General features: G+C 40.5%; 2 protein-coding genes across 2 annotated transcripts; both read left to right on the top strand.

The window, feature by feature from the left end:
- The first annotated feature begins 2,276 nt into the window (after positions 1 to 2,276).
- LOC110497317 (polyunsaturated fatty acid lipoxygenase ALOX15B) lies at positions 2,277 to 20,502 on the top strand. The gene is made up of 15 exons (XM_090210245.1): positions 2,277 to 2,399; positions 8,041 to 8,194; positions 8,906 to 9,113; positions 9,235 to 9,316; positions 9,434 to 9,556; positions 10,309 to 10,409; positions 10,962 to 11,134; positions 13,050 to 13,193; positions 15,029 to 15,232; positions 16,558 to 16,641; positions 16,918 to 17,087; positions 17,229 to 17,350; positions 17,567 to 17,667; positions 17,887 to 18,057; positions 19,627 to 20,502. The coding sequence occupies exons 2-15, from the start codon at positions 8,048 to 8,050 to the stop codon at positions 19,804 to 19,806; spliced, it is 2,010 nt and encodes a 669-aa protein (XP_090066371.1). The 5' UTR covers positions 2,277 to 2,399; positions 8,041 to 8,047; the 3' UTR covers positions 19,807 to 20,502.
- A 16,036-nt stretch (positions 20,503 to 36,538) lies between these two features.
- LOC118941429 (hydroperoxide isomerase ALOXE3-like) lies at positions 36,539 to 62,322 on the top strand. The gene is made up of 15 exons (XM_090210273.1): positions 36,539 to 36,603; positions 42,694 to 42,856; positions 43,035 to 43,245; positions 46,293 to 46,374; positions 46,859 to 46,981; positions 50,956 to 51,059; positions 51,162 to 51,331; positions 51,467 to 51,607; positions 53,378 to 53,581; positions 53,794 to 53,869; positions 58,973 to 59,153; positions 60,346 to 60,467; positions 60,838 to 60,938; positions 61,069 to 61,239; positions 61,386 to 62,322. The coding sequence occupies exons 1-15, from the start codon at positions 36,539 to 36,541 to the stop codon at positions 61,563 to 61,565; spliced, it is 2,094 nt and encodes a 697-aa protein (XP_090066399.1). The 3' UTR covers positions 61,566 to 62,322.
- The last annotated feature ends 9,767 nt before the right edge of the window (positions 62,323 to 72,089 follow it).

Genomic DNA, 72,089 nt, shown 5'->3' with positions numbered 1-72,089 from the left:
TCCTGGTTGAAGACAGCAGAGGTGTATTTGGAGGGCAGGTTGGTTAGGATGATATCTATGAGGGTGCCCATGTTTATGGCTTTGGTGTTGTGCCTGGTAGGTTCATTGACAATTTGGGTGAGGTTGAGGGCATCAAGCTTAGATTGTGGAATGGCCGGGGTGTTAAGCATGTCCCAGTTTAGGTCACCTAACAGCACGAGCTCTGAAGATAGACGGGGGCAATCAATTCACATGTGGTGTCCAGGTCACAGCTGGGGGGAGATGGTGGTCTATAGCAAGAGGCAACGGTGAGAGACTTGTTTCTGGAAAGGTGGATTTTTAAAAGTAGAAGCTCAGATTGTTTGGGCACAGACCTGGATAGTAGGACAGAACTCTGCAGGCTATCTCTGCAGTAGATTGCAACTCCACCCCCTTTGGCAGTTCTATCTTGTCGGAAAATATTATAGTTAGGGATGGAAATTTCAGGGTGTTTGGTGGTATTCCTAAGCCAGGATTCAGACATGGTGTGCTAAGGCAGTGCTAAGGCAAACAAACTTAGGGTTTGGGCTTCTAATGTTAACATGCATGAAACCAAGAAGTCAACAAATAAGAGCGCCTGGGGAATGGGAGTGGAGCTAGGCACTGCAGGGCGTGGATCAACCTCTACATCACCAGAGGAACAGAGGAGGAGTAGGATAAGCGTACGGATAAAGGCTAGAAGAACTGGTCGTCTTCGGAACATAGAGTAAAAGGAGCATGTTTCTGGGCACGGTAGAATAGATTTAAGTGATAATGTACAGACAAAGATAACGCAGGATGCGAATACAGGGGTAAACCTATGCATTGAGTGACGGTGAGAGAGATATTGCCTCTAGAAACATTATTTAAACCAGGTGAGGTCACTGCATGTGTGGGAGGTAAAACTAAAGGGTTAACTAAGGCGTGTTGAGCAGGGCTAGAGGCTCTACAGTGAAATAAGGCAATAATTACTAACCAAAACAGCAATGGACAAGGCATATTGACATTAGGGAGAGGCATGCATAGCAGAGTGATCATAGGGGTCCAGTGACTGGCTCGGCGGGCCGGAGACACGGCGATTCAGGCAGCTAGCGGGCCGGGGCTAGCAGAAGTACCTTAGAGGGACGTCGTGACGGAAGAAGTCTGTTCTAGCCCCCTCGTGCTGTTACGTCTACAGACCAGTCATCATGGATCAGCAGGGCTCCGTGTGGTAAAAGGGTCCAGGTCAATTAGAAAAATAGGTATAGAGGCCAAAGGATTTGTCCGATGGGCCTCTTAAGCTAACAGTCCGATATGCTCTAGACAGCTAGCGGGCCGCGATGGGCATTCAGGGGACGTCGTGACGGAGGAGCCAGTTGAAAAACCGTTGGTAGTCCAGTCGTGATGGGTCGGCGGGGGTCCAGACCAATTGACAAAATAGGTATTGTAGCCCAAGGAGCGGCTGATGGACCTCTTCGGCTAGCCGGGAGATGGGCCTAGCAAAGGCTAGCTCCAGGCTAATTGGTTCTTACTTCGGGACAGAGACGTCAGCCAGGAGTGGCCACTCGGATAGCAGCTAGCTAGCTGCGATGATCCAGAGGAAAAAGTTCAGAGCTTGTGGTAGGAATCCGGATATATGGAGAAAAATAAGTCAGATTTGCTCTGGTTTGAGTCGCGCTGTGCAGACTGGCAAGAGTTGTCCGGGCTAAAGATAGCTGATGACCGCTAGCATTGGCTAGCTGACTACTAGCTAGTAGCTAGTTAGCTGGCTAGCTTCTGCTGGGGTTTCCGGTTCAAAAGTAAAGAAAATATCAAATCCATACCACATTGGGTGAGGCGGATTGCAGGAGAGTATGTTGAAGTTGAGGTTAAGAAAAATAAAAATAAATATATGAGAAGAAAAAATACATAAAAAGATATATACAGACAAGACGAGGACAAAAGACATCTGACTGCTACGCCATCTTGGATACTATGTGATGCCATAGATGTGGTATTACAGCATATTTTCAACGCTGTGTTGCTCTTTGTTATGTTGAAGAAACAAGTTTCTCCCTTACCTACATCAGGGCATGTATCAGATGGTACCTAGATAAGAACCTGTATCAGATGGTACCTAGATAAGAACCTGTATCAGATGATACGTAGATAAGAACCTGTATCAGATGATACGTACAGTAGATAAGAACCTGTATCAGATGATACCTAGATAAGAACCTGTATCAGATGATACCTAGATAAGAACCTGTATCAGATGATACCTAGATAAGAACCTGTATCAGATGATACCTAGATAAAAAAGATATGTACATTTGGTTCTACACACACCTCCAGCCAGGTATAAAACAAGCAGTATGGAAGGTGATCATTACATGCATGTTAAGGCACAGTTAACAGGGTACTACAAACTATCAACCAATCAGGTAAGGGAACTCTGAATGTTTTATTTTTGATAATATGGGAGACATTTTCATCAAGCAAAAGAGCACAGATGTGTGCAGAAAATACAGTTAAACTTGATGTGCAGCGTGATTTCATGTTTTGTTTTCTTCAACTATGTGTAGAATGAGGAGGCTATTATTTAACCAGAGATCAGTGTACTGAGCCATGAATGCAATGCACACAATGCAATGGGTATTTTGGATAATATGCACACAATGCAATGGGTATTTTGGATAATATGCACACAATGCAATGGGTATTTTGGATAATATGCACACAATGCAATGTGTATTTTGGATAATATGCACACAATGCAATGGGTATTTTGGATAATATGCACACAATGCAATGTGTATTTTGGATAATATGCACACAATGCAATGGGTATTTTGGATAATATGCACACAATGCAATGGGTATTTTGGATAATATGCACACAATGTAATGGGTATTTTGGATAATATGCACACAATGCAATTGGTATTTTGGATAATATGCACACAATGCAATGGGTATTTTGGATAATATGCACACAATACAATGGGTATTTTGGATAATATGCACACAATGCAATGGGTATTTTGGATAATATGCACACAATGCAATGGGTATTTTGGATAATATGCACACAATGCAATGTGTATTTTGGATAATATGCACACAATGCAATGGGTATTTTGGATAATATGCACACAATGCAATTGGTATTTTGGATAATATGCACACAATACAATGGGTATTTTGGATAATATGCACACAATGCAATGGGTATTTTGGATAATATGCACACAATGCAATGGGTATTTTGGATAATATGCACACAATGCAATGGGTATTTTGGATAATATGCACACAATGCAATGTGTATTTTGGATAATATGCACACAATACAATGGGTATTTTGGATAATATGCACACAATGCAATGTGTATTTTGGATAATATGCACACAATGCAATGGGTATTTTGGATAATATGCACACAATGCAATGGGTATTTTGGATAATATGCACACAATGCAATGGGTATTTTGGATAATATGCACACAATGCAATGGGTATTTTGGATAATATGCACACAATGCAATGGGTATTTTGGATAATATGCACACAATGCAATGGGTATTTTGGATAATATGCGCACAATGCAATGGGTATTTTGGATAATATGCACACAATGCAATGGGTATTTTGGATAATATGCACACAATGCAATGTGTATTTTGGATAATATGCACACAATGCAATGGGTATTTTGGATAATATGCACACAATGCAATGTGTATTTTGGATAATATGCACACAATACAATGGGTATTTTGGATAATATGCACACAATGCAATGGGTATTTTGGATAATATGCACACAATGTAATGGGTATTTTGGATAATATGCACACAATGCAATTGGTATTTTGGATAATATGCACACAATGCAATGGGTATTTTGGATAATATGCACACAATACAATGGGTATTTTGTATAATATGCACACAATGCAATGGGTATTTTGGATAATATGCACACAATGCAATGGGTATTTTGGATAATATGCACACAATGCAATGTGTATTTTGGATAATATGCACACAATGCAATGGGTATTTTGGATAATATGCACACAATGCAATGTGTATTTTGGATAATATGCACACAATGCAATGGGTATTTTGGATAATATGCACACAATGCAATGGGTATTTTGGATAATATGCACACAATACAATGGGTATTTTGGATAATATGCACACAATGCAATGGGTATTTTGGATAATATGCACACAATACAATGGGTATTTTGGATAATATAAACACAATGCAATGGGTATTTTGGATAATATGCACACAATGCAATGGGTATTTTGGATAATATGCACACAATGCAATGGGTATTTTGGATAATATGCACACAATGCAATGGGTATTTTGGATAATATGCACACAATACAATGGGTATTTTGGATAATATGCACACAATGCAATGGGTATTTTGGATAATATGCACACAATGCAATGTGTATTTTGGATAATATGCACACAATACAATGGGTATTTTGGATAATATGCACACAATGCAATGGGTATTTTGGATAATATGCACACAATGCAATGTGTATTTTGGATAATATGCACACAATGCAATGGGTATTTTGGATAATATGCACACAATGCAATGGGTATTTTGGATAATATGCACACAATGCAATGGGTATTTTGGATAATATGCACACAATGCAATGGGTATTTTGGATAATATGCACACAATGCAATGGGTATTTTGGATAATATGCACACAATGCAATGGGTATTTTGGATAATATGCACACAATGCAATGGGTATTTTGGATAATATGCGCACAATGCAATGGGTATTTTGGATAATATGCACACAATGCAATGGGTATTTTGGATAATATGCACACAATGCAATGTGTATTTTGGATAATATGCACACAATGCAATGGGTATTTTGGATAATATGCACACAATGCAATGTGTATTTTGGATAATATGCACACAATACAATGGGTATTTTGGATAATATGCACACAATGCAATGGGTATTTTGGATAATATGCACACAATGTAATGGGTATTTTGGATAATATGCACACAATGCAATTGGTATTTTGGATAATATGCACACAATGCAATGGGTATTTTGGATAATATGCACACAATACAATGGGTATTTTGTATAATATGCACACAATGCAATGGGTATTTTGGATAATATGCACACAATGCAATGGGTATTTTGGATAATATGCACACAATGCAATGTGTATTTTGGATAATATGCACACAATGCAATGGGTATTTTGGATAATATGCACACAATGCAATGTGTATTTTGGATAATATGCACACAATGCAATGGGTATTTTGGATAATATGCACACAATGCAATGGGTATTTTGGATAATATGCACACAATACAATGGGTATTTTGGATAATATGCACACAATGCAATGGGTATTTTGGATAATATGCACACAATACAATGGGTATTTTGGATAATATAAACACAATGCAATGGGTATTTTGGATAATATGCACACAATGCAATGGGTATTTTGGATAATATGCACACAATGCAATGGGTATTTTGGATAATATGCACACAATGCAATGGGTATTTTGGATAATATGCACACAATACAATGGGTATTTTGGATAATATGCACACAATGCAATGGGTATTTTGGATAATATGCACACAATGCAATGTGTATTTTGGATAATATGCACACAATACAATGGGTATTTTGGATAATATGCACACAATGCAATGGGTATTTTGGATAATATGCACACAATGCAATCTGTATTTTGGATAATATGCACACAATGCAATGGGTATTTTGGATAATATGCACACAATACAATGGGTATTTTGGATAATATGCACACAATGCAATGGGTATTTTGGATAATATGCACACAATGCAATGGGTATTTTGGATAATATGCACACAATGCAATGTGTATTTTGGATAATATGCACACAATGCAATGGGTATTTTGGATAATATGCACACAATGTAATGGGTATTTTGGATAATATGCACACAATGCAATGGGTATTTTGGATAATATGCACACAATACAATGGGTATTTTGGATAATATGCACACAATACAATGGGTATTTTGGATAATATGCACACAATGCAATGGGTATTTTGGATAATATGCACACAATACAATGGGTATTTTGGATAATATGCACACAATGCAATGGGTATTTTGGATAATATGCACACAATACAATGGGTATTTTGGATAATATGCACACAATGCAATGGGTATTTTGGATAATATGCACACAATACAATGGGTATTTTGGATAATATGCACACAATACAATGGGTATTTTGGATAATATGCACACAATACAATGGGTATTTTGGATAATATGCACACAATACAATGGGTATTTTGGATAATATGCACACAATGCAATGGGTATTTTGGATAATATGCACACAATGCAATGGGTATTTTGGATAATATGCACACAATGCAATGGGTATTTTTGATAATATGCACACAATACAATGGGTATTTTGGATAATATGCACACAATACAATGGGTATTTTGGATAATATGCACACAATGCAATGGGTATTTTGGATAATATGCACACAATACAATGGGTATTTTGGATAATATGCACACAATGTAATGGGTATTTTGGATAATATGCACACAATGCAATGGGTATTTTGGATAATATGCACACAATACAATGGGTATTTTGGATAATATGCACACAATGCAATGGGTATTTTGGATAATATGCACACAATACAATGGGTATTTTGGATAATATGCACACAATGCAATGGGTATTTTGGATAATATGCACACAATGCAATGGGTATTTTGGATAATATGCACACAATGCAATGGGTATTTTGGATAATATGCACACAATGCAATGGGTATTTTGGATAATATGCACACAATGCAATGGGTATTTTGGATAATATGCACACAATGCAATGGGTATTTTGGATAATATGCACACAATGCAATGGGTATTTTGGATAATATGCACACAATGCAATGGGTATTTTGGATAATATGCACACAATGCAATGGGTATTTTGGATAATATGCACACAATGCAATGGGTATTTTGGATAATATGCACACAATGCAATGGGTATTTTGGATAATATGCACACAATACAATGGGTATTTTGGATAATATGCACACAATGCAATGGGTATTTTGGATAATATGCACACAATGCAATGGGTATTTTGGATAATATGCACACAATGCAATGGGTATTTTGGATAATATGCACACAATGCAATGGGTATTTTGGATAATATGCACACAATACAATGGGTATTTTGGATAATATGCACACAATGCAATGGGTATTTTGGATAATATGCACACAATGCAATGGGTATTTTGGATAATATGCACACAATGCAATGGGTATTTTGGATAATATGCACACAATGTAATGGGTATTTTGGATAATATGCACACAATGTAATGGGTATTTTGGATAATATGCACACAATACAATGGGTATTTTGGATAATATGCACACAATACAATGGGTATTTTGGATAATATGCACACAATGCAATGGGTATTTTGGATAATATGCACACAATGCAATGGGTATTTTGGATAATATGCACACAATGCAATGGGTATTTTGGATAATATGCACACAATGCAATGGGTATTTTGGATAATATGCACACAATGTAATGGGTATTTTGGATAATATGCACACAATGCAATGGGTATTTTGGATAATATGCACACAATGCAATGGGTATTTTGGATAATATGCACATTGAATAAGCATATTTCTCCTGTCTATGGTTCATTTGCTCACTGTCATTTGCTCACTGTCATTTGCTCGTGCAAAATGTCCCCCTACATGCTGTGTGTATGCAATAACTGTGGCTTTGCAAGTTTGTTATCCTAGCAAGAATACCCTAAAAAAAATGATTTTGTTATTAAAACAGATATCATGCAAGTCTTAATATTTGCAGAAATGTTTGCACTGTCTACATTGAATGAACTGTTGTTTGCTGTGCAGTCTCAGTGTGTGCAGATAAGCCTATCGTAATGTTTTTCAGAGTCAAAATGCCAAAATACAAGGTGACTGTGTACACACACAACATCGCAACTGGCACCACGATGAACAACATCTTCATCAAGCTGGTTGGCGAAAAAGGAGAGAGTAAGCGCACGTGGCTCACTAGCTTGAAGGGACTCTTCTATCAAGACACAGTAAGTCAGTGCTCCTATCAGTACTAAGAGATATTTATCTTTAAATCTAGAATCATTAATTGAAACAATAACAAAGAGGCACCCCGCCTCTGTTTTGGTAAAAAGCTGAGGGATGGGCTTGTAGAAATGTCACCATTCTCAAACTCATAGAAGAATGTGTACTTTTAACCATGTTTTGTGGCTATAGCTTGGTGTTTGTTCACATTTACATTGTTTACAAACATTGGTGTAAAACAAGCTTATATTTTGGGTTCTGATTGGGTACGACAGTTGAACTAAGCAATTATAAATTACATTCTTCAAGAATCTATGGGTATATATAATTAAAAATTATAAAAATGGATGTAGCAACAAATGATTCTAGCTTCAATAAGACTTACCATTTGCATTTTTCAAATACTGTACTCAAAACACACCCAAAAGAACCCAATATGTTCATTAACATATAGTGTATATGACATGAAGACTTTGTTGCCTGTATGTTGGACACTTAAGTAATAATACTGGTAGTACAGGATTAGTTATATTTGCCTTTGTTACTTGCTTTCTCACACAGTCCAGATTCCGCTCTCTCTCGCTCTCTCATCTTCTCTCTCTGCCCTTCCCTTTATCTCTCTCTCACTCACTCCCTCCCTCCATCCATCTCATTCTCTCATTCCCTCCATCTATCTCTCACTTCCTCCATCTCTCTCTCCCCTGCTCTCTCTGCAGGGGTCTCGTGAATTCGACGTGGTGTGCCCCTTTTCACTCGGCAAGCTGGTGCTGATAGAGCTGGACAAACAGCCCCTCCCACTCTTCCCCCTGGATGCCTGGTTCCCATCCAAGGTTGTCGTGACGACGCCAGAGAGAGGCACATGCCAGTTCCCTATCTACTGTTGGATTCTGGACAAGGAGGTGCACCTGTTCAGAGAGGGCACAGGTCAGCACGGTGTGACGTTATGAAACAACATCACATGCAAACATGTTAGAATGAGTAATGCATGGGGAAAAAATTGATACTTGCAGCCATTGTGATTTATTTTATTTTTTATATTTTTCAGCTAAAAGGCTCTGTGATGAAACTAATCATCTTGCCAGGTACAGCAGGGAACTGGAGATGAAGACGAGAACTGAGCTGTACTGGTAGGTGCTGTGGTCTTTCGTCCTAGCTGCCCAGTCTGTCCATTATATCTGACCAACCTCCATATATTTCCTGCTCCTCCTCTTTCTCCTGCTCCTCCTGCTCCTCCTCCTACTTAGCTGGGATACCTACAAGGAGGGTTTCCCCGGCAGCATGAAGGCAGACAACCCTCTGGATCTTCCCAGCGAGATCCAATTCTCGTTCACCAAGGCCACCCAGTTCCTCTTCACCGCCGCCACCGGGTGAGTTCCTCACCTAAGCCAAATGTATACCCGACTTGAGTACACAACACGAGAATGCAATGTGCTACTCATAATGGCTTCCCTATGTGGTTATGTGGTAAGTTACAGAATGAGGAATCGGCGTGCTCAACTCGAAGGTCTGTAGTAACTAAAAGTTGTTGGGTGCCGGGTTCAAAAGGCATGCACTGGGGGGGGACCCCAAAACCCTCATTCATTAAAATATTCTCTACATTTTAATGTATTTTTAGGCACTAGAAGTTGTGAAAAATAGTAGAATAATGTATGTGAATAATGAATGTAAATTATGATTGTGAAAAAAGATCCGACAATGTTTCATCAATTATAACTATGTGTGAATGCCTTATTTTTCTCCAAACGCTGATGAAGGCTATCGCCCAAATGTGTCTGATTGCTCTGCCCTCTCCTGCTGATAATTACATTAAAACTTGAGAATAGTTCAGTGCGGATTTGAGCTTTTTTCCTTTGTCCAGTACGTGGTGAGTTTAACATTTTGGGTTGTACACACTTGCATATTTTTACGACTATGCAGGACAGCCATTTTTGCGTAGCTAATTGCGTTGCATACGTCGGGCATAATTCATCCTCTAAGGACAGTTCAAATAGTACTTCCTGCAGCCGATCATTAATACTCTTCTAAAGTATTCCATTCATTTATATTGTTGAGTTGTACATTTGCTTTGTGAAACTCTATTGGCTCAGCTTGACATAGTTCATTGTCTCCCATTCTGTAGGATCACTGAGCTGAAACTAATGGGGTATTCTGACAGCAAGAAGAGCTGGAAAAACATTGATGAAATCAGCAATGTCTGCCTCAATAGAACTGTCATCTCAGGTGAGTGCATTTCATAGCTGCTTTTGCAATATTAACTCCAGGGGCCTGTTTATTAGGTGTTAAATGTTTTGAAACAAAGAGAAAGGGGAAGTAATACTACTTGAATATGTCCAATAAAAATATACATTCAGTACCAGTCAAAAGATTGGACACACCTACTCATTCAAGTTTTTTTTCTTCATTTTCACTATTTTCTACATTTGAGAATAATAGTGAAGACGTTAAAACTATGAAATAACACATATGGAATCATGTAGTAACCAAAAAAGTGTTAAACAAATATTTTATATTTGAGATTCTTCAAAGTAGCAACCCTTTGGCTTGATGACAGCTTTGCACACTCTTGGCATTCTCTCGACCAGCTTCAAACTTTTGACTGGTACTCTATATACTGAAAACGACCCTGGTTTACTAGGCATCATCTGGAAGAAAACAGACTGAAACAGGGAGGGAATACCTGTCCAATAAGAAACGATTGATTTTATTTTCTGTTGCAAAAGGTTTTACTACGGTGTGCACTAATTAATACGACCCAGAATTTCCTCCTTCCAGACTACGCACAGGAGCACTGGAAGGAAGACGAGTTTTTCGGGTACCAGTATCTGAACGGCTGCAACCCCATGTTGATCCGTCGCTGCTCGGAGTTGCCGGCAAATTTCCCCGTCACAGGAGACATGGTCAAGCCCTCTCTTCGTGGATCGTCCAGCCTCCTAAAGGAATTGCAGGTACTGTACAGTATGTCAAAATGGGACTCTTTGTTAAAAGTTGCCTAAATTATTGCAGTACCACTTCTACCAAGGGTGGCGCTGGACTAGGGGCAGTCCTCTTGGACCAAGGTGAATATCTTAGATATTCACAATTATCAATGGAAGTCAATGGAGATCCTTTTGTTGGATGTCTAGACGTCCACTTTCTTGGACCATGTACCAGATTCCTTTTTGGACCTACAGATGACTTTTGTGGAGGTCCATCCAGTACGTTTCTCAATAGCTAGGTTTCCATCCAATTGGCGATAGATTTTCATGCAAATATTCTCAATTCCGCATAAACAAATGTGCACATTTCCCCACGATAGATGTTTCCATCAAATTGACCTGTTGCGGAAAAAAGTCTGTGTGATGACGTAGTGTACATAAAAATAACCTTTATGGTTCTCATGTACCCAAACATAAAAATACCCTTTATGGTTCCCATGTACCCAAACATAAAAATAAAATAAAAACTCTGATTGCTTTGTCACAATTATTTTTCTGTTAAATAGCGAATGTGCCCACTCTGGTCTTGGCTTGTGCACTCTAGCCAACAGCTGGCAGATACAGTGCAGGTATAGCCTTCATTATGATATTATTATTATTATATGGACAAAAAAAATATAATTTTATTTATCAATGGCAGTCAAGCATCGGTAATCATGTCACCAGAAAATGACCCTAGATATGTATTGGAAAGGACCATCAAGTTCATCACTGTGCACTTTCACCACCCTGTAAAGTTCATCATGACTTATTTCATCTAATAAACTGTATGTTTTCCTGAGTCGTAGTGAGAGGACCACACAACATGTGACTCAAGTTTACTTAGATATGATGGTTATTATATCAATTTTTGCACATAAAAGTGCCATTCCACCACCATTTCTCGCATAATACATTTTACAGACACAAAAATATCCCACCTTGTCTAGCATATTTTGTTTTGTTGACATGCTGAGGGTTTACAGACAAACGTTCTGTTTCCTTCAGGCCTGTCGTGACATTTTCTATCTGACATGTACTTCAAAAATGTTGGATGAAACCTGGTCACTGAAAAAATTAAAAACATCAAATCAAAATCAAATCAAATTTATTTTATATAGCCCTTCGTACATCAGCTGATATCTCAAAGAGCTGTACAGAAACCCAGCCTAAAACCCCAAACAGCAAGCAGGTGCAGGTGTAGAAGCACGGTGTATAGGAAAAACTCCCTAGAAAGGACAAAACCTAGGAAGAAACCTAGAGAGGAACCAGGCTATGTGGGGTGGCCAGTCCTCTTCTGGCTGTGCCGGGTGGAGATTATAACAGAACATGGCCAAGATGTTCAAATGTTCATAAATGACCAGCATGGTCAAATAATAATAAGGCAGAACAGTTGAAACTGGAGCAGCAGCACGGCCAGGTGGACTGGGGACAGAAAGGAGTCATCATGTCAGGTAGTCCTGGGGCATGGTCCTAGGGCTCAGGTCCTCCGAGAGAGAGAAAGAAAGAGAGAAAGAGAGAATTAGAGAAAGCACACTTAAATTCACACAGGACACCGAATAGGACAGGAGAAGTACTCCAGATATAACAAACTGACCCTAGCCCCCCGACACAAACTACTGCAGCATAAATACTGGAGGCTGAGACCAGCTTGGAGGCTGAGACCAGTATTACTTTCTTTTATGTTTTTGTGGGGGGATGGGAACCCTAAAGTCAAAGAAAGTAATCGCAAAAATAACTTTATTGGATGTTTTTTGGGATAATCCTAGTAAAACACAGAGCTACAATATCTGTCCCATTCCAAAATACCAAGAAAGTGAACCATAATCCTAACCTGTTGCATTTTTGCATTCTATCCTACAGTAACTTTTGGATTTATTCTCCCATGTCATCCAATCCCAAACAGAGCGGCAACATATTCCTGCTTGACTACAAGAACCTGGATGGATTAAAGGCAAATGTGATCAATACGAAAAAACAGTACATGGTGGCTCCTCTGGTTCTGCTCTACAGAACCCCTGATGACAAGCTGGTTCCCATCGCCATCCAGGTAAGGTTGCCCTAACTAACTTTGAAGTGAAGAATACAGTCACGGAGACCATTACAAGTGAGAGAGTCTGTAAACCCATCATGTTTCAATCTCCTTTAGAGAGCCCACTTACCCATGGAGGCTGGTGGAGATAGAAATGGAGAGTACGGGCTCATTACTACCGCTCCCTTCTTTATGTTCCAAACATTACAACTAGCCCGTCCTTCCCATGTTTCCCTCCACCAGCCTCCACTGTATCTGACAGCGCCCAAAGAAAATATGTTTGATATTGGGTTGTGGTTTGCTCAAGGCTCTTTTTGAGTGAGAGTGTCATTCCAGTTTATTTTTGTTTTATTGTGTCATTACATGTTAAATATGACTATAGCTAGTGAGTGTCTTGTGAAATACATAAGGGAAATCAACGACTATGTGTTCTCTGGAAAATAATTAATAATGAGGTGTGTTCCACAACGCGCTAGCAGAGTGGAACTAACCTTCCACAGAGTTACATTACTTTCCAGAGTACGCATAGAGCCCCTGTCACGCCCTGACTGTAGATTGCTTTGTATGTTTCTATTTCTAGTTTGGTTAGGGTGTGATGTGGGTGGGTATTCTATGTTGTATGTCTAGGTGTTGTGTTTCTATGTTTAGGCCTGGTATGGTCCTTTATTCGCTTGTTTTCTGTGTTCAGTGGAATAAATATGATGAACACTTACCACGCTGCATATTGGTCCGATATTTCTTACTCCTCCTCAGAAGAGGAAGATGACAACCGTTACAGCCCCGAGTTGATTATCCCTATTATATCATGGCTATAATTTAGCACATTTACTGCTAGAAATGTGTTCCTTTCAGGGATAAAAGAGTTCAACATCCACTGAAATAGCTAGCAAGTTTACTAGATAGCGACACTAGTTGCCTGGGTAACCAAAAATACTTGCTAGTTTAGCTAACCAAACCATCAGTCCTAGCTTCCTATTATAAATTTGAATTCAACAATGCCACTAAAATTAGCCTAAAGCCATGTGCGCATTGTTGAGCTTATAATATGAATTTTTTAAAATGTAAACAAATGTATCAACATTTTAAGCTAAACGGTCTGATCTGTTGCTTCAGCCTATTACATATTTACATTATTCATGTGCAGTGGTTGTATGCATTTTGAATCTGTAGAACCGTAGACATATTTTGTATCATCCCAGTGATGACAGGAAGCCCTTAATTATAAAGACATAACAAGTAGGCTATTTGGTTGTAATTGTAATGTTGCAACATTTTATAGACTATCAAGGGTGTCCAACTGTCCTCCAGGAGAGCCTTAAAGGGGCAGTGTTGTATTTTGAGACTGATTGAATATGCGAAGAAGCCAATAGACAGAGTGTAGCCTCCATGTTTGTCTGATTCTCTATGGTTAAAAAAAATCTAGTAATGCATTTAATTTTGTAAAGTGGTTCCTTGCATCATATAATGATGTACAAATGGTGTTACAGACCATTTTTTTGTGTCTTGAGCTTTTGGTAAAAATGTTTCCTACTTGTCCTAAGGACAAGTGGCTAAAAAAGTAAATGTCAAGCCCTAAACCAAAAAGATTTGTAACGATAGCAGAACCCTTTTTGGTGCTATGTAGAACCATTTTTATAGTTATTTATAGAACTTTAGGAAAAGGGTTCTTTATAGCACCATAAACGTTTCATTTATAACCTTAAGTTCATGGTTATTTACAGAACCTTCAAAAAAGGGTTCTATGTTGCACCAAAAAGGAATCCGCTAATGTTATTATTTGTATTTTTCCATTAAACAGGGATAATGTTGCTGGTAGCCATCTATGAGGTACCTAACACTCTCTCTCTCCACAGCTGAAGCAGAAGCCTGCAAAAGACAACCCCATCTTCCTTCCTACTGACTCTGAGTATGACTGGCTCCTGGCCAAGATCTTTGTGAGGAGCGCTGACTTTCAAGAGCACCAGCTCAACGTCCACCTGCTGCGCACTCACCTCCTGGCTGAGGTGTTCGCTGTAGCACTGCTGCGCAACATGCCCATGGTGCACCCCCTCTACAAGGTACATAACACAGTACAGCATAGCATAACATAGCATAAACCCAGGAGGTTGGTGGAACCCTAATTGGGGAGGACGGGCAAGTGGTAATGGCTGGAGTGGAATGTTATCAAACACATGGCTTCCATTCACTCCATTCCAGCCTTTACTGTGAGCCGTCCTCCCCCCAGCAGCCTCCACTGAGCATAACATAACATAGCATTGCATAACATAATATAGCATAGCATAATATAGCATAACATATCATAGCATAACATAATATAGCACAGCATAGCATAATATAATATAGCTTAGCATAACATATCATTGAATAGCATAACATCATATAGCATACAACAAGATAATATATTATAGCATAACAGAATATAGCATAGCATAGCATAACATAACATAATATAGCATAGCATAGCATATTATTATGTCCAGTTGAAAAGTATAGTGCTCCGAGGATCAAATAAAATAAAATGTTATTTGTCACATGCACCGAATGCACCGAATATAACAGCTTTAGACCATACCGTGAAATGCTTACCTATCAACAATGCAGTTAAGTAAATAGAATTAAGAAAATATTGACTAAATAAACTAAAGTACAAAAAAATAAACACAATAAAATAACAATAACGAGGCTATATACAGGCGGTACCGGTACCGAGTCAATGTGCGTGGGTACAGGTTACTCGAAGTAATTGAAGAATTTGTACATGTAGGCAGTGGTAAAGTGAGGGGTGGGATCAATATAAATAGTCCGGGTGGCCATTTAATTGATCGTTCAGCAATCTTATGGCTTGTGGGTAGTAGCTGTTAATGAGCCTTTTGGACCTAGACCTGGAGCTCCGGTACTGCTTGCCGTGCGGTAGCAGAGAGAGCAGTCTATGACTTGGGTGACTCAAGTCTTTGACAAATTTTGGGGCCTTCCTCTGACACCGCCTAGTATAGAGGTACTGAATGGCAGGAAGCTTGGCCCCAGTGATGTACTGGCCCGTACACACTACCCTCTGTAGCGCCTTACAGTTGGATGCTGAGCAGTTGCCATACCAGGCGGTGATGCAACCGGTCAGGATCCTCTCGATAGTGCAGCTGTAGAACTTTTTAATGATCTGAGGACCCATGGCAAATCTCTTCGGTCTCCTGTGGGGGAATAGGCATTGTCGTGCCCTCTTCCCGACTGTCTTGGTGTGTTTGCACCATGACAGAGGATAATGACACATGAAAGTATAATACATTTCTTTCTAATGTGGTCCTCCAGACAGTCTTTACTAAAGCCAGTTTCTCTCTTGGGATTGTTAACCATCCATCCTTCTCTCCACCCTGGTTTACTGCTTTAGCTTCTGATTCCACACACCCGCTACTCCCTCCAGATCAACCTCTTGGCCCGGGCATTTCTAATAGCTGATGGAGTTTTCACTCAGGTAGGCTACTGAGTGGACTGTTTCCATAGAAGTGTGTGGTGTCCATATTAGGAATCACACATCCATGGAAGTTGTGTCAGAGTCAGCGTACATGCGGTTGTATGTCTTGTAGTGAACCTACAGCACCCCCAAGTATTGTCATTTGGCCCTCCTGGTCAACATACTTGCTGGTAGGTTCACTATCTCTCATAGAACCAGTGTAATATTGCAGCTTAGTTAAAGTACATTATAATGTTACAGAATTATGTAATCAAATAACTTTAAGTGACGTTGTAGTTTGCTGCTTCGGGCGGAGAGGCGATGAATGAGATCCTGAGGAGATCTGTGGCCTCATTGACCTACAGCTCCCTCTGTATGCCGGAAGACATCACTGCACGAGGTCTGGAGTCAGTCCCCAACAACTACTACAGGGATGATGGACTCAGGCTGTGGGACATCATCCACAGGTAGGCTACGACAGAGCAGTAGAGCAGACCTACATGGTGGTAGTACAGTATCATCCGCTGGTAGAATCTACAGTGAAAGCATAGCTCTACATAGATATGATATCTTCTTCCTTCGTTCTTCCGTTGTCGCCTTCCGTATAGGTTTGTAGAGGGAGTGATTGGTTTCTATTACAAGAGTGACTCAGAGGTCCGGGAAGACCAGGAACTACAGAACTGGATCAAGGATATCTTTGACCATGGCTTCCTGGCCCAAGAATGCACAGGTGACGATGTACAGGGTAATAGTGGTGTGTGTTGTAATGACGTATGGTGAAATGTCTTGTTTTTGCCAATATGTTTTTTGGTTTCTGGTCCATAACTTCCCCGGCATAACTCACATCTTCCATGGACGTGACTGTCCTATAGTAACAGTCCACCCAGCTCCCCTGCCATAACTCCATTCATCACACACCTCTCTCGGTTCTTATCTTTCTGTCCAGGAATCCCTCAGTTTTTCTCTACTGTGCCAGAGGTCGTCAAGTTCGTCACCATGGTGATCTTCACCTGCTCAGGCCAGCATTCTGCTGTCAACTCTGGACAGGTGGGTGTAACGTAGCCCATACTTTTTTTTCAAGTATGTTATTAATCTAAATCTAAGCACTACTGACGTTTTCTGCCTCCTCTACCATTTAGGAAGAGACGTATTTGTAAAAATGTTGCAAGGTTTTTTCTGTAATTCCTTGCCACTATCATATCATAATTTTAGAATAGCAGCATATTGGATGTCAGTAATAATCAGTCATTGTTCTTCATGTTACAGTATGACTATGGTGGCTGGATGCCCAACACCCCCATCTCCCTGCAACAGCCACCTCCCACCACTAAGGGGCAGTCTACTGAGAGTACCATGCTGAAGACCTTCCCCGATGTCGGCACAACAGCACAGGGCATGTCCACTATGTGGCTCCTTAGCAAGCAATCCAGTGACTTTGTGAGTCTGCCATCTTTCATGAACTACTATCAATATCATCTAGGCCCAAAATACTATATTTAGCTACAAAATATCCTATTTACGTTGTCGTATCTCTGGCATCATTAGACTGAAGATTTATTTATCAAATAACGCTGTAATTATTATTACGCGATTAAACTGATTAATCATGTAACTGTAATTAACTAGGAAGTCGGGGCACCAAGGAAAATATTCAGATTACAAAGTTATAATTTTCCCAATTCAACTTTTCAGATATTTTAATATCTGATCAATTAGTCTTCTTAATTAATGAACTATTTAATTTACCTCACGTTAGTCTCATTCCAAACATCGTAAATGGTTGGTTATCTGCACAAACCCAGTCTTCACTATGAGTCATCCATACCTCAATTGTTTTAAATAATTCATTTACTAACTAAGTAATTCACAGAAATGCATAAACAAACAGTAGATAGTTACAAGGATATGATAACGGAGTTACCCTAGTGGGATAAACCGGCATCGCGGCTTGGTGTACAAAAGGAAAGTGGGGGTCGACTGAGATAAGACAACACACAGTTGATAATTATAACAATTGAAATGCTAATCCTTTGCACATGAACGCTCACTCATTCAGGAACAATTGCAATCCATACATATATTTACGCTCAGTGTGTCATCAGGGTCTCTGTTGAAAAGTTTGTTTCTGTTGGAGAGTCTGGCCGCCCTCTCTGTCATGGTTAGAATGGATAGTTCAGAGTGACATTCATTCATGTTGTTATGGATAGATGTTTCGGCGGTTGTCGGTCTTCGCGTTCAATGATACCGAATTCCTAGCTGCAGACTAGTAATTAATATCAAAGACTTGTTCTTATTCTGTCGGTATTGATAGTCTAAGAGTTTAACCACGTGGGATGGTTAAAAGATTCAGCAGTCTGGTCTCAAACCTTGGCCCTCTCTATTTATCGAGGTAAGCTGTTCTGCAACCTTTGTCCTCTCGTAATTGAGAGAAACATGGTCTGTTGAGAAATTCTCAAGGTGGGGCTTTTACTTGGAAGAGCAGAAAAAGGCTGTCACATGACACCATCATCCTCACTCATTCATCTTATACAACAATTAGATGTAAACCTCATATCTGAGGTTATCATATACACAGCTTTATGGTAATAGCCCTTTATGGTATTGTCTCCCATGAGTTTCACAAAATTGTACCAAAAGGACCAGTTCGTAGCTGGATTCTTCGCCGATCTTTTATACCATCTCCAGGATATAAATCTTGTCCGGACCTCAAGTTCTGTGAGGAGGAAGAAATTCCTTTGTTCTCTTCTATGAAAACTTTACTCTCTCACTATACTGTGGCCATGAGGAGATAATCTCCTCCAGGAATTTATGACCTCTCTCTGACCAAAGCAGCCTGGGTGTAGAAGACAGGGGGGTAGGGGGATGGTGCATAGAAAAGGGCTGGTGCAGAGGGAGGGGTGCTCGCTGTACCCAAAGTGGGCAACATCATGACAACATGTGCTTTTTAATGTTAATGATTTAGTAACTAGCAATATTTTGCTAACTTCAATTATTCTCCATATGCAGGTGACCCTTGGCCAGTACCCAGAGGAGCACTTCAACGAGATTCCACCCTGCAGGATGATTCAGAAATTCCAGACGGATCTGAAGGTCTTCAGCGAGACCGTCAAGGCCAGGAACTCTGGACTACCAGTGCCATACACCTACATGGACCCTGCTTTGGTGGAGAACAGCGTGGCCATTTAGATAAGCCAAGGGCCTAGACCAGGGTCCAGTTCATTAGGCACTAATTGGAAGAAAACTGAGGACCTACCTGGACTTTTCCAGTTAGGTTTATTTTTGTTGTACTTTGTGCAGCTTTTTAAAATGTTTTCCATTGAGTGCCCTGATGAACATGACCCAATGATTCTGGAGGCATGCGCTAGTAAACATGCTTCAATCTATTAAATGTTTTATTGAGCATGATCATTTTTGGGGCTTCAATAAACAAATATCTTAATTCAATCAGATAAAGGGAAATCACACTGTGGGTTCAGTCAGAATGTTATCGCTGTATCAGAAGTGTTAACTGTGTTAAACCAACACACACCGCCACGTGGTGTCCCTCACAGGCAAAGAACTTGTTGATGTTATTACATTTGTATGTGTTAATGGATGTTAAGAAATACAGGGTCTTTCTGACGGATTCATTTCTGGTGCCATATAACTACGGACTACAGGGACTCCTGGTGAAAATGATCTCTCCTACTAAATGATGTGACACTGAAATGTTGATGAACAGTAAACAAGTGTCAGAATAATATGAGAGAACAATAGGTGTGACTCATTTACAATTAAAAGCTAATAATTTGTATCTCTAGTCTTCTTGTGATATTTGCCACATCTCATTTTGGTTGATGCCCTGTCTACCTCATGTATTAATTAAAAAATACATGTATAAAATGAAGTTATACTCTCATTTCCTGCTTGTTTTAAGTCACCTTTATCATCCTGACCCGAACCAAACTGGTTCCAACAATGTAACCAGGCCATCTCAGTACAGGCTGGCTCAGTTCGGCCCAGTACACAGCAAAAGTGTTGGGTCCCTAACACCATGGATGTTTCAAATTCTGACATAAATGACCACTTTGTTAGTGCTGATGCTGTTACACTTACTCAGTGTTAGGGAATGACATGTAGTGTTACAGTATTTTGGGGGGGGGGGGGGGGGGGGTTGTTTTAACACTGTAGGTTAAACCTCCCTGACCAAGGCCCTTCTCCCCCGATTGCTCAGTTTGGCTTTGCGGCCTGCTCGAGGAAGAGTCTAGGTGGTTCCAAACTTCTTCCATTTAAGAGTAATGGAGGCCACTGTGGTCTTGGGGACCTTCTATGCGACAGATATTTTTTGGTACCCTTCCCCAGATCTGTGCCTTGACACAATCATGTCTCGGAGCTCTACGGACAATTCCTTCGACCTCATGACTTGGTTTTTGCTCTGACATGCACTGTCAACTGTGGGACCTTTATATAGAAAGGTGTGTCTTTCCAAATCATGTTCAATCAATTGAATTTACCACAGGTGGACTCCAGTCAAGTTGTAGAAATCTCAAGGATTATCAATGGAAACAGGATGCACCCGAACTCAATTTCGAGTCTCGTAGCAAAGGGTCTGAATACTTATGCAAATAAGGAATTTCTCTTTTCACACACACACACACACACACACACACACACGCACAAAATTCTAAAAACCTGTTTTTGCGTCGTCACTATGGGAAATTGTGTCTAGGATCATGCGGATGTTGTTGTTTTTTAAATACATTTTTGAATAAGGCTGTAACGTAACAGAATGTGGATAAAGTCAAAGGGTCTGAATACTTCCAAATGCACTGTATATACAGATGTTCCAGAAAGAGATGCATGAGGTGACAGCCAGTTAAAAAAACAGGTGCTTGATATGTGATTGAGATAAGAAATGTATTCCTGTATTCCACAGTCATGTTTGTGAAGCCAGCATGTCCCTCACCATCTTATCAAGGAAGCAATAGTTTGTTTTTAGGGTTGTAACAATATATTTCAGACCAATGTAATTTGTATAATAATGAAGTCTAGTACATTCCATAAGTTAATTAGCATTGCGCAATAAAATATTAGGCTATGAGTTATAGTTGACTATAAAACAGTGGTCTGAAAGTTAAATCAAAGGCATTTAATAACATTGTAAAATGAATTAATTCCATTATACAACGCAAAAGCAAACTTTTAAATGAATGATCATTTAGAGATGGAAAACCTCAGGACAGCATCAAAAAGAGATATGAGAACCTTTTAAAACCATTTGTTCTGACGGTATTCAAACTATGAGTTGTTGACCAATAGTTAACTTCCAATCAGATCACCAGACCTACAGGATGCGATCAAAACACTTCTACTCCCCAGAGGTGGGAACAATGCACATAGGCAGAATTCCTCAGAAAGACCTGTTTGTGTAATGATTGTATTCCTCAGAGTTTCATGCCTAGACCTGACACTCCCATGTTTGTGTAATGATTGTATTCCTCAGAAGAGTTCCATACCAATACTTGACCCTCCCAAACCTACAGTAACAGTCAATAGTTGACACACCTACTCATTGCAGTTTCTTTATGTTTACTATTTTCTACATTGTAGAATAATAGTGAAGATATCAAAGCTACAAAAAAACACATGGAATCATGTAGAAACCAAAAAAGTGTTAAGCAAATCAAAATATATTTTATATTTCAGATTCTTAAAAGTAGCCACCATTTGCCTTGATGGCAGCTTTGCACACTCTTGGCATTCTCTCAACCAGCATCACCTGGAATGCTTTTACAACAGTCTTAAATTAGTTCCCACATATGCTGAGCACTTGTTGACAACTTTTCCTTCACTCTGCGGTCCAACTCATCCCAAACCTTCTCAATCGGGTTGAGGTCGGTTGATCGTGGAGGCCAGGTCATCTGATGCAGCACTCCATTACTCTCCTTCTTGGTCAAATAGCCAACTGGTTTAGTGGAAGTTTGACACAACTGAAATGAGAACTAGTCAGTTGCCAGTCCCTCTCTTTTAGTCATATTGAGAACCAGATCTCCCCTTCTTTCCTTATCGACTACCATTCTTTTTCTATCTGATTTCACCGGTTTTCTGGAACTCATCTACCTTGTGCCAATGTCCCTCCCAGACGATTTCATCACCACATATCACCTATCATGCATGTCCTGTTGTTGTAGTGTAAAAAAAACTGTTGGCCCAGTTTACTGTACACATGTGATATTAACAACTCTTATTAGACCAAGAAAGTAGAATCACAATTAGATCACATTTAAGTGTCTACATTTGGTATTAAAATATTTTTCTTCAGATCATAATGCGTCCTTTATGTTTCTAGACAACACTAGGGTCGTATACGAACCAAGTGGAATTTGTCCAGTAAGAAATGCGTGTTATTCGTTTTCCGTTGTGAAACATTTTGCTAATGATGATGTCCTCGATTTGGTCCAATGTGGCCATGAGCCATGCACCACATGCTCCTATCACATGTTGCATGTTTATTCAGGGTGTAAATAGGGGCTTAGCCAGCTAGCAAGTATAGGGAGAGAGGACATTTTTCTAATGTTCCCCTGATGTTTGAATGCCCAGTTTCCCGTTAGTCCTGGGAACATTCTAAAGTGCCGTGAAAAAACGATTTGCCCTAATTTTCTCAACTTTTGCACATTTTTGATGTTGAATGTTAACAGATCAATTACATATTTTCATAAACAAAGTTGTGTATGTATGTATGTTTTGTGTATGTATGTTTTATGTATGTATGTATATTTTATGTATGTATGTTGTATGTTTTGTGTATGTATGTGCAGTGCCGGGGAAAAGTTTTTGCTCCCTTTCTGATTTTTCTCTATTTTAGCACATTTTTGATACTGAACGTTATCATATCTTCAACCAAAACCTAAAATCAGATAAAGGGAACCTGAGTGAACAAATAACACAACAATTGCATACTTATTTGTTTTATTTCATAAACAAAGTATGTGAAAAAGTAATTGCCCCCTTATACTTAATAACTGGTTGTGCCACCTTTTAGCTACAATGACTCCAACCAAACACTTTCTGTAGTTGTCGATCAGTCTTTCTCGTTGCTTTAGAGGAATTTTGGCACACACTTCCATGCAGAACTGCTCAGCAACATTTGTGGGATTTCAAGCATGAACTGCTCGTTTCAAGTCCTGCCACAACATCTCAACTGGGATTAGGTCTGGACTTTGACTAGGCCATTCCAAAACTTCAAATTATTTGTTGCTTTTTAGGTATTTCATGTAGACCCGATTGTGTGTTTTTGATCATTGTCTTGCTGCATTACCCAGCTGCTCTTCAGCTTTAGCTCACAGACGGATAGCCTGACATTCTACTGTAAAATTATCTGATACAGAGCAGAATTCATTGTTCCTTCTATTCAGGCAAGTCTTCCAGGTCCTAAGGCAGCAAAGCATCCCCAAACCATCAGACTACCACCACCTTGCTTGACCGTTGGTATGAGGTTCTTACTGTGGAATGCAGTGTTGTGTTCCCCAGGCATAATGGGACTATGTTGTCAAAAAAGTTTGACTCATATGTCCATAGAACATTCTTCCAAGAGTCTTGATGATCATCCTTCCAAGAGTCCTGATGATCATCCAGGTGCTTCCAGGGACTTTTTGGAAAACTTGATTTTCGTTTTTGGATGACATGGGTCCCATTAAGTAGTATGAAAACCCCTCCTATGACCAATGCTTGTGTTGGCAGAAACTACAAGCATTTCAAAATGACCCGTCTCCACACTCACCTACAGTACGTAGAGCATCTCTTTGAGATCTTGCCTATCCAAAGCGAGATCAGTTTCCAGTACATTTTTCCCTTGAGGCCAGAGGGAGCCAGACAAAAGAGAGGCATTTGGTAAACAACAACTCTAAAAAAACATTGGTATTGAATCCAATGCTTAGTATTGGATTGATGTAGTCGAGTGGGAAAACAGGTTGCATAATCCGTGTCATGACTTGCCCTCCTGGATACCGGCTAATCAAAGGTTTCAAGACCCCCCTCACCTGGGGGACTTGAACAGTTTTATGAAGGTCGTAAATACATTGCAGGAACTTCCTCTCCCTTGCCATGCGGTATTGAGGGGAAAGAACCCTTTTGTTACAACGAGATTCTTCCAGCCAAAACTCCAACATCCAAAAGTGGATAATGAAACAGCAAGAATGTGGGAAAAGGCCAGGAGGGACTTAAAGAACAATCATGTCAGATCATTTGTGACCCGATACAGGAAACTAGGCGTATGTGGCAAGTCACAACTTCACAGGAGAGGTGTTTGAATGTAAAAAAATATTTTATTTAAAATTAGTTTTTTGGCCGAAATGCCTTCTCGAACATGTTAACTTTCATGTGCTTAAATATCAAACTTGTATGCCATCTGTAAATACAAAATAAAATGGTTAAATTATGAGCAACCTTCCCGCTAGCCATGATTGGCTGAGATAATGAGTGGGCTGGATATGCTGAGAGATGCGTTTGGATTGGTCTACCATATAGCAAGCGTCTGTCTATTGGTCAGTAAGTTTAGGTAATCGTGCCGAAAGCTGCTTTAAAAAATATATATATATATATCACATAAAACTGCATAAACCTAATGCCAATTTAAAGTGTACTGCTCGCTAGCTAACGTTATGTGCATGCTTTCCACATTGGGGAGGACCGAGTTTTGAAATCAGTGGAATTTGAGTATGATAGCTAAGGAGATGGACAAAACACCAGTCTGGATTACATCCTCAAATTTAGGCAATCATGCATGACATCAGACAGGAGACGCGTCCAGACATAATGTATACTGGTAAGATTTTCAGATAATACACGTTTTTAATTTTGACAAAGTGGTTTCATTTCAAGTGTACTGTTAACTAGCTAGCGTTAGCTGACTGGGTCGATAGCTAACGCTATGTGTTTGATCTTATTTTTTGTATCTCAGAAACATTTGCTTGATTAGTCATAGCCATACAACCTGGTTGGTTAGCTACCTGCAGATTCATGCAGGGTAGTAACGTCATGATTTGGGATTATGGTCCATTGCTTAGCTAGCTACATGTCTTAACAAAAGACTCCACTCAATTTTTGACAAAGTCTTTTCATTTCAAGTTAGTGTACTGTTAGATAGCTGGCTGGCTGGCTTGCTAACTAACATTACATCATGCTTTGGGATTCATTGTTTACCTAGCTAGCTATCTAGCTAAGTTTCTTAACAAAAGACTCTCATAGTGTGCCAGAGCGCAGAATAACTGATGCATTTTCGAACGCTCAACACCCGTTGAATATGTCAGGTGTCAGTAAACGTTGGCAACAAAGCGTAAATAAATTGTTGCCAGCAGAACAGTTACAGTCACCAATGCTCTGGATAACATGAAAAAAGCCTAACCAGCTAGACTGAGTAAAATGGTCAGAGTGGGGTGTTCTCTCATTATGTGTCTGGTAGTAGCTAGCCAATGTTAGACAGTTACCTTGGGTGCTTGACTGTAGTTGTGAGGTCAGAGCATTCGGAACAACCCTACTTATTGGCCAGAGCATCAAGTGTGCGCACTGAATGCGAAACCACAGAGAGTTGGGGCGGCAGGGTAGCCTAGTGGTTAGAGCGTTGGACTAGTGACATCAGACAAGTTGCAAGTTCAAATCCCCGAGCTGACAAGGTACAAATCTGTCACTCTGCCACTGAACAGGCAGTTAACCCACTGTTCCTAGTGACAGCCTAAAATAAGAATTTGTTCTTAACTGACTTGCCTAGTTAAAGGTAAAATAATAAAATATAGGGCGAGTAATGTTCAGTGAGCTGTGCTCGCTCTCTCGTCTGGAAGTAGCTGGCAAGTTAGTACAGAATGGTTGGCTCAACCCTTGTAGAGATGGCTAAGGCCAATAATGTTGAATGGGTGTAGACAAAGGGCTCTCCAATAGTAGTACCAAAACATTGAAAAACAATTCTCAAAAGTGAATTTACAACTTTAAAAGCAGAATTACTTTCTCATTGTTTCCTGTGTGATATACAATTTTGTAGCTCTGAGTCTCTTCTTTTATCCAATGTAAAAAAAAACACAATTTCAAATGTTGCTACATAAGTCAGAATCCAGGTGGTGAGTCACATTTTGTTTTGTGATATCATTAAAGACGTAATAAATGGAAACATTAACTTTAAAAGCTTTCACAACGTATAGGTCAGAGTTGCATCCAAATGTTGTAAAACGTATGATTAAATATGAAACTATTTGTGAGATTAAATGTGACTTGGGCCTTCTAAATGAGAATTTGTTTTCATAAGAGACTTTTGCCAAGTCAGTAACCACGCCCATGTAAGCACAGGCATTGTGCCCACGGGGTGGAACCACCGTTTTTCCAGAGTGCATAAGGGGACTGCTGGCGGAATTTATATTAGACCAGTATTTCGTGCAGTGCGAGCTGAATACGTTACAAATGGTTATATCTCTAGAGACCAAAACATGGCGGGTTTCTGCCGGTGTGTAGAGTTGTTCTAGCTGTAGCCTGAATCAGTCAACCATAGAGACCAGAAAGCGTGCAGTGGTGGCTACATGTGACAAATTGTTAAAAAACTACAAGACCAGAAAATGGTAAGACCCTCAGACTCTCGACAAGTGAGTATACCAAACATTCTCAGTCGACAGCTGGGTAATGTAACTTAGTCTAGGAAACTTGACTGAAGACGAGACAAAGCACAATTTCCTTTCGCCACAATAGATACCTCTAAAGGATCTATCCTAACAAGCCTCTCTGAACACCGCGTGGTACACCTCTGGAGGATTCATTCTGACAGACACTCCGAGACCAAGAAGCTACGACTACAAAGGACATGGTGACCTCTGGTGGACAACCAGAGACTTTAGGTCGACTGACTCCCCATAAAATGAACCGGGAAATTAACAGTGACGACAAATACATACAATTGTAAAAGTTTGGGGTCACAGACATTTCCTTGTTTTTGAAAGAAAAGTTTATTTTTTTGTCCATTTAAAATAACATGAAATTGATCAGAAATACAGTGTAGACATTGTTAATGTTGTAAATGACTGTTGTAACGGCAGATTGTTTTTTAAATGGAATATCTAGATAGGCATACAGAGGCCCATTATCAGCAACCATCACTCCTGTGTTCTAATGGCACGTTGTGTTAGCTATTCCAAGTTTATAATTTTAAAAGGCTAATTGATCATTAGAAAACACTTTTGCAATTATGTTAGCACAGCTGAAAACTGTTGTTCTGATTAAAGAAGCAATAAAACTGGCCTTTAGACTAGTTGAGTATCTGGAGCATCAGCATGTGTGGGTTCGATTACAGGCTCAAAATGGCTTAAATGTTGGGAATATTATAAATAAACAATATCCTCATTTTAAATAGAACTGTAACTAAGTAAACTTATACTCTGTTTTATTATATCTGATTAACAATATGAGTTCATAAGAAGGGTTTGTGTGACACGGACAAGGAGTAATTAAAGTTAATGAACACCATTCCAACTAAGCAGAAATTAATGGGTTGTGGATTAAGTAAGCAGATAAGGTAGTTAACCTATGGTTGAATCGACGAAACTGAGCTCTGGGGTGTTTTAGATAAGGCAGTGAGTGCATTCCTAGGTTTTCTGTTAATTAGAACTGTCAGCTAAGTGGTGATCGATAATGGTGAGGAGTCAAGAGTTAATTCAGTTATGTTGTGTGACCTGTGAATGTGTTAGTGAATTGGAATGAACTCACTAACTTCTAGGTCGGGAGGAGGGGATTCATTCTAGAAGCAATGAAATGACGTCATATTATTGTATATAAACTGTTGCTCGTGGTAACGTGGCAGCACACTCCGAGAATAAATGATGTTACCTATTATTGATAAGACTGGTCCCCGTCTATTTTATGCAAACAAGAATCTTACAAATTCTCATAAAATAGATTAAGGGAATTCAATTAATGAAATCATATTGAAATAATTAAATTTAATTAACAGAAAACCAAAACTTTCTTTTGAAACTTGTCAGTCTATTCTTGTTCTGAGAAACGAAGGCTATTCCATGTGAGAAATTGCCAAGAAACTGGAGATCTCGTACAACGCTGTGTACTACTATCTTCACAGAACAGCGCAAACTGACGCTCTAACCAGAATATGAGGATTGGGAGGCCCTGGTGCACAACTGAGCAAGAGGACAAGTACATTAGTGTCTAGTTTGAGAAACAAATGCCTCACAAGTACTCAACTGGCAGTATCATTAAATAGTACCCGCAAAACACCAGTATCAAGGTTAACAGTAAAGAGGCGACTCTGGGATGCTGGTCTTCTAGGCAGAGTTCCTCTGTCCATTTGTCTGTTCTTTTGCCCTTCGTAATCTTGTATTTTTATTGGCCAATCTGAGATATGGCTTTTTCTTTCTCTCTGCAAAGAAGGCCAGCATCCCGGAGTCGCCTCTTCACTGTTAACATTGATACTGGTGTTTTGCGGGTACTATTTAATGATACTGCCAGTTGAGTACTTGTGAGAATTACATATACACAGAACGTATCATACATTGATTACAAATGATGTCATAAAGGAAAACAAAGGAACAAATATGACAGCTGGTTACACAAAGAAAGGGGGTGGGGTTTTGAATGAAAGAGCGGGAACACTGAGCAACAAAGGGAGAAGCTATGTCTCTAATCGGGCCGTAGGCAGCTACTCTATCGTAAATGCAGAATCTTATGCATTCTAAATAACCCCCCATTTGGAAAAGGAAAATGCAATAAATATTTACTCTGAGCTGCGCTTCGATCGGTTGGTCATAGATAGGAGGCAGGGTTGTCCTTTGAAGAATGTCTGGTGGTAGAATGGACACTTGGTAGTACCATCGTTGTGTGGTAGACAGATACTCTGTCCGTCCTCTCCTAGCCCACGTCTACAGTTGCTGCGCTAACGCGACGGCTCGGAGGGATCACTTCTTTAGTGATTAAGAGTTCAAAGTTCATTCAAATTTGCCATACTTTAAGCTCATGTTATATTCTGGCTGGCATAGTTGAAATTCGTCCTTCCGGCTTGTAGGTCATCACCTTCCCATTGAAATTTGATGCCAAGTTTGTTAGGTTCTTGCTGAGGTTGGCTTAGTTCTGACGGTGGTCTTTGTCCTTTCAACGTGGGGATGGTAAGTCCTCACGTCCTTGGAACAGAAAGTTACATTTTTGTATAGGGGCTTATATAGTTTGGGAGAGAGGGCCGTGTTTCACAGTTTACAACCACTGTCTGTTCACATGGGCGGGGCCACTGAGTTGGCAGAGTTTACTCTATGACAAACTGTTCTCTCATTAAGAAGCTACAATTACATTTAATCTTTTCACAAATAGTTTAATATTTAAACATTTAAATTGCACAACAATTCCATGTGTCGATTTTCCAAGATACAGTTTATGTCATCCTGTCATTAGTAATAATGTCTCAGACAACAACTGATCTGAGATCATATTCATTAAGTACCAACGCATATTTTCAACTGTTTGGATTACCAAAATATTGTTCCGTTTCCCATCTTTTGATGTTAACAACGGGATTTTCAATAGTCACATCGGTAGAGTAGAGAGGAAAAAGGGGAAAGGTATTTATGGGGGTCATAAACCTCCCCCTCAGGCCAACATCACAACAGTGGTGTGATGAACTACTCTCAAGATACATCTCCTTGGTTATAGTCACAGCTGTGTATATTCCCCCTCAAGCCGATACCACGACAGCCCTCAAGGAACTACACTGGACTTTGTCCAAACTGGAAATCACATATGTGACCAAACGGCTCGATTCGTTCATATGTAGCAGAATTTGAAATTGTGTTTGTCACATTGGATAAAAGTAGACTCGGAGCTAGAAAAGGGTATCGAAAGATTAGTGGAATCTGTGTGGGTAGCTGGACAGGTAGGATGACTGACAGTGAAGGTGAACAGGTCACGTGTCAGGTGACAGACAGAGGGATGGATGAGACTGAGGCAGGAATTCCTTTACTGAGTAGTCTGTGCTGCATCACAAAGGAAACAAATAACATGTATCTGATCAAATTCCTCATCCCAAAGATCACATAACAATCAGTCATGATTAACATAATTAGGGAAGTCAACAATCCAGTTCATTAAGTCAATAGTAATCATCCGTGAGTCATTTAGGCTCAACCATTTATCATAAATCATGAAAGAATACAAACAGTGAATGTTTATTCAATCTATAATCCCCATTAGTTTGGTATCAAAGTCGATCAGTTCGCAAACAATGACGTTTCTCATTTCACCCTTTCAATTGTCTTCATGTGTACATATAATTAATTTCATTACATATTAACCATATCGATTGCATAATTGGCCTATGAGGATCCGTAGGGCCATGATCATTGACAATTCACATTACCCAATATGTTTGAAGCGTGCTCTACAAGCCACGCTCCACGGTAATAACGATAAGCAATAACTGATGGCCCACTCCCCCGATCACCGCAGATAGTTCAGATGAAAGGTAACAGAGTCGGTGGACTTACGTGGATTCATGGACGCACAGAACTTCTGGATCAGACGGAGTTAAGGATGAGAAAGCAGCGAGATCAGGCGATGGCAATTTCCTCCTTTTATGGAGTTGAGATCTGTCGGACATTTCCACCTGACCTAATTAAAACACCCCTGGCCCAGCTGAGTAAGTGGCAATGAATTAAAGGATTATTCCACCAACTCCATGGGCCTTTACTACAGGTATATCATACACTACATTTGAGGATCAATGGAAAAGTAATTCTGCTTTGAAAGTTGATCAACTTGTAAACTCACTTTTGAGAAAATGGCCTTTGAATGTTTTGGTACACCCACTGGAGAGCTCTTCTTTGTATACGCCCATTCAGCCCGTAAACTCATAGCATTGTCAGTTTGTCCATTTATAAATTCATAGCGTTTAGATCTCAGGACCGTTCAAAGCGCACACTGGACGCTCTGACCGAGGAGTAGGGTTGATCCGAGCATTCTGTCCTAACAGCAGTCAAGCACCCAAGCTAACTGGCTAATGTTGGCTAGCTTGCTTGCTACTTTGCTGGCAACAATTTAATTACGCTTTTTTACCAACGTTTACTGACCCTGCTCCATATTCAATGGCGCTTGAGCATTTGTAAATTCATCAGTTATTCTGCGCTTTTGCACACTCAGACGAGAGTGCTCTGAAGTCGGAGTAGATAGCCAGAGCGAATTTACCAGCTACGTCTATCAACAGTTGTCGCAGTGACATCATGAACTATCTATTGAAATGCTTACTTGCAAAGTAGAGTATTTTGTTAAGTAATGTTAGCTTAACAATAAACCATACTCCCAACGCATTCCGTTACTACCCTGCATAAATCTGCAGGTAGCTAACCAACCAGGTTAAATATTAGCTAGCTGATATTAGGCTATAACTAGCAAAGCAAATGACTCTGAGATACAAATAATATTATTACACAGATCACACACGTAACGTTAGCTAGCGAGCCAGCCAGCTAACAGTATTTGAAATGAAAACGACTTTCTGACAACATTAGAAACGTGTAATATCAGAAAATGTAGTTAGTCTAGCTATCTTCTCCCTCTTTGTAACCGATGCCATGGTTGCCCTTAGTTTGAAGATGTAATCCGGAGACAGGTGTTTTCTCCATCTCCTTAGCTATCATACTCTGATTCCACTGATTTCAAAACTCGATCTCTCGGCATGTCCAGCCCACTCATTAGCTCAGCCAATCATGGCTAGCGGGAAGGTTGCTGACTTTTTGGCTAGACCAACTAGGCTTGGAATTAAAATGTTTTATTCATATTTACAGATGGCTGTCACGCCCTGACCTTAGTTATCTTTGTTTTCTTTATTATTTTGTTTAGGTCAGGGTGTGACGAGGGTGGTATGTGTTTTTTTGTCTTGGCTAGGGTTTTTTGTACATCTATGGGGTTTTGGTTTGTCTAGGTAAATGTAGGTCTATGGTGGCCTGAATTGGTTCCCAATCAGAGCCAGCTGTTCATCGTTGTCTCTGATTGGGGATCCTATTTAGGTTGGCATTTTCCATTTTGGTTTTGTGGGTTATTGTCTATGTGTAGTTGCATGTCAGCATTTGTGTTTATAGTGTCACGTTTGTTTTGTTAGTTTGCTTAACTTCTTATGGCTGCAGGGGCAGTATTGAGTAGCTTGGATGAAAAGGTTCCCAGAGTAAACGGCCAGCTCCTCAGGCTCAGTTGCTAATATATGCATATTAGTATTGGATATAAAACACTCCAAAACTGTCAAAATATTGTCTGTGAGTATAACAGAACTGATATTGCAGGCGAAACCCTGAGGAAAATCAAACCAGGAAGTGGCTTCTATTTTCAAAACTCCATGTTCCATAGCCTGCCTTTGCTCCATTTAAAGGGATATCAACCAGATTCCTTTTCCTATCGCTTCCTCAAGGTGGCAATTAAAATAAAAAATGAGCCAGAAAGATAACATCGTGTCAGGTGTTCACATGAGTTTTGCTCACGCAACAGAGTTTGGGCAGCCATTGCCTTTCCCTCTCCTACTGAAAAATACAGTTGCGGTTGAAATATTATCGATCATATATTTTAACAACAACCTGAGGATTGATTATAAAAAGCGTTTGACATGTTTCTGTGGACATTACGGAAACTATTTGGAATTTGTCAGCGTTGTCGCGACTGCTCTTTCCTGTGGATTTCTGAACATAACGCGCCAAACAAACTGAGGTATTTTGGATATAAAAATAATCTTTATGGAACAAAAGGAACATTTATTGTGTAACTGAGAGTCTCGTGAGTGAAAACATCCAAAGATCATCAAAGGTAAACGATTCATTTGATTGCTTTTCTGATTTTCGTGACCAAGCTACTTGATGCTAAGTGTACATAATGTTTTGCCAAGCGATCAATAAACTAACACAAACGCTTGGATTGCTTTCGCTGTAAAGTATATTTTCAAAATCTGACACGACAGGTGGATTAACAAAAGGCTAAGCTGTGTTTTCCTATATTACACTTGTGATTGCATGAATATAAATATTTTTTGTAATATTGTTTCAATGTGGCGCTATGCAATTCAGCGGTTGTTGATGACAATTATCCCGTTAACGGGATTGCAGCCATAACAAGTTTTAAGTGTTCGTCGTTTTAATAAAAGAAGAATGTATTCATCTCACGCTGCGCCTTGGTCTCCTCGTTATGACGAACGTGACAATGGCATACAAGTTTGTTAGTAAGTCACATGAAATGTAATATGTTCCAGAAGGCATTTCTGCCAAAAAATGCATTTTGATTAAAAAAAGTGAATGTTCAAATCGCTCATGTGAAGTAGTGACTCACGACATATGCCTAGTTTCCTGAAATGAGTTTCATATCCTGAGGCCTCGTTTTTGTAGCTGGGGATTTTAACAAAGTAAATTTGAGGAAAACGCTCCTGAAGTTACATCAAGACATTGCCTCTAGTACTCGCACATCAAAAACTCTCGACCATTGTTACTCCCCGTTCCGGGATGGCTACAGGGCCCTTCCTCGACTTCCCTTTGGCAAATCAGATCACGACTCCATCCTGCTCCTTCCTTCCTACAAGCAGAAACTCAAACAGGAAGTACCCATGCCAAGGTCTATATGTCTATTCAATGCTGGTCTGACCAATCAGAATTCATGCTTCAAGATTGTTTTGATCACATGGACTGGGATATGTTCCGGGTTTCCTCAGAATAACATTGACGTTTACACTGACACGGTGACTGAGTTCATTAGGAAGTGTTTAGGGGGTGTTGTTCCCACTATGACTATTAAAACCTATCCAAACCAAAAACCGTGGATAGATGGCAGCATTTGAGCAAAACTGAACGCGCGAACCACCGCATTTAACCACGGCAAGGTGACTGGGAATATGTTAGAATACAGTGTAGTTATTCCCTCTGTAAGGCAATCAAACAGGCAAACAGTCAGTACAGAGACAAAGTTGAATCGCAGTTCAACGGCTCAGACACAAGAGGCAGTCTACAGACAATCACGGATTACAAAGGGAAAACAAGCCACGTCGCGGACAGCAACGTCTTGCTCCCAGACAAGTTAAACACCTTCACCTGCTTTGAGGATAACACAGTGCCACCAACTCGGCCTGCTCCCAAGGACTGTGGGCTTTCGTTCTCCATGGCAGAAGTGAGTAAGACATTTAACCCTCGCAAGGCTGTCAGCCCGGACGGCATCCCTAGCTGCGTCCTCAGAGCATCCACAGACCACCTGGTTGGAGTGTTTACGGACATATTCAATCTCTCCCTATCCCAGTGTGCTGTCCCCACTTGCATCAAGATGTCCACCATTGTTCCTGTACGCAAGAAAGCAAAGGTAACTAAACTAAATGACTATTTCCCTGTAGCACTCACTTCTGTCATCATGAAGTGCATTGAGAGGCTAGTTAAGGATCATATCACCTCCACCTTACCCGAAACCCTAAACCCACTTCAATTTGCATACCGCCCCAATAGATCCGAAGACGATGCCATCGCACTGCACCGCCCTGTGCAACTGGGTCCTGGACTTCCTGACAAGCTGCCCCCAGGTGGTGAACGCTGGAAACAAAACCTCCACTATGTTGATCCTCAACAAAGCGGCCCCACAAGGGTGCATGCTCAGCCTCCTCCTGTACTCCCTGTTCACCCATGACTGCATGGCCACTCACGCCTCCAACTCAATCATGAAATTTGCAGACGACAACGGTAGTAGGCCTGATTACCAACAATGACGAGCCTACAGGAAGGATGTGGGGGCCCTGGCAGAGTGGTGCCAGGAAAATACACTCTCCCTCAACGTCAACAAAACCAAGGAGCTTATCATGGACTTCAGGAGACAGCAGAGGGAGTAAGTCCCTATCCACATCGATGGGACCGCAGTGTAAAATGTGAAAAGTTCCTCAAAGTACGCATCAATGACAATCTGAAATTGGCAACCCACACAGACAGTGTGGTGAAGAAGGCGCAACGACCTCGTGTTTCGGCTTGTCACCTAAGACCCTCACCAACTTTTACAGTTGCACAATTGAAAGCATCCTGTTGGGCTGTGTCACTGCCTGGTACAGGAACTGCACTGCCCACAACCGCAGGGCTCTTCAAAGGGTGGTGTGTTCTGCCCAACGCATCACTGGGGGCACATTGCCTGCCCACCATGACACCTACATCACCCAATGTCACAAAAAGGCCAAAAAGATCCTCAGGACATCCTTGCCACGGCCTGTTCACCCCGTTATCATCCAGAAGGTGAGGTCAGTACAGGTGCATCAAAGCTGGGAGCGAGAGACTGAAAAAACGCTTCTATCTCAAGGCCATCAGACTGTTAAACATCCATCACCAGCCATCTACCACCCAGTTACTCAACTCTGCACCTTAGAGGTTGCTTCCCTATGTACATAGACATGGAATTACTGGTCACTTTAATAATTGAACAGAAGTCACTTTAATAAGCATTCTGCTTTATTAATTTCATATGTATATACTGTATTCTATTGTATTTTAGTCTATGCCACTCCAACATTGCTCATCCTTATATATTTCTTAATTGCATTTTTTTACTTTTAGATTTGTGTGTATTGTGGTGAATTGTTAGTTACTACTGCACTGTTGGAGCTAGGAACACAAGCATGTTTCTACACCTGAAATAACATCCGCTAAATATGTGTATGTGACCAATGAACATTTTCTGATTTCTAAGCTTGAGCAAATACAATTCACACCAAGGGGCTTGGTTGACAAGATTCAGACAGAGTGGCAACATTTTGTTTCTCGGGAGGGTCTAAATACATTGCAGAAGCAATTTGTTCTGGTTCCAGAGAAGGTCCATTTGTCATAAGCAAATAAATGTTCCTTTTTCCACTGAATCAGAAAGGTGTGTCAATGAACACTTTACATTGTCCATACGAGATAACAAACTATATAAAAGAGCCATGACGTCTGAGGTGCTGAGTACAGGGGAACGATTTCTCATTGCTGAATTACTGCATCTTATCGGGGTAAGAAAGCTCATATTCATAACGTTCTGTATTATTTGACATGCAATAGATGGATTCCATGGCCTTTTCTCATTTGACTTTGCTGTTGAATATAATGTTTCACATTGTCAAAAGGAACCTGCAAGTAAGCATTTTGTTGGACGTGTATACCATGCGTATCCCGTACATACGACTTTTAAACTTTAAACTTTATATTGCAATAAGTGTTGACTCTAATTTCAAACATGTACCTAATATTTGTGGATCTTTGTATAAAGTATACTGTACTGATTGTCATCCATATGGCTTTAGAAAACCAAAAATACTAAGATAACAATTATTTTGGATAATTGTTTGGCCTTATTCTGACACAATAGCTAAACAAAATGATTGGTCATCAGTCTCTCAATTGAATATACCATTTATTTTATACAACGTGTGGGTCTAATCCTGGATGCTCATTTGATAAAACTGCGTTCCAGCTGGTGTCTATTCCACAAGTCACCGGCTAAATCTGATGTTGGAATTTACACTGTTCCATCTGACTGCGCAATCCACAATCCATCAGCTCAGCCAGGCAATGTATATACTAGATCTACACTGTAAAAAGCATCTAGACATTGTCCTATTTCTTTTAGACTAACATTTTGGTTTTCAACAGCGGAGATTTGTAGTAACCTTGCTGTCTGTCTCTGAATTTCACTGTTGCAAATATCGATCTCCAGTTGTCCTATGGTAATGAATGTCGGGACAAGACAGACAGGCGGGCAGCTTTTCTCAGCCAGTGGAAATCCTGAATCCGCATGATTTTTATGCATATATACAAAGAAATCAATAGAAAAACACAAAATGCAGCTAGTCTGCTGTCCTTCCAGCTTCAGTTTGAAGTGATTGTGTTAGCTGTGTAGTTAGCAACCTCTTAAGAACAGTGGCCAGGCGAAAGAGCAAATGTTCTATGCCATGCGAAATGGCACATCATTAGCTGATTGTTATGGATGTATAACAAATAAATCACTAGAAAACAGCTTGAACAAATGCATATGAAGCTACTTTGTTGTTATTCTGGCTGCACTGTTTGACGTGACTGTGTTAGCCAAAGTTGGCTAGCTAGCAAGCATTTAAGTTGGCTAGCTAGCAATTTACCTGTCTAACATCAGGGCTCAGATGGGAGGGGTGGACATATTTGATGTGTGTCCTTAAATATGATTCAGTGCTAATTTCAGGCAGAGCTGGTAGGGATATTTAAGACCAAAAAAAGCTGCTTTTAGTGGTAACGCAGTTGGTCATGGCATGAATTATGGCAGCGGAAACGCAGGTTATACAGCCGTGAAGCACATTGCCCATATGTGTATGGAACGAGATGAGCTTTTGGTGCCTGTATACTTAATTTTAAGAAACATCAAAGACTAATGCTTTTTCCACATTATCGTTTTATTTAATTAAAAACCAAACGTTGCCTCCCCTCCTCTCAATGAAGGCTGTTTTATTTTTGTTCTGCCCAATGTAATCAAATAGGCTAGTCAAGACCATTGATAAAGTGAAAATATGAAGAGTAATGTGTTGTCTTGGATTTGCCCCAAACATAATACTGAAAAAGTGAATAAGTGAAAGTGAATATTGCAATATTACTGTAGTGCCTAGTTGGATAACAGGATGCATGTTTTGGAATATTTATTCTGTACAGGCTTCCTTATTTTCACTCTGTCAATTAGGTTAGTATTGTGGAGTAACTACAATGTTGCTGTTCCTCCATCCTCAGCCTTTGATGAACGGTAACAGTTTTAAAGTCACCATTGTCCCCATGGTGAAATCCCTGAGTGGTTTCCTTCCTCTCCGGCAACTGAGTTAGGAAGGATACCTGCATCTTGGTACACTGAAAAAAATATATATAATTGTGCTTTGACATTACTTAATTCAAATGTGTACATCGGTTCCACATGAATGAAACATGTTAAACACAAAATGTTCTTTTTGTGAAGCAAATATAATAATTTGCATAAATGCATTGTAATGGAATAAAATCAATTTAACATGATTTGGTAAAGCTAATTTTATTTGAATTAAATGTGTAGCTTCAAATGGATTTGATCATGTTCCCTAAACCTGATGACTACTTAATAACCAACATTATTTTATTGATGACATTACTCTGTATTATGGACAAGGTTCTACATCATTATTAATGTAAGCACAAGATTAAATGCTGCCATTTTCTACCTTAGTGTTTGTATTCATACAAATTAATAGGGAAACATAAAGTACATGCTAAAGATGTGTAACCAAGGAGCAAGAGACCATTTGCATCAGCGACAAAGGCAAAATGCATGCGTTAAAATTATACTGTATTTTTTTGTAACGGTTCAGCTCTTTGGAACGACATGTAAATTCACTGACATTCAGTGTTCAATGAATTGCACAGGTCTAAATCACAGTGCTGTAGGCTATATGGCTGTATAAAAAAAGTTGCCTAACAATGATTGGGTACTCTCTCTAATGCATTTTGTTACAAAATTAGGTAGTTATTTTTCATAAGGAGTTACAGACAAAGAATGAGGTAGGCATGTGTACATTTTTGTTCATGTTAGTTCTTTTGAATAAAAGTTATTACAAAGTGAAGCTGAACTTTTCCATAAGCAGAAAACTAAGGGCATATATACAAAATCACAATAGCTCCATCTTTGTACATGCACATTCTGTGGGTGTTTGTGAACAAGTTCAACATAAGTCAAACATACAGTCTGAAACACACAACAAAACATCTCACTGAAAGAGCCTGTTTTTAAATGCAACCGCTTTGTTCGAAAGTTTGTTCCTATTCAGTCCCATACAAACCTTCTGAAAGACTTGAAAGGTGTGGCGGAGCTCAGTAGGGTAACTGAGGTTCATGGCATACATCAGGCCGAACAGCAAATGCTACGTTGCCCAGATCCTGCAGCACCTTGATGCCTTCAAGGACAATCCCAGCGTCCTCTGGTTCCTCACTCGCGGCATGCTTCGATAATGTAGATCCCCCCCCCCCCCCCCCCCCCCCCCCCCACAGTAGTTTCCTCAATGGCTGCCTTGGTGGACTCTTCATCCATGCCCTGAACAAGACACGAAGGCAGCATTTGTCAATCATACAAAATGAATCATTCATCAATGAAGTATTTACAGTTATGGACTCTAGATTGCAAAAAAAAGTATAGCTCATTAAGCACGAGTATGATACAGACAGAAATAAATCAAGACGAGTCCTTTTCAGTGTCAACTAAATCAAGAACTGCTGCTAATATTTTAACACCGCCTATTACAAGGCTAAAATGAAGTGGTTCTAAACAAGATTTCCATTCTATTCAGATTACATTTGAGACACAGCCAATTTGATCACTGTATTCAGCATCCATGCAACAACAAAAAAGACGTGGAGTCTAATCTGAATCATACAATTCTGATTTTTAAAAAGTGCATCTAACCGATGCTATTGAAATAAGATGGAAGACAGAGGAGATGACAGTAACAAAATAGCTAGTGATAGAATATGATGGTGACACGGAACAGGAAGAGAAAGAAAAATTAAACGCTTCAATCTATTATTAACACACAATAACATTGTGTTATTGACTACGTTTGTTTATGTGTAACTATGTTTTTGTCGCACTGCTTTGCTTTATCTTGGCCAGGTCGCCATTGTAAATGAGAACTTGTTCTCCACTGGCCTACCTGGTTAAATAATGGTGAAATAATAAAAAAAGAACATACCACGTACAATGCTTTCTGGGTCTTCACCCATATACACTCACGCTTCCTTTCTGACGCACTCTCGTCTCACATCTATGTTGCTATTCTAACAAAACAGAAGGATTATTTGATTTATGTCTAGTTTTTAAATCATATTTTGGTGTAGAACCACATGAATATGTATTTTGAAGCATAAGGAATTCTTACATCAGCAATAGGTGCCACGCTTGATATGAGTCTTCTGCCCAGCTGTCCTCCTCCTCCTTTGGAACGACCTCAGCAGGTCATCAGACTGTATATCACGTTGAGAAAGACATGTGGACTGGAGTGGGGTTGTGGTGATTCTCTTAAACTCAGCATTGACCTGAAAATGGTAGTTAAACAAAATAGATTTTCTTTTAAAAGCAGAAAGGAAAATAGACTGGCGATGATCACACATGCAGCAAATGAGGTTTCTCTATAGGGAGAGAAATAACTAGGCAGTCGGCACAAATGGTGATAACTCTGATTAATGCTCTCTTATGTGGCACGCTGAAGGAAAATAATATTCTACCTTCACCAACAAATCCCAGATAACATAGCCATGCTTGTCTTACTGTTGGGTAACTTACCACAATGACTTTGAAGAGCACAGGCCATCTTGCCATGAAGTCCTCTGCCATGGGTGCATCACAGACAACTTCATGTCTCCGGTATGCAAATGTCTTCTCCATTTTTGAACTTCACTGTCTCTCTGTTTTTCCTTTTCTTCACATGGGACAGCAGAGCTTTCCACATGTCCTCGAGGCTCTCTTCTGTTTCTCTTGAGGGATATGTGGGGTTAAAGTTCACTTCTGCTCTCTTTGGCTTTTTAACTCCATAGGCTGCACTTGACTTCCCTGCAGGTTTGTGCTTCAAGGAGTTTGTCGTCACCCCTGGACATCCCAGTCTTCTCAGGCGAGCGCAATAGTTTGCCAGTTTGTATTTCAAACTGGTTTTCCATCCTCCACATACAGTGAAGGAACACTTCTCAGTCAGATTTGTAGTAACCTCTGTTGAGTGGACATGACTTTGGTGCACAATTAAGGCATTCCAGGTCTTAAATGAGCATGGACAGTCAATGTATGTACATAGGTAACGGACAGTACGGCCGTAATGTGGGTGCTTTAACTTGTAATGATGCAAAAGTTGGAACCTACTTGACACCAATTCTGAACACCCCTTACATTTCCACATTCACACAACAGTGGGGAAAAAAAAGAGAGCAGAAAAATCACAAGACCTAAAGACTGAAATTGGGAGCAACCGAACAAACAACCTGTAAGAGTACTCACAAACACTGTATAGCTTTTGAATGGGTAGACAAAGCAGCACAAATGTGGTTGGCAAACATCATGGACCTATAAATACACATTTTGTTCATGAAATGATATATGTTTTTTCATTATGAAATGTTTTATCTATTGATTTATGCATGCATCCACTCATATGCACATACGTTTAATGTATTGATAAATGGACACCCATAATATAAAGTAACACTGTTCAAGTGCTAAAAAGAACTCCACATCCATTTCAATAAGTATGTATGTCACCGGGAGGCAGTCATGGGAAAACTGTTAAACTGCATGAAAGCACCAATCTTCGTGTTGCGTTGATTGCAAGCAATGAAGTCACATTGAGAGGAGAAACAAAACATGTTTGAGTAAATCGCACGTTTTCATAAATCTGACAGCCCACCTTGTCCTGTTTTTTTTCAGTGTGGTGACTGGGTGTATTGACACAGTGTAATTAATAACATCACCATGCTCAAAGGGATATTCAATGTCAACTTTTTTTTACCCATCTACCAATAGGTGCACCTCTTTGCGAGGCATTGAAAACCTCCCTGGTCTTTGTGGTTATTCTGGGTTTGAAATTCACTGCTCGACTGAGTGACCTTAAAATTATCTGTATGTGTGGGGTACATAGATGAGGTCGTCACTCAAAAATCATGTTAAATACTATTATTACACACCCACAGTGAGTCCATGTCACTTATAATGTGACTTGTTAAGCACATTTGTACTCTTGAACTTGTTTAGGCTTGCCCTAAAAAAGGTGTTGAATATAAATTTGAGTCAAGACATTTCAGATTTTACATTTGAATTCATTTGTAATAATTTCTAAAACATAATGCCACTTTGACATTATGGGCCAGTGACACAATCTCAATTTAATCCCTTTTAAATTCAGGCTGTAACACAACAAAATGTGGAAAAAGTTGTATGGTACATCTTCATCTTGAGAAAGACTACGAATATTTACTGTGGCAAACATTTGGTTGCACTTGATCGTCTTATGTGGTTCCATTGAGGTGGTTCTAGTTAAGTTGTAATGCTGTATGTCTAATACGTTGTCTCGCTGTATGTGTACGATTATTTGTCTTGTAGAATCATCATGGTGAAGTACACAGTGAAAGTGTTTACTGGAGAAATGCTGCTTGCCGGCACATTGAACAGTGTTTACGTCAAACTGGTCGGCACAAAGGGAGAAAGTGAACGCGTGTACATCCCTAACACCGCCAGCCAAGGATCGGTAAGTTCACAAAAAAGTTGTATTATACCACAATCCATCTGGGTGTTGCGAATGCCAAATACAATCTCCATTCTGGGATTCGAAAAATATCAAAACCAGCAGTCTCAACTTAGTCGACGTTTAGAGAACGTTGTTTGTTTGCTGGGATCATTTTAACACGTCATCTATCTCTCTGTAGATGATTGAGCACAATGTGTCCTGTCCCTCCTCCCTGGGCCCTCTGGAGTTTGTAGTGCTGGACACAGAGCCGTATGCCCTGCTCGCCTACATCAACGATGACTGGTTCTGCTCTAAAGTAGTGGTGACCACACCAGAGGGCAACACGGCCAGCTTCCCCTGTTACCGCTGGATCTCAGGCTATGAGCGTCTGGTGTTCAGAGAGGCCACTGGTCAGTATGTTGGTATACAGTATACATCATTGTGTAGGTTTAGTTTTGGATATAACTGCTGTGCCCAAGACACATAGCTACAGGTCAGCTAGCTGAATGTCATTTGTAGTTTAAATCTAATTTTATTTGTCACGTGCCGATTACAACAGGTTTAGACCTTACCGTGAAATGCTTACTTACAAGCCCTTAACCAACAAAGCAGAGTTTTAGAAAAAAGTTAATATTTGCTAAATAAACTATAACACAATATAATAACAAGGCTATATACAGTGCCTTGCAAAACTATTCATCCCCCTTGGCGTTTTTCCTATATTGTTGCATTACAACCTGTAATTTAAATAGATTTTTATTCGGATTTCATATAATGGACATACATAAATTAAATGAAAAAAAATAACATGTTTCAAAGATTCAAAAAAAAAAAAAATGGAAAAGTGGTGCGTGCATACATATTCACCCCCTTTGTGATGAAGCTCCTAAATAAGATCTGGTGCAACCAATTACCTTCAGAAGTCACATAATTAGTTAGATTGCACACAGGTGGACTTTATTTAAGTGTCACATGATCTGTCACATGATCTCAGTATATATACACCTGTTCTGAAAGGCCCCAGAGTCTGCAACACCACTAAGCAAGGGGCACCACCAAGCAAGCGGCACCATGAAGACCAAGGAGCTCTCTAAACAACAGGTCAGGGACAAAGTTGTGGAGAAGTATAAAAAAATATCAGGAACGTTGAACATCCCACGGGGCACCATTTAAATCCATTATTAAAAAATGGAAGGAATATGGCAAAACAACAAACCTGCCAAGAGAGGGCCGCCCACCAAAACTCACAGACCAAGCAAGGAGGGCATTAATCAAAGAGACCAAAGATAACCCTGAAGGAGCTGCAAAGCTCCACAGCAGAGATTGCAATATCTCTCCTGAGGACCACTTTAAGCCATACACTCCAAGGAGCTGGGCTTTACGGAAGAGTGGCCAGAAAAAAAGCCATTGCTTAAAGAAAAAAATAAGCAAACACGTTTGGTGTTCGCCAAAAGGCATGTGGGAGACTCTCCAAACATATGGAAAAATGTAATATGGTCAGATGAACCTCTCTGGGATATGTGGGACACTAGCGTCCCACATGGCCAAAAGCCACAGAAAATGCAGAGCTCCAAATTCAAATAAATTACTATAAAAATCTAACTTTCATGAAATCACACATGTAAGATACCAAATTAAAGCTACACTTGTTGTGAATCCAGCCAACATGTCAGATTTCAAAAAGGCTTTTCTGCGAAAGCAAACAATGCTATTATCTGAGGATAGCAAAGTGGAGCGCCTCTAACAAAGCGTACACTAGACTCGAGCCTCGTTCTGAACAGTGTTACTTCTTCATTTCTCAAAGGAAAAACCTCAACCAATTTCTAAAGACTGTTGATATCCAGTGGAAGCGATAGGAACTGCAGGAAAGTCGATTAGAAATCTGGATTCCCAATGAAAACCCATTGAAAAGAGAGTGACCTCAACAAAAAAAATATGAACCCTTTGTCCTCTGGGTTTTGCCTGCCAAATAAGTTCTGTTATACTCACAGACATGGTTCAAACAGTTTTAGAAACTTCAGTGTTTTCTATCCAAATCTACTAATGATATGCATATCTTAGCTTCTGGGTCTGAGTAGCAGGCCGTTTACTTTGGACACGCTTTTCATCCGGATGTGAAAATATTGCCCCCTATTCCAAAGAAGTTATTAAAATTGAGCTTTTTGGCCATCAAGGAAAACGCTATGTCTGGCGCAAACCCAACACCTCTCATCACACTGAGAACACCATCCTAAGAACACAGTGAAGCATGGTGGGGGTAGCATTATGCTGTGGGGATGTTTTTCATCGCCAGGGACTGGGAAACTGGTCAGAATTGAAGGAATGATGGATGGCACTAAATACAGGGAAATTCTTGAGGGAAACCGGTTTCAGTCTTCCAGAGATTTGAGACTGGGACGGGGTTTCACCTTCCAACAGGACAATGACTCTAAGCATACTGCTAAAGCAACACCCGAGTGGTATAAGAGGAAACATGTAAATGTATTGGAATGGCCTAGTCAAATCCCAGATCTCAATCCAATTGAGAATCTGTGGTATGACTTAAACATTGCTGTACACCAGCGGAACTCATCCAACTTGAAGGCACTGGAGCAGTTTTGCCTTGAAGAATGGGCAAAAATCCCAGTGGCTAGATGTACCAAGCTTATGGAGACATACCCCAGGAGACTTGCAGCTGTAATTGCTGCAACATTTTGCATCTTCAAAGTGGTAGGTATGTTGTGTAAATCGAATGGTTGTAGGGCAACAAAATAGGAAAAATGCCAAGGGGGTGAATTCTTTCGCAAACCACTGAACAAGGGGTACCGGTAACCGAGTCAATGTGCAGGGGTACAGGTTGTCAAGGTCATTTAAGTACTATGTCCATGAAGGTTAGGTGTAAAGTGCATAGATAATGACCAGAGAATAGCAGCAGCGTATGTGAATGTATTAATAAGAATAAAGAGGGGTTCATTGCAAATAGTCTGGGTAGTTATAGTTTATTTTGAAATGTGTGTGAAAGGGGCTATATTTATGGAATAATGGTTGATATACACTACCGTTCAAACGCTTGGGGTCACTTAGAAATATCCTTGTTTTTGAAAGAAAAGAAAATCAATTGTCCATTAAAATAATATCAAATTGATCAGAAATACAGTGTAGACATTATTAATGTTGTAAATGACTATTGTAGCTGGAAATGGATGATTTTTAAGGGAATGTCTAAAACTTTGAAAGCAAAGTTTGAAGGACAATTATTATTTCAATAAAAAAATCATTATTTATAGTCTTGTCAATGTCTTGACTATATTTGCCATTCATTTTGCAACTAATTTCATGTATATTTTCATGGAAAACAAGGACATTTCTAAGTGACCCCAAACTTTTGAACAGTAGTGTATATAGTGGATTTCTTAAGATGTTGACCAATCCATAAAAACATGAAAATGATCAACATTTCTGGTCTTTTGTACGTAAGGTAAGCTGATATTCAATGAGACCTGCCCAGAGGCCATAGAGGAGAGAAAGAAGGAGCTGCAGAGTCGCTGTGAGGTGTACCGGTGAGATTTGTGGAAACATTACTAATTTGTAAAGATACAATAACAACTTTAAACAAATCCAAATAAAAACATAACTCTTACACACAGATAAATTGGTGTGCGATTGTAATATAAGCAGCCGGTGGCCAACATGTTAAGAGCGCTAAGCCAGTAACCAAAAGGTTGCTGGTTTGGATCCCTGAGCTGACTAGTTGAACAATCTGTTGATATGCCCTTGAGAAAGGCACTTAACCCTAATTGCTCTGGATAAGCGTGTCATTTTTATTTAAGCCCTCTCCTTTTTGCATGGTTTAGGCCTGGGTTCAAATACAATTGTAAATCTTTGAAATACTTTGAGCATTTAGTTTAGCCTGCCTGGAGTAGCAGGTGGGTGGGGTTTGCACTTAAAAAATAATCAACCCAGGTCTGGTATGATAGTGTGTTGTGTAATAGTGAATGACAGGCTGTGTATCCCGTCTTGATTTACCATGTCTGTTCCCTTCAGCTGGAGTATATATGCAGAGGGTCTACCCGAAATAATGAAAGTTGACAGGGCTTCTGATCTCCCAGCTGAGGTCCGCTTCTCTTTCACCAAGGACTTGGAGTTCAAGTTCACAGCAGCCGAAGCGTAAGTTATATCACTGGTTCCCAACCTTCTTTTGCTTACTGTACTCCAATCACATATAGCTCTTTGTGGAGTACACCTGAAGTACCCCTTTTGTGTGAATTTCAGCTTTAGGCTGATTTTCTTATGAATCTTCCCAAGTACAGGCCAAGAACCCCCAGGGTTACATGGAACCTAGGTTGAGAACCATGAGGCAACACCAGGAAATGTATTCGATCTGTCAAAATCTATGTTGGCATGTCCCCAACATACCTGTGAAAACATTTCCTTTTAAATGACATATGATTCTCCTAGACCTGTTTAGGTAATTGCAAGATCCTGAGATGAGGGGAATTTGGCAGCCAGGAGTGTGAAGCGTGGAATATGGCAACGATGCCAAGAATGACACCTCAGGCTAGGGTTGCCTAAATTATTTATATTTTTAGCTATGCAAATCAGATCTAAAATGGTATATCTAACAAGCCATTAAGACATTTAGCAGAAATGTTATATAGGTTATACACACTGAACAGAAATATAAACAACATGTAAAGTGTTGGTCCCATGTTTCATGAGCTGAAATAAAAGATTCCAGAAATGTTCCATATTCTCAAAAAAGCTTATTTCTCTCAGATTTTGTGGAGAAATTTCTTTACATCCTTGTTAGTGAGTATTTCTCTTTTGCCAAGATAATCCATCCACCTGATAGTTGTGGCATATCAAGTAGCTGATTAAACAGCATGATCATTACACAGGTGCACCTTGTGCTGAGGACAATAAAAGGCCACTCTAAAATGTGCAGTTTGTCACAAAACACAATGCCACAGATGACTGAAGTTTTGAGGAAGCATGCAATTGGCATGCTGGCTGCAAGAATGTCCACCAGAGCTGTTGCCAGAGAATTTAATGTTAATTTCTCTACCATAAACCGCCTCCAAAGTTGTTTTAGAGAATATGTCAGTATGTCCAACTGGCTTCACAACCACAGACCACGTGTAACCACACCAGCTGAGGAACTCCACATCCGGCTTCTTCACCTGCGGTATCATCAGAGAACAGCCACACGGACAAATTATGAAACTATGGGTTTGCACAACCGAAGAATTTCTGCACAAACTGTCAGAAACCATCTCAGGAAAGCTCATCTGTGTGCTCTACATCCTCACCAGGGTCTCAACCTGACAGCAGTTTGACGTCATAACCGTCTTCAGTGGGCAAATGCTCACCTTCGATGGCCTCTGGCACGCTTGAGAAGTGTGCTCTTTGCTTTGCAAATTAATCCCGGTTTCAACTGTACCGTGCAGATGGCAGACTGTGTGTATGGCATTGTGTGGGCGAGTGGTTGGCTGATGTCAGCGTTGTAAACAGTGTGCCCCATGGTGGCGGTGGGGTTATGGTATGAGCAGGCATAAGCTACGAACAACGAACACAATTGCATTTTATCGATGCCAATTTGAATGCAGTGACGAGAGCCTGAGGCCCATTGTCGTGCCATTTATCCACCACCATCACCTAACTTTTCAGCATGATAATGAATAGCCCCATTTCGCTAGGATTTGTACACAATTCCAGGAAGCTGAAAATGTCCCAGTTCTTCCATGGCCTGCATACTCACCAGACATGTCACATTGAACATATTTTGGATGCTTTGGATCGACATGTACGACAACGTGTTCCAGTTCCCATCAAATATCCAATAACTTTGCACAACCATTGAAGAGGAGTGGGACAACATTCCACAGGCAATGATCAATAGTGTGATCAACGATGGAGATGTGTCGTACTGCCTGAGGCAAATGGTGGTCACACCCGACACTGACTGGTTTTCTGATACATGCCCTTAACTTTTTTGTAAGGTATCTGTGACCACAGATGCATATCTGTATTCCCAGTCATGTAAAATCCATTTATTAGGGCCTAATTTATGCATTTCAATTGACTGATTTCCGTATGTGAACTGTAACTCAGTAAAATCTTTGAAATTGTTACATATTGCGTTTATATTTTTGTTCAGTATATGTTATTACAGATGCCCTGACCGAGTCTGTAATACCTACATGTTTCATGCAGACCACCATAGTCCCTGTGAGCAAGGAAGCAAAGGTAACCTGCCTAAATGATTACCGCCTCGTAGCACTCATGTCGGTAGCCATAAAGTGCTTTGAATGGCTGGTCATAGCTCACATCAACAGCATTCTCCCGGATACCCTAGACCCACTCCAATTCGCATACCGCCCCAACAGATCCACAGATGACGCAATCTCAATCCACACTGCCCTTTCCCACCTGGACAAAAGGAACACCTACGTGAGAATGCTGTTCATTGACTACAGCTCAGCGTTCAACACCATAGTGCCTACGAAGCTCATCACTAAGCTAAGGACTCTGGGACTAAACACCTCCCTCTGCAAAGGGATCCTGGACTTCCTGACGGGCCGCCCCCAGGTGGTAAGAGTAGGTAACAACACGTCTGCCACGCTGAAACTTGACACTAGGGCCTCTCAGGGGTGTGTACTTAGTCCCCTCCTGTACACCCTGTTCACCCACGACTGCGTGGCCAAACACGACTCCAACACCATCATTAAGATTGCAGATGACACAACAGCTGTAGTCCTGATCACCGACAATGATGAGACAGCCTATAGGGTGGAGGTCAGAGAACTGGCAGTGTGGTGCTAGGAGAACAACCTCTCCCTCAATGTGAGCAAGACAAAGGAGCTGATCGTGGACAACAGTAAAAGGCGAGCTGAACAGGCCCCCATTAACATCGACTGGGCTGTAGTGGGGGAGCGGGTCGAGTTTCAAGTTCCTTGGTGTCCACATCCCCAACAAACTATCATGGTCCAAACACACCAAGACAGTTGTGAAGATATCACGACAAAACCTTTTTCCCCTCAGGAGACTGTAAAGGTTTGGCATGGGTCCCCAGATCCTCAAAAGGTTCTACAGCTGCACAATCGAGAGCATCCTGACCATTTGAATCACCGCCTGGTATGTTAACTGTTCGGCATCTTGACCGTAAGGCGTACCAGAGGGTAGTGCGTACGGCCCAGTACATCACTGCGGCCAAGCTTCCTGCCATCCAGGACCTATATAATAGGCGATGTCAGAGGAAAGCCCATAAAGTTGGCAGAGACTCCAGTCACCCAAGTCATAGACTGTTTTCTCTGCTAACACACGGCAAGCGGTATCGGAGCGCCAAGTCTAGGACCAAAAGGCTCAATAATAGCTTCTACCCCTAACCCATAAGACTGCTGAACAATTAATCAACTATTTACATTGACCCCCCTCCACCAATTTGTTTTGTACACTGCTGCTACTCACTGTTTATTATCTATGCATAGTCACTTCACCCCTACCTACATGTACAAATTGCCTTAACTAACCTGTACCCCCGCACATTGACTCAGTACCGGTAACCCCTGTATATAGCCTCGTTATTGTGTTACTTATTTTTTACTTTAGTTTATTTAGTAAATATTTACTTAACTCTTCTTGAACTGACCTGTTGGTTAAGGGCTTGTAAGAATATCACAGTACGGTCTACACTTGTTGTATTCGGCGCATGTGACAAATCAAATTTTATTTGATATTTATGGTATGTTTATTTCTTATATAAATATAATACATTAATATATGCCATATAGCAGACACTTTTAGCCAAAGCAACTTAAAGTGGGTGCATATATTTTTCATATTGGTGGCCCCAGCAGGAATCAAACCCATTATCATTGTAGCCATAGTCTACCAACTGGCCACACAGGACTATAGGAACACATTTAACCCAAAGAGCAGACATTTATCAAATCGCGATCGACACATATTCAATATATGTGGCCTGTGCATGAATCAACCACCCAAGGGGGAGAATGAAGAGTAAGGGACCCAACACAGACACCTGGGGGACACTGGTAGTGTTAAAACCAATCTCTAACCAACTGCACCATCCAACTAAATCTTTTGCATGTTGAAGTTAATTTCCTTCTCTGTCCCGGCAGATTGGTGGAGTTGAATCTAGCAGGACTGTCCACCAACAAGGAACAATGGAAGAGCCTAGATGAACTCAGTCGTGTCTTCAATTGCCACAAGACTGATGTTTATGGTAAGGTCTGGTCAGTAGTGTCTGTCTTGAATAAGTCATGGATTCAAATGGTTTACTGGAACCATTAGCATCTCATTATTTGATACTTTTGTTATCTATTAGACTATGTCGAAAAGAACTGGAAGGAGGATGAGTTTTTCGGGTACCAGCTTCTGAACGGCCTCAACCCCATGATGATCCATCGCTGCTCCAAGCTTCCAAAGAACTTCCCCGTCACAGAAGACATGGTGAAGGCTTCCCTTTTTGGAAAAAGCCTTGCAGCGGAAATTCAGGTCTGTCAAAATAGTCTGTCTGTTGTCACTCATCGTTCTGTTATAGCTCTATTGGTTTCCTCCTGAGTAAGTTGCATGTATTCTTTGGTATGGTGTTGACGTCTTCCTTACTCATTAATGTCCTAACCTAAACAGAAAGGCAACATCTTTCTGGTTGACTACAAGCGCCTCCATGGAGTGACTGCAAACGTGATCAACGGGAAACAGCACTTCTTGGCTGCTCCTCTCTGCTTGCTCTACATGACAGACAATAAGCTCATGCCCATCGCAATCCAGGTACATCTCACATGAAGCAAAATGTAGAGTTCCGAACTATACATTGAAGAAGCTTAACAGAACATTTGCCACTGGGGATGCTCTTGAACCAAAAGGGATCCCCTAAATGGAGAGAAATATTGCCCAGAAATTACGTAACAGCATATACTGTTAGCCTAAAACTAAAGAGTTAAGAATTTGATTCATGTTATACAGACAACACTCAAAACAAAGTTTTCTTTAAACAATTAAACTTATGTCCAGTACCTGTCAAAAGTTTGGACACCTACTCATTCAAGGGTATTTTCTATATTTGTACTATTTTCTACATTGTAGAATGATAGAGAAGACATCAAAACTATGAAATTACACATATGGAATCATGTAGTAACCAAAAAGTGTTCAACAAATCAAAATTCTATATATTTTAGATTCTTCAAAGTAGTCACTCTTTGCCTTGATGACAGCTTTGCACACTCTTGGCATCCTCTCAACCAGCTTCATGAGGAATGCTTTTCCAACCGTCTTGAAGGAGTTCCCACATATGCTGAGCACTTGTTTGCTGCTTTTCCTTCACTCTGAGGTCCAACTCATCCCAAACCATCTCAATTGGTTGAGGTCGGGTGATTGTGGAGGCCAGATCATCTGATGCAGCACTTCATCACTCGCCGTCTTGGTCATATAGCCCTTACACAGCCTGGAGGTGTGTTTTGGGCCATGTTTTGGGTCATAGTCCCAATAAGAGCAAACCAGATGGGATGGCGTATCACTGCAGAATGTTGTGGCAGCCATGCTGGTTAAGTGTGCCTTGAATTCTAAATAAATTACTGACAGTGTCACCAGCAAAGCACCCCCACACAATTACACCTCCTCCATGCTTCACGGTGGGAACCACACATGCACAGAACATTCGTTCACCTACTCTGCGTCTCACAAAGACACGGAGGTTGGAAACAAAAATCTAATATTTACTCTTCAGACAAAGGACAGATTTCTTTTGTCTGAAGAGACAATGGCTACTTTGAAGAATCTGAAATATATTTTGATTTGTTTAACACTTTTTTGGTTACTACATTGTTGTGGAAATTCTTTCACAGGGACACTCGAAATTAATATTAAATAAATCATTGTTTGTCAGCGCGCTAGAGAGGTTCGACCCCATCTCAATGCACCGTTGTACACATGTCAATCAGGAGCTCTGCCTGTGCTGACCCAGCAGTTGTCTTACGTATATACAGCAATACACAGACAAGTTATATTTGCATGATTTAGCATAATTAATTCATCATTACCATTTAGTTTAATTCATGTGACAGACCAATACTGGTTCATAACATGTGACAGACCAATACTGGTTCATAACATGTGACCTCACGAGGCTTCATTCTCTCTAAGCTGAGACCTTGAAACAGATATATTTTGTTTGTTCTCAAAACACTGTCTGGACAAATTGCAGCTGCTGAGAGTGAGGATTTGTACAGTCAGCCATTGCATGAACACAGAAATTGGTTTATAGAATAGCACATGAATAGAACAAAGAAATTAGTTGTACGAAAAGCACAAACATTTAAATTCCCTTTATAACATAATTCCATGTGTTATTTTATAGTTTCGATGTCTTCACTACTATTTTACAATGTAGAAAATAGTAAAATAAAGAAAAAGCCTTGAATGAATAGGTGTGTCCAAACTTTTGACTGGTACTCTGTCTTTAAATTAATTATAGTAATAATATACACATACTCAATTAATGAAACAAGCTATGATTGTGTTTTGCATTTCCTTTCACAGCTGAAGCAGGATCCTGGAGAAGACAACCCCATCTTCCTTCCTACTGACTCTGAGTATGACTGGCTCCTGGCCAAGATCTTTGTGAGGAGCGCTGACTTCGCGGAACACGAGCTGAACTTTCACCTGCTGAGGACTCACCTGCTGGCTGAGGTGTTTGCCATGTCGACACTGCGTAACCTACCAATGGTGCATCCCATCTACAAGGTAGATGCTGTGCATGTTTTCAACTGTTATTAAACAATATCTGTTGTAAGTTATTTTCCAATCAACTGAATATGTTTAACATGATAATTCAAGAGAAACTTAAAGAATGTATTTTTTTTTAAATTGAAAATTGCAGTAGGTTGTAGGATACTACAATACATAGCATTTTTAGGTGTGAATTTCATGTACGATTGTTCCATCTTTCTCCATAGCTCCTGATCTCTCACTCCCGCTACACTCTGCAAATCAACACTCTAGCTAGACAGGCCCTCATATCAGAGAATCACAGAGGTCACAGAGGTACTGCCTATTCCATTCTTATTGTGTTATGATCTATAATGCGCTAATACTTATGGAATGTCACAATGCTAGCGGAAACTGATTGTATCAGTTAGCACAGGGGTCTCCTACAGGTCGATCGCGAGATACCAATAGCTCGCAGACCACATGAGTAGCTCGCCAAACAATTAATTAACAAATCTCACAAGTATTAGACACCATCTAGTCAATGCAACATTATCTCACCCCTGGTTCGCCACTATTGGCTTAAAAAGCGAAACCTAAAACAAGATCGGCCTTCTGAAGACTATACGATTATACAATCTTAACATTGGGGTACCTCTCACATTTGACGAATCAGTCAAGCCAAATCGCAATGAGCTGGTTATCTTTATGAGATGTACACCTAGCAACACATACCTCAGTAGAGTGATTCTATCATCGGGCTGAACTCTGTCAGGTTTGCATTGTTGGGACACATTTATGTGAACCTCTCAGCCATAAACATGTAATTAATAGCCTGTCATTTTTTGGCTTCAACCACGGAGAAGCCCTGGAATCAGTCATTAACATGTTCTGTAATCGATAACCCTGTTTGATGTTTACAACACTGATCACTGTTAGAAAACACTGAATTAGATGACGCATATAAAAACTCCTGACAGGCCTAAAGGAAATAGCACATTTTTCAGGAAAGCATCCTAGTATTGACAAAACAAAATACGCTAGACAAGGGTGGATCATTTTGTCAGTGAAATAGATTATGCCACAATTGCTGTGGAAAGGCTTTTATGCTCAAATATTGATATAAATGACTATCATGTTGATGTAAACATGCAATGATATGTTGTGTTCCCACCACAGCGTGGAAAAGCATGAAGAGTTTATTAGACTACAGATTAAATCAATTATGATGAATTAGGCATTTTGGTTAAGTGCACGGTGATGAGTTTGATGCGAATCTTCAATAAATATCGAGGGTATTATTTGTAGGCTGATGACATGATGATCGGTGCACGGCTGCCAATACTTATTTTCAAGTAAAAATGATCTTGCTCTTATCCATATCTCATCATGTATCCTACCCTCCCCACTTTATCAGCAAACTGTTATCTAGACTAGAGAGCATGCGCCAAGACGAGGTTTGCTATTTATCTCAACAGTTTTTGTGACAAAACCATAGAGTTGAAAATGTGATGGAAACACATTGAACTTCTGTTTTTTTTACTCAGTACATGAACACATGTACTGTTTTATGTGTACTAGGTCATCAAGCCCAGCTTTGATGGAAATCAAGCCAGTTTGACAGAAACACTCCTAGTAGTTAAAATGCACATATTTTTTAGGTGAATATTTGAACATTCGCTTGAAAATCTTTCGACAAGTGGATGGAAAACTAGCTATAGACAGAGTTGCGTTTTGGCTTGGAAGGAATCAATCATTCAGCATGACATAAAGATGCTGTTAGATTCCACCAGACCAGACTGGCAAAATATGTCATGCAAAGCCCAATTACACTTGTGTGTTATTTGTTCAAATATGAAATGATGCCCGGCCGTTTATAAGAGATTGGTGTTAATGAATAACAAAAATGTGTGAGAAAGGACCAGACTTTAACACTTAACTAGCTGCCTTGAACGCAGCTCCCTGCCAATTCAACAAGCACCAGCAGCTAACCATTGCCAATCAGCCTCAACTACTGTTGGCAACACTAGCTGCCTTGAACATAACTCCTCAAACAAGCTCCATCTGCTACTAACTGCTATTCAACCTCAACACCTGTTCTCACTCTCCTTAATCACCACTACCACCTTACTTAAATCTGACCTAACAGTCATTCATCCTCTCTAATTTGCGTCGCATGCAAGACACTGAACGTGATAAGCCTCGTTTTATCGTAGTTCTAATTAATTAAGTTAGCGTCCTTATTTCGTTTACCATGGAGTTTGAGCTCACTGCCTCAGATTCCGATGTGTTTTCAGACCAATTTCTAGAGGACACACCATCTTTAACCAGATGGCTGCCGTCCATTGTTTCAGTGCCCTATCACTGTTTCAGGCCTTAAAATAACTGCAATGCCATGTCTGGCCTCTAGGTCTTTCTCCCCACCGCCCTGCACGCCGGAGTTCAACATCCCCCGTGCCTTTCATCTCTCTCTGTGTGTTCTCTGGCCCACCAGTTTCTCTCTATGGCCACCCCGGCTCATTCTCCACCCAACGCTTTGATCTTCAATCAACCTGCAGTCTCTTCCCCTCTCTGCCAGAAGATACTACAAGGTGTAGGTGTTAATCGTGCCTCTCTCCTCACTTCCTCTCCCGCATAGGCCTTACCCCACATTATCAACCGCGACCTCTTCCAGGTGCCCCTGAGCTCCACTGACCCTCACCACTCCAGGTTCTCTGTCCCAGAGTTTTGCTTGGCTTTCTCCCATTACAGAGACGCCATCTGCTCAGCCCATCCTTCTCAAGAGTTGGATGACTACCAATCACCACCGTAAAAAGTCGTAAAAGGTGGTGCAACCTTTTACGACTTCCATTGCCGGTTCTCGGAAGCCTTTGCTTCCAGGCTCCTTCAGTGTAACATCATGACATACTGTTGCATATTTGCTGGCAAAGTATCCTTCGCCTGCCACCTCTGTGGTTGCCCATCCCACCCTGCCACCATGCTCTCTTTCTGCTCAGTCGCCCCTGAAGTGTCATTTGCCCTGCCTCTGCTCGCTGTTCCGCCCTACCTTCTTCCTCCTGCTAGACGATATTATGCGTTTGCCGTGTCTTGTGGGAGGAAGGACCAATGTGGTCGTCCTGTGCTCTTCTCCGGTCGCATAATCTGCAACAATTTCAATAACTACGGCTGCAGCACTTCGTCATGCAAGCTCGTACACATTCTGTAGTGGGACTCTAAAATCCTGCCCTCAATCCCACTCCTCTACTGATAAATGACTGTTAGCCAACCTCACCAGCCCATCAACTTCACCGCCATGGCTGCGGCCTTGGACTTTCCCCCTGACCCATCCTTTGTCCAATATTTATTTTCTTGATGGCCTGAAATATTTTTATGGTCCCCTCACTTCTGCTCCAACCTCTGTTCTGCGCTTGACAAGCCAGTTTTCTCCCTCTTGGTCAAGGAGGTGAAGCAGGGGTTTATGATTGGCCCCTTTTCTTCCCCGCTATTCTCCACCTACCGCATCAGTCCCCTCGGAATTGCCACCCTTCATCGATCGTTTGATGATTGCTTTCTTTCCTGCAGCCCCCTCTGCCCCTCTTGAGTTGTACCTAATTGTCATAGCTGCTTCTCTATGGAGGAACGAATGGTCGAAGGGCCATACTCATCCATTCTGACAACCTTCGGTATGGCCCTTCGACCATTCGTTCCTCCAGAGAGAAGTACATCTCATTAACAAGGGCCGTTCTGACTACCTCCCTCTCATGAGTTTCTTAAGACATCTAACCTGGCCATCCGTCACCCATTAGTTCCTTCTCAGAGCTGCACATATACCCGGTCAATGTAACTCCTTTGCTGATTCTCTGTCCCGCCTCCAATTTCAGAGATGCAGGTGCTTTTCCTCGTATTGAGAAGCCATACCAACCCTAATCCCTCCTTAAGCCATGATGACTTTCCCGTGAACCTTCTCCTAATCTCCCAGCCACTCCATCCTATCTGCCATTGCACCAAGGACACTGTCCTCTTACTGGACAGCCTGGAGATGTTTCCATACCATCTATTACCTGCCATTGTCACACCTCTCCATGCAGACATACCTGGTCGGGATCCGGCCACTTTCTCAAGTTGCTTAATGGGTCTTCGTGTTCCTGTCACCCGCAAGTCTACCTTCTCAAGGGCCTCAACGCACAAGTCCACCAGCCCATCACCTTAGACATCCTTTCTGCCTGCATCCAAACACTGTGGTCTGGTTACATCTACATCAGTTTCTTCCACACTAGAATCAAGGTTTCTTTTGGGATTCCTGCAATGTTCAGAGTTTACATCATCTGTTATCTACAACCCTTGTCAGATGTAACCATCCTCAACAAAGACTTCACCATCAAACTCATCAAAAACAGCAAAACCAATCAGTTTGGAACCTGTTCTGGCTGCCGTCTACCATCGAACCGCCCTTCTGCTTCCTGCAGCTCAATCTCAAAATGCCTCTCCATCCGATACACTATTCATCACAGATTCTGGTTCCATTCCCATCTGAGACTGATACTATCCCTGTCCGACTATCCTGCTGACCCATTCTCCGGACAATCCTTCTGCATTGGAGCCTTTTCCATGGCATCTAAGACAACACCGTACAACTCCTTGGTTCTCTCAAGCCTATCATTACTACATCTCTTCTGACATCAACAACAGGACAGCCCACAACTTTCTCATCTCTCAGAACCTGCATTAAATCTGGCACAGTCCTCCAGTCTATGCCTCATTTCATGGACACCATCTACCTCACGCATCATATCGTACCCGCCTGGTATATCGCCTGGTTCCTCCATATTTCCTTCCTTGAAGGGAATTACCACCGTTGCTCATTGGGTCTGTTGGCTCACTCATGGGCATCTTGTACTACCTCAGCTATATCGTCAACCATTCAGCACCTGCAGTCCAGAACAGCTCACTTCTCCTCCAGGGTCCGACTCACTTGGAGTTCTCTTATTAGGCTTCTGTGGGGAAGGCAATTCCTATCCCCAATGGCCTGACTGATGTCTACCTGAGACTCCAAGCCAAACCTATGGTCAATCTCTCCAGATACTTCATCTGCAGCCTTTAGCTTCCTCTGGTCCATTCTCATTTCCCTCCTTAATCCTCAATAATTTCCTCAAATATTCTAAACCCATTTTCATGTCTGGGCCTTAAACTTGTGAAATGAAAGTTTTACGGTAGTTATTAGTATCTTAATGTCTGACACTAGATTAGTACTTTTTCGAACATATCAAAAAATGATCAGGATGCTGTAGAGTGCCCGGGAGCCCGTAAAAATCTAAATCCCAGGAAAGTGGGCCGTGATGTAATGTTTACCTCTGAGTTTACTTTATCTGCGATTTTATAAATGCTCATCGCGAGTCCCCAGACACACTACAGTTTTTGCTCTGTCTGCCCTAAACTAATCCCTTTAACCCATCTTGAAGAATGCCAGTATAGGAGGTACAGGGATGATGGAGTTCCTGAAGAATGCGATGGCCTCATTGACCTACAGCTCCCTCTGTATGCCGGAGGACATCACAGCACGTGGTCTGGAGTCAATCCCCAACTTCTTCTACAGGGAAGATGGACTCAGGCTGTGGGACATTGTCCACAGGTAATGTTTGTACAGGCCTATAGATTTTCATGGTGCAAAAAAAGCCCAGATCTGCATAAAGAAATTCTGTAAACCTCCATAAGCAGAATGATTTGATTTGTGCATTATAAACTCATGCAACTGCATTTTGCAACTCTATTCTACTAAACTCTACTGCCCCCCCCCCCCCCTCGTTTTATTCTCTATTTCTTCGAGGTCACAATAGTTACATAGTGTTTCCTCTTCTATTTCACCACAATACCAACTTGTTTAAATACGCAGAGTCAATATCCCTGATCTTACCAGTACACATAGTGATCTCTTGCTTTTAGGTAGGTCATACATAATATCACTCACACACAAATTCACCTTTAATCAAACAAGGTTCTCAATTTGGGTTTATAATTAATCTTCTCCACCCATTTTTTCCATATTGCATCAGCAGTTGTTTTTTAATCATCTGTCTCACTTAATTTGGTTTTCGTACAGATGTTCAGTCAGACTGTTGAAAAAGGTTGTCCATTTCGGTTGCCCAGGCTCCCCTATGGATAGATTCCACTGAAAAACGTTACTAGCTATTCTGGCGGTTGGCATATCCAACAGTCTATTCCAAAGTCTCACCATTCACGCCTTCCATCTCACCTCACAGGGTTTCCAGCCCATGTCCCCAGTTATTGTCATACACGCCTTCCATCTCACCTCACAGGGTTTCCAGCCCATGTCCCCAGTTATTGTCATACACGCCTTCCATCTCACCTCACAGGGTTTCCAGCCCATGTCCCCAGTTATTGCAAGTATGGGTGCAAACTTGTGGACACCTAAAAAGTGACGTTCTGCTCTGTTATGGACATGTTTGTTTTTAAAATACCTCTTAGCACCTCACACTCCTGCTGAATAGTCCAGAACAGGACACATGCATATCTGATACAGTTTGGAATACGTAACATAACCAACATCTATGAGTTTTTGTTGTTCCTATAACTCCAAGAGCTCTACTTGCTGAGTCGGCCAGGGCTGATGTTCCGTATAGAAAGGTCATATGTTCATCAATAAAAAAAGACCCAAATATTTATATTTGCTAGTAAGCTCAACAATGTCTTCACCAAAACAAAACTGAAAAACACTTCTCTTAGTACCTGGTTTTCTAAAATGCATCATTGCTCTTTTGCCATGTTGTCATTGTGTTTTGGCTAATGCCTGATATTTTGTATAGGTTTGTTCAGAAAATGATTGGTCACTACTACACCTGTGACTCAGACGTCCAGAAGGACTCTGAACTGCAGAACTGGATCAAGGATATCTTCTTCCATGGGTTCCTGGCAGAAACCAGCACAGGTTACACTTTTCTCATTTAAAGACACACTCTGCATCACAAATGGCAACAGCTCTCTGGTCAAAACTAGTGCACTATACAGGGAATAGGGTGCCATAGGGCTCTGGTCAAAACTAGTGCACTATACAGGGAAAAGGGTGCAATAGGGCTCTGGTCAAAAGTAGTGCACTATACAGGGAAAAGGGTGCAATAGGGCTCTGGTCAAAAGTAGTGCACTATACAGGGAAAAGGGTGCAATTTGATAGACTACATTTAAATGATTTCTGATAGTAAACGTGTCCATTCCCTTATGCTTCTCATTCCCAAACTATATTCTGGATCATTTGTTCATTCGGTGTCTGATCATAGTGGCATACTGTCTCCTCTGTGCAGGAATCCCTCAGTCTTTCAGTTTGATGACAGAGCTGATCAAGTTTCTCACCATGGTGATCTTCACAGTGACTGTCCAACATGCTGCACTCAACAATGGCCAGGTAATGAACTTTGAAACGTCAACCTGTGTGCTGTATCCTCCGCTGTTCTTCAAAATGTGATTTTAGTTTGTTTCTGTTGAATTATATTGGAAAAGCTGTGGTTTGATCTGTTTCGCCATTGTCATTCCAGTTTGATTTTGGCGGTTGGATGCCCAACTTCCCCATCGCTCTGCAACAACCACCTCCCACCACTAAGGGGCAGTGTACTGAGAGCACCATGCTGAAGACCTTCCCTGACATCAATACCACTGTCCATGGCATGGCAGCGGTCTACCTTCTGAGCTCACAGTCCACTGACTTTGTGAGTATACGAGAAACTGTTTTTAAAAATGTATATATGACGTTAAAGCATTTCATGACACTCTCAAATAATTTCCTCAGTAGTCAGTGGTTAATTAATATCAGTGGTTCATGAATTTAAAATTTCATCAACTCTTGCCTCCTTAGGTCGCGCTTGCAAATGGCTATCAGGATCACTTCAGTGAGAAGACCCCTCTGGAACTGATTCACGAAACTCAAAATGTGCTGAAGAAATACAATTTTGAAATCCAAGGCAGGAATGTCTCTTTGCCCTTGCCATACACCTACTTGAATCCCAACAATGTGGAGAACAGTGTGGCCCTGTAAAATGAGTCGGTCATATTTATTATGCCCCAAATGGAAAAAATGCACAGATACATGGAGAGACTACCTTGTTTTCTGTTGAAACCTGTTTTAAAACATGTATCTTATGGTGTGCCCTAATCAATATGACCCACTTTACTCTATTGCGGTTCAGTCCACTTTTTATTTTTAATAGCTACATGCAGCCAAGATGAGAAGTTAAATGTTTCTACTTCTGTGTTGTCGTGAATGCCACTAGCTGATTCCTGTCTATCTAAGTATTTAGTTGGGTTCTTCACCCTTGTATAACTGAATGTTTGTACCTCAGGTCCCTTCCTGTTATTGGCAAAAACCTAACCTTGCATGCAAAACAGGAAGCTACTGTATTTGCTTCACCTGGACTCAGTATGTGGCCTTCCATTTTCCAGCTAACCAGCATTAGGTGTGGTGTATGGTTCCCATAGAGACAGGTGACCTTAAGGAGAACTTATTTCAGATACCTGCCTCCCTTTAAAAAGGGAGTGTTGAGAATAAACTACCAAATGGACAACACCTACAGACCTCACTTCCCATAGTGCCTTGCTGCTGAGAGAGAACTGCATGTGACGTTCCTGATTTATTAGCAGTGTAGCTTGAACCCACTCAATTGTGTGAGAGCCAAAAGGAAACTCCTGTCCATACAGCCAAGATACAATTATAATCTCTAACTCTGCTTTGTAACTCTTTGCTGGCTGATCAACAGCTTTTTGATTTCATGCAATAAAGTCTGAGTTAATTTTCATCCTTGTCTCTTTCAGTGTTCATTGTCCATGTTGCCCAAGCCGTTTTGTTAAACTGGTTAACCTTTACACACCGGTGCCTTATACTGCGTAGCACACAAGGATATAAAAGGTGAAGATGGTGAAACGTGTACATCTCCACCAGACTTTCAGTAGTCAGTCATTATTCTTCATGTTACACTATGATTCAGCTATTGAAATAACTTGTAATGCGATTGATTATCCTCCCATGAACATGGATATTGAACATGGATATTAAATAGGGGACCATTTTTCAACAAACATTTACTAGGCGATACCTAATTCTCAACTTGGAAGGCACTAGTGTCTTCTACACTTCCATGGTCAAGACAGATGGGTGTCCACCCCACAGACGGTCCACCCTAAAGTGCTGCATGTCATGAGCCTGACTCAGAAATCAAGAGTCGCTTTGAATGACACCCACCTGTCTCGATCAATGACAGGAGATCAGACCTCGAAAAGATGGCGGCAAATACACTGAACAAAAATGTTAATGCAACATGTAAAGTGATGATCCTATGTTTCATAAGATTAAATAAAAGATCCCAGAAATGTTCCATTTGAACCAAAAGCTTTCTCTCAAATTTCATGCACAAATGAGTTTTTATCCCTCTTAGTGATCATTTCTTCTTTACCAAGATAATCAATCCACCTGACAGGTTTGGTATATTAAGAAGCCTATTACTCCATGATTATTACACAGGTGCACCTTGTGCTGGGGACAATAAATGACCACTCTAAAATGTGCAGTTTTGTCACACAACACAATGCCACAGATGTCTCAAGTTTTGAGGGAGCGTGTAAACTGACTGCAGGAATGACCACCAGAGCTGTTGCCAGAGAATTTAATGTTATTCTTTTGTACCATAAGCTGCCTCCAATGTTGTTTTAGAGAATTTGGCAGTACGTCCATCTGGCCTCACAACCGCAGACCATGTATAACCCCACCAGCCAAGGACCTCCACATCTTGCTTCTTCACATGCGGGATTGTCTGAGACCAGACACCTGAACAGCTGATGAAACTGAGGAGTATTTCTGTCTGTAATGAAGCCCTACACCTATTTGAACTCTGAGAATGTAGAGAACAGTGTAGCAATCTAAAACGACTTGGGAGATAAATATATTCAGTTTGATCTATTTTGATGCATTTTCTGGGTAACGCAAAGCCTTACATTGAAAGCAATTTATAAAGGCATACACTATTAAACATGCCACACCTTCAACCTAGACAATGTTTTACAGCTTCGCTAAACTGTCTCAGTTCTATCAGATAAATGGAAATCTCACTATGGGTTCAGTCAGAATGTTATTGCTGTATCATGAGTGTTAACTGTGTTAAACCAACACACACCGCCACATGGTGTCCCTCACAGGCAAAGAACTTGTTGATGTTATTATTACATACATGTAACAGTCAGTATCTGGTGTGGCCACCAGCTGCATTAAGTACTGCAGTGCATCTCCTTCTGGCAAATCTGGACTGCACCAAATTTGCCAGTTCTTGCTGTGAGATGTTTCCCCACTCTTCCACCAAGGCACCTGCAAATTCCCGGACATTTCTGGGGGGAATGGCCCTAGCCCTCACCCTCCGATCCAAGAGGTTCCAGACGTGCTCAATGGGATTGAGATCCGGGCTCTTCGCTGGCCATGGCAGAACACAAACATTGCTGTCTTGCTTTGGGCTTTGGGCTTTGTGCCCGTAGGCAATGTTGATGCTGGTGATGTCTGGTGAGGACCTGCCTTACAACAGGCCTACAAGCCCTCAGTCCAGCCTCTCTCAGCCTACTGCGCACAGTCTGAGCACTGATGGAGGGATTGTGTGTTCCTGATGTAACTCGGGCAGTTGTTGTTGCCATCCTGTACCTGAACCGCAGGTGTGATGTTTGGATGTATCGATCCTGTGCAGGTGTTGTTACGTGGTCTGCCACTGCGAGGACGATCAGCTGTCCGTCCTTTCTCCCTGTAGACTGTCTTAGGCGTCTCACAGTACGGACATTGCAAGTTATTGCCTTGGCCACATCTGCAGTCCTCATGCCTCCTTGCAGCATGCCTAAGGCACGTTCACGCAGATGAGCAGGGAACCAGGGCATCTTTCTTTTGGTGTTTTTCAGAGTCGGTAGAAAGGCCTCTTTAGTGTCCTACGTTTTCCTAACTGTGACCTGAATTGCCTATGTGCCTCTGTAAGCTGTTAGTGTCTTAATGAACATGCACCTGTGGAACGATTGTTAATTGTTTATAGTTCATTGAACATGCACCTGTGGAACGATCGTTAATTGTTTATGGTTCATTGAACAAGTATGGGAAACAGTGTTTAAACCTTTACAATGAAGATCTGTTATTTTGATTTTTACAAATTATCTTTGGAAGACAGGGTCCTGAAATAGGGACGTTTCTTTTTTTGAATCCAGCATTGTTTTACGAGTCAATTCAAAGACCATGTGCCATGGAATTGGTACATCAAAAATCTCTTCAACTATTTTGCAATTTATATGGTACAGCTGTCAATTTGTTGGTCCTTAAATGAAACTGGTATATATTTATCACAATTTTCTTTAACCAATTGTAGTCTTTAATGCAGGGCCAACAGACAAGTTCCTAACTTTTTCCCACTTCAACTTGCCTCATCCATTTTTGTGGTAATGATGCAATTAGTTGGTTGTAATTTTGGGTAGAGCAAACATTTCCACATGTCTGTGTTAGCTGCATGTGTAACATAAGTCTTATTTGTAATATAATTTACAATTATTTCTTTTTTAAATGTCATCGAAAAAGTTTTTTTTATCAATTAGTATCTTTGAGTTTAACCACAATATTTGTTGTATTATTTGTTCTGTCTTTTCAGGTGGATTAAACTGAAATTGCAGTCAACGTTCTATCAAGGCACAAGGCGAGACCCAAATGCAGACACAGGAGGCAGATGGTTGGAGTCTTAATGTTTATTAATCCAAAGGGGTAGGCAAGAGAATGGTCGTGGACAAGCAAAAATGTCAAAACCAGATCAGAGTCCAGGAGGTACAGAGTGGCAGACAGCCTTGTGGTCAAGGCAGGCAGAATGGTCAGGCAGGCGGGTACAAAGTCCAGAAACAGGCAAGGGTCAAAACCCGGAGGACTAGAAAAAGGAGAATAGCAAAAAGCAGGAGAACGGGAAAACCGCTGGTTGACTTGGAAACATACAAGACGAACTGGCACAGAGAGACAGGAAACACAGGGATAAATACACTGGGGAAAATAAGCAACACCTGGAGGGGTGGAGACAATCACAAGGACAGGAGAAACAGATGAAGGCGTGACAGTACCACATAGCATTGTACCAGATCTTCAGTTTCTTGACAATTTATCGCTTAGAATAGCCTTCATTTTTCAAAACAAGAATAGACTGACAAGCTTCAGACGAAAGTTGTTTGTTCCTGGCCATTTGGAGCCTGTAATCGAACCCACAAATGCTTATGCTCCAGATACTCAACTGGTCCAAAGAAGGCCCGTTTTATTGCTTCTTTAATCAGAACAACAGTTTTCAGCTGTGCTAACATATTTGCAAAAGGGTTTTCTAATGATCAATTAGCCTTTTATAGTGATAAACTTGGATTAGCTAACACAACGTACCATTGGAACACAGGAGTGAGGGATGCTGATAATGGGCCTCTGTATGCCTATATACTGTAGATATTCCATTACAAATCAGTAGTTTCCAGCTACTATAGTCATTTACAACATTAACAATGTCTACACTGTATTTCTGTTTAATTTGATGTTATTTTATTGGACAAATGTGCTTTTCTTTCCAAAACAAGGACATTTCTAAGTGACCCCAAAACTTTTGAATGGTAGTGTATATCACTCTAACATGAACTAAACTCTTGTTTTATTATGGGGAAACTGTTCCTTTAATATATATATATATATATATATTTACACTACCGGTCAAAAGTCTTAGAACACCTACTTATTAAGGGGTTTTCTTTATTTTTACTATATTCTACATTGTAGAATAATAGTGACATCAAAACTATGAAATAACAAATAGCCACCCTTTGCCTTGATGACAGCTTTGCACACTCTTGGCAGTCTCTCAACCAGCTTCATGAGGTAGTCACCTGGAATGCATTTCAATTAACAGGTCTGCCTTGTTTAAAGTTAATTTGTGGAATTCCATTCCTTCTTAATGAGTTTGAGCCAATCGGTTGTGTTGTGACAAGGCAGGGAGGGAATACAGAAGATAGCCCTATTTGGTAAAAGACCAAGTCCATATTATGACAAGAACAGCTCAAATAAGCAAAGAGAAATGACAGTCCATTACTTTAAGACATAAAAGTAAATCAATCCGGAATATTTCAAGAACTTGTAAAGTTTCTTCAAGTGCAGTCGCAAAAGCCATCAAGCCCTGTGATGAACCTGGCTCTCGTTTAAAACCGCCACAGGACAGGAAGACCCAGAGTTACCTCTGCTGCAGAGGATAAGTTCATTAGAGTTAACTGCACCTCAGATTGCAGCCCAACTATATGCTTCAGAGTTCAAGTAACAGACACATCTCAACATCAACTTTTCAGAGGAGACTGCGTGAATCAGGCCTTCATGGTCAAATTGCTGCAAATAAACCACTACTAAAGGACACCAATAATAAGAAGAGACTTGATTGGGTCAAGAAAAACAAGCAATGGACATTAGCCCGGTGGAAATCTGTTCTTTGTCTGATGAATTCAAATTTGAGATTTTTGGTTCCAACCTCTGTGTCTTTGTGAGAGGCAGAATAGGTAAAGGTTAATGATGGTAAATGATTTCTGCATGTGTGGGACCCACCGTGAGGCATGGTGAAAGAGGTGTGATGGTGTGGGGGTGCTTTTCTGGTGACACTGTCAGTGATTTATTTAGAATTCAATGAACACTTAACCAGCATGGCTACCACAGCATTCTGCAGTGATACGCCATCCAGTGTGGTTTGCCCTTAGTAGGAATATCATTTGGTTTTGAACAATACAATCACACAACACACCTCCAAGCTGTGCAAGGGCTATTTTACCAAGAAGGAGAGTGATGGAGTGCTGCATCAGATGACCTGGCCTCCACAATCCCCCGACCTTAACCAAATTGAGATGGTTTGGGTTGAGTTGGGCCGCAGAGTGAAGGAAAAGCAGCCAACGAGGTCTCAGCATATGTGGGAACTCCTTCAAGACTGTTGGAAAAGCATTCCAGGTGAAGCTGGTTGAGATAATTCCAAGAGTGTGCAAAGCTGTCATCAAGGCAAAGGGTGGCTGTTTGAAGAATCTCAAATATAAAATAACACGTTTTTGGTTACTACATGATTCCATGCGTGTTATTGGTTACTGGGTGCAGAAAGAAATACTCCATTTCTAAAAAAAAAAAAAAAAAACAGCTCCAATTTACAGTTACTACTGGTCAGTGGCACTTATCAGTGTCATCAGTATCCTATATGCAATCTCCTACTTTTTTGTTTTCTACATGATTCCATGTGTGTTTTTTCATAGTTTTTTCATAGTTTTGATGTATTTTACAACGTCGAAAATAGTAAAAATTAAGAAAACTGCAATGAGTGTGGGCACACACAAATCTGAGCTGTTTTTTTTTAGAAGTAGAGTATTTCTTTCTGCAACTTGATGATGATGATAATACACATTTGAACAAGAACTTGAAACGTATAAGATGCAATGAACATGATGAATATGATGGCCACTCATTACAAATATACTGCTATGACTACCTGCTTTCCAGCAGTGCTGGGGAAGCTACTCTGAAATATAGTTAAACAAGCTACCGATTACTTGACACTTGAATAAATCCTATGACAGTGCCACGTTGAAAGTCTCTGAGCTCTTCAGTAAGGTCATTCTACTGCCAACGTTTGTCTATGGAGATTGCATGGCTGTTTGCTCGATTTGATACACCTGTCAGCAAAGGGTGTGACTGATATAGCCGAATCCACTAATTTGAAGTGGTTTAACTTGTAGTGAACTACATTTTCAGAGTAACATCAAAACTACCTGGTGATTAATAAGAGACCCTGTTATTTTTGAACATTCAAAAGAGACGCAGAACTTGAGTCTTTGAGTCTTTAGAGCGAAACATTTTATCTACCAGGCCAGGTGTAATCAACTCTTTTTATTCAACTCTTTTCTGTTCTTCGTGATAATTAATAGCACCCACCTTGTGTCCCAGGTCTAAACCAGTAACCGATTTTAAAGGGGAACAATTAAAACATGCAGTGGAAGTATGTATAACTGGCTTCGAGGTCCAGAATGGAGTTTGAGTGTACAAGGCCAATAACTCCATGCTCTCATTTTCAAAGTGGTCCTGTCAACTTTGTTGTCGGAACAGAATATTTCATTCACATGACACATGAATTCACATTAATTTTCTTTGTTGAGAAAAATGTATTGAGTCATTCCAGTAGTTGGCTACACATCTACATTCCAAAAAACACTCCAAAACACTCCAAACACTACAAAGATTTGAATTTAGTTAAACTAGGTATGTATGATGTAAACATACCTGTGTTCAGGGTTGGGTAGTAACAGATGACATGATGACAGGGATTATATAATTAGTTACTTCATTTATGTAAATCAATCTGCCCGGATTATTAAAAAAATGTAACCCGGGATTAGTTACAAAACAGCTGATTACTTGATCTAATAGCATGTAGGATTACCTGATCTAATAGGAACATTTGATAACACTTTCGCACACCCTTAAGACTTCTCACATGCTCTCAACTCGGCAAGATTCTATTGTCCTGTTGATCGCTCATCAAGGGCGGATTGCTTCTTTACTATTCCAATTGATTGAATGAATAGATAAGGCTGCCAAACCATTTACACCTACAGTGCACTTTCACTCTCTCTGACAAGCAGGATAGAACATACTTAGTGATTGTTGAACATTTTAAACTGTGAATGCATGCAAAACACTGTTTTGAACACTGTTAACGTTGACAAAAAATAGGGTCCCAAGCTTTCTGTATTATCTTATATGATATTAGTGCCCAAAACAACGCGTACAAATGAATTACTATATTGAACAATTCTGAAACCCTATTTTGAATTGTAGTCCTATTGTCATGCATTTTGGGTTTGACAATCACTGGCTAAGGTTGCACATCGAAGTAACTTGCATCATGCATTCCTGAAAGGACATCCGATTTAGTTTATACAACTCCTCTTTTCAATCATACCATTTTAGTAGTCAAGCAGCCTTATCTTAGAATGGAGCACTTTGACTAGTTTAGATAGGATCATTAGATTACACATTTTTTCTGTTGCCTGACCCTGCAACAATATTGCCTTGACCAAATCATAGGCTTGTGCCACCAACTGAAAACGTTACAATGGAGTCCTGTGTGTGCTCTCACAAAGAGTATAAACACACGTGAATTGTAGGATCTATATGTTTTCACACAAGTCCCCAAATTGGAAATAATCATGTTACTAAATTAAATAATTAGTCTTCCTTATTCCACTGAACCAGAGAGGTATGTCAAGGAAGTTGTTCACTTTTCATAGTAAGGGGAAACCTCTGAACTATCCAGACAAGACGTTAAACCATATGAGTCATAAAAGAAATAAGAGGTATGTCAAGGAAGCTGTTCACTTTCCATGGTAAGGGGAAACCCCTGAACTATCCAGACAATAGTCATAAAGGAACTAAGACATTTCCTTATTCCCTAAACCCTGAACTATCCCAACAAAGTACATTTTACACTGAGTTTACAAAACATTAAGGACACCAGCTCGCTCCATGACAGACTGACCAGGTGAAAGCTGTGCACAGACCTTTGATGGGGCAGGTGCTCCAAATGAAGAAACACCAACAAAAACGTAATTCCATTCATATTGTTCTACTGCAGCCCCCCAATTTCAAAAATAATACAAATGTTTCTGCAAAAACTCACGCCATCACACATTGTAGGTTAAGCAAGCTTGAACCAGACACACACCATGAGGAGTTGAAAGCCAGGGTCAGCTATGGCACAGCGCAGGGCTTTGCTAAACGGCACAATAGCAGGAGATTGTATCCCAGTTTTGGGAAACCTGAATAAGATGCCTGGATACTGACAGGATGCAGTAGCATGTAAACATCTTATCCCGCTTACTGTGGTTTTTCGTGGTCTGCGCAGGCTGTTTCACATAGTATCACATTTGATGTTCAGATGGGAACAGTAAAAAAGTTGTAACTGAGGTCTGACAGTAGCCTATTAGAATATTAACTCCTGCAGAATGAACTGTTTCTCGCAGCAAAATTATAGACCAAATGTTACATTTTGTCTCAGGAACAGGAGCGGAGAAATTATTATTTGATTAATATCGCTAGCTGCAACATAATAACATTTTACCTACCATTTTTATGTTTCTGCGTCCAGTATGAAGGAAGTTAGAGGTAGTTTCACGAGTTAATGCTAACTAGCATTAGTGCAATGACTGGAAGTCTACTGAAACAGTTAGCATGCTAGCTGTTCCTGTTCATCCAACTCTGAGAAAGTAGATAAATGTTTTCTTTAATTAATATAAGGGAAATTGCAGATTTTTTTTCTGTATAGAAGATTGTTTTGCGGGCCGTCTATGTGGTCATGTACGGGATTGAAAAACGGCTTCAGTGTTAACTTAAACAACCAAAACCAGACACAAAGCATGCAAAATATATTGAACTGTATACAGTGCATTCGGAAAGTATTCAGATCCCTTGACTTTTTCCACATTTTGTAACGTTAAAGCCTTATTCTAAAATGGATTTTGAAAAATTCTCCCCCTCATCAACCTGTACGCAATACCCGTAATGACAAAGCAAAAACTGTTTATTTGTATTTTTTGCAAATTTATTAAAAACAAAAATCGTTACATTTACACAAGTATTCAGACCCTTTACTCAGTACTTTATTGAAGCACCTTTGGCAGTGATTACAGCCTCGCGTCTTCTTGGGTTTGACGCTAAAAGCTTGGCACACCTGTATTTGGGGAGTTTCTCCCATTCTTCTCTGCAGATCCTCTCAAGCTCTGTCAGGTTGAATGGGGAGCGTTGCTGCACAGTTATTTTCAGGTCACTCCAGAGATGTTTGATCGGGTTCAAGTCCGGGCTCTGGCTGGGCCACTCAAGGACATTCAGAGACTTGTCCCGAAGCCACTCCTGTGTTGTCCTGTTTAAAGGTGAACCTAGGTCCTGAGCACTCTGGAGCAGGTTTTCATCAAGGATCTCTCTGTACTTTGCTCCGTTAATCTTTCCCTCGATCCTGACTAGTCTCCTTGTCCCTGCCACTGAAAAATATCCCCACAGCATGATCCTGCCACCACCATGCTTCACCCTATGGATGGTGCTAGGTTACCTCCAGAGGTGACGTTTGGCATTCAGGCCAAAGAGTTCAATCTTGGTTTCATCCAAATCTATTCATTTAAAATGATTGATTACTTCTACTTGCCATTATCATTCACCTGATAAGACAAGATGCTAATTTTTTTGTTAACATAGGATGGGGGTCCCTGGGTTTCCGGTTTGCCTAGGTGGTGTCCATGGGCAAATTTGTTTTGAACCACTGAACTAGATTGTTGATGATGCAATGATAATTCTATTGATTTATGACATTCTGGTGAGCAAGGCTTTATTTAGTGTTCTAGATGAGCATCAGGTAATGACAGAAGAGAAGCTGAGTGTATCTAATCATAGACACGTTTACTAACAGCCTACCTAATGTCAGAACTTATAAGCAGAAAAAAATATTTCTGCAGTCTCTGGGCAATTTAGGAA

The sequence above is a fragment of the Oncorhynchus mykiss genome, chromosome 19 (genome assembly GCF_057628025.1).
Source record: "Oncorhynchus mykiss isolate SJ-2025 chromosome 19, ASM5762802v1, whole genome shotgun sequence".
In the NCBI taxonomy this organism is placed as follows: Eukaryota; Metazoa; Chordata; class Actinopteri; order Salmoniformes; family Salmonidae; genus Oncorhynchus; species Oncorhynchus mykiss.
The sequence above is the reverse complement of the archived record's forward strand: the minus strand, read 5'-3'. Positions and strand labels throughout refer to the sequence as shown.

Bases quoted from the DNA above. Each gene is read 5' to 3' on its own strand.
- LOC118941429 (XM_090210273.1), top strand. From the start codon at position 36,539: ATGACGTCTGAGGTGCTGAGTACAGGGGAACGATTTCTCATTGCTGAA. The intron at 36,604-42,693 runs GGTAAGAAAGCT...GCTGTATGTGTA, and splicing joins GAATTACTGCATCTTATCGG to CGATTATTTGTCTTGTAGAA. The intron at 61,240-61,385 runs GTGAGTATACGA...TTGCCTCCTTAG, and splicing joins GCTCACAGTCCACTGACTTT to GTCGCGCTTGCAAATGGCTA.
- LOC110497317 (XM_090210245.1), top strand. From the start codon at position 8,048: ATGCCAAAATACAAGGTGACTGTGTACACACACAACATCGCAACTGGC. The intron at 11,135-13,049 runs GTACTGTACAGT...AATCCCAAACAG, and splicing joins GCCTCCTAAAGGAATTGCAG to AGCGGCAACATATTCCTGCT. The intron at 15,233-16,557 runs GTACATAACACA...TTACTGCTTTAG, and splicing joins TGGTGCACCCCCTCTACAAG to CTTCTGATTCCACACACCCG.